The sequence below is a fragment of the Marmota monax genome, unplaced genomic scaffold, assembly GCF_021218885.2.
Source record: "Marmota monax isolate L192 unplaced genomic scaffold, Marmota_monax_Labrador192_F-V1.1 WCK01_AAM20220418_F8-fsc00491, whole genome shotgun sequence".
Taxonomy (NCBI): Eukaryota; Metazoa; Chordata; class Mammalia; order Rodentia; family Sciuridae; genus Marmota; species Marmota monax.
Window position 1 is genome coordinate 58996 of NW_026692211.1, and position 60948 is coordinate 119943.

The 60948-nt window shown below is 44.7% G+C and overlaps 1 pseudogene; it reads left to right on the forward strand.

The window, feature by feature from the left end:
- Window positions 1-35378: 35378 nt before the first annotated feature.
- On the forward strand, window positions 35379-52311 carry LOC124085345 (phytanoyl-CoA dioxygenase, peroxisomal-like; annotated as a pseudogene).
- The last annotated feature ends 8637 nt before the right edge of the window (window positions 52312-60948 follow it).

The window sequence follows — 60948 nt, forward strand, 5'->3', positions numbered from 1 at the left end:
CTTCCACAGACACCCATGTGGGAGGCATCTCCTAACTGGAGAGGCGAGTCCTCTCTACCCTGGCTAAGGCAGTATGGGAGTTACTCCCATTCCCAGGTGGGAGGTGTCTCTTGCCTGGAGGTGAGAGTTTCCTCTATCCTGGCTGCTGGGGTATATGAGCTCCACCTGACACCCAGGTGGGAGGGGTCTTCCGCCTTGAGGTGCTAGTCCCCTGTACCAGGGCTAAGGGGGTATAGAAGTTACTCCCATTTTCAGGTGGAGGTATTCTTGCCTTGAGGGGCGAGGTGCCTCTAACCTGGCTGCTGAGGTATTTGAGTTCCACCTGACACATAGGAGGGATGGGGTTTCTGCCTGGAGGGGTGAGTCCACTGTACCCTGGATTCAGAAGTTAAGGAGCTTCCCCTGACTCCCAGGGTGGAGGGGTCTCCCGCCTAGAGGGGTGACTTCCCTCTACCCTGGCTGAGAGGGTGTACCAGGTTTCCCAGACACCCACATGGGAGGGGTCTCCTGCTTGGAGGGGCGAGCCCCCTCTATTCTAGCTGTTGTGGTATATGAGTCCTCCCCATACCCAGATGTGAGGGGTCTCTTGCATGAAGTGGAGAGTCTCATTTACCCTGGCTGCAGTGTTTTACTAGCGTTCCTTGAAACACAGTTTAGATAGGTCTCTCCCCTGGAGGGTCGAGTTCCCTCCACCCTGGCTGCGGAAGTAAAGGATCACCCCCTGACACCTAGGTGGGAGGGTCTCCATCCTGGAGAGGTGAGTCCCCTCTACCCTGGCTGCAGTGGTATAAGAGGTACCCCCTACACCCAGGTGGGAGGGGTCTCCTGCCTCCAGTGGTGAGTCCCCTCTACCCTGCTATGGCAGTATATTAACTCCACTGACAACCAGGTGGAAGGGATCTGCTGCCTGGAGGTTTGAATCCCCACTCCCTTGGCTCTGACTGTATAAGAGCTCACCTGACACACCAGATATGGGGTCTCCTGAATGAAGGTTCGAGTCTCCTCTACACTGGCTATGGGGGTATAGGAGATCCCCAGACACCCAGATGGGAGGGGTCTTCTGCCTGGAGGGGTGAGTCCCCTCTACTCAGGCTAAGGGGGTATAGGAAATACTCCCATTCCCAGGTGGGTGGTGTTTCTCTCCTGGAGGTTCGAGTTGTCTCTACCTTGGCTGTTGGGGTATATGAGCTCCACCTGACACCCAGGTGGAAAGGGTCTTCCATCTGGAGGGGCAAGTCCACTCTACCATGGCTGCAGCATTTAAGGAGCTTCCTCTTACACCTAGGTGGGAGGGGTTGATGGCCAAGAGGGGTGACTTCACTCTACCCTGGCTGAGGGGGTGTACCAGCTCTCCCAGACACCCAGGTGGGAGGGGTCTCCTGCTTGGAGGGGAAGTCCCCTCTTTTCTAGCTGCTGTGGTATGCGCTCCCCCCCATACCCAGATGGGAGGGGCCTCCCACCTAAAGGGGCGAGTCCCCTTTACCCAGGCTGCAGTGGTTTACTAGCTTTCTCTGACACCCAGGTTGGATGGGTCTCTCACCTGGAGGGGCCAGTCCCTTCCACCCTGGCTGCCTCAGTCAAGGATCTCTGCCTGACACCCAGGTGGGAGGGTCTCCAGCCTGGAGATGCGAGTCCCCTCTATGCTGGCTGCAGTGGTATTGAGGTCCCCCCTACACCCAGGCGGTAGGGTCTCCCACCTCCAGTGGCGAGTCCCCTCTACCCTACTTGTGGCATTATATGAACTCCCCTGACAACCAGGTGGAAGTGATCTTCCGCCTGGAGGGTCAAGTCCACTCTCCCCTGGCTCTGGCAGCATAGGAGCCCCCCCCTGCCCCAAGATTATGGGTTCTCCAGACTGCACTGGCAGGTCTCCTCTACACTGACTCAGGGATATACGATCTTCCCCAGGCACCCAGTTTTTAGGGGTCTCCCGCCAGGAGCAATGATTCCCCTCTGCCCTGGCTGTGGCTGTAAACAAACTCTCCAAGACACCCAGGTTCGAGGGGTATCCCACATGGAAGGGAAAGTCAACTCTACTTTAGCTCTTGCCATACAAGAGCTCCCAGTACACCCAGGTGGGAGGGGTCTTCCGCCTGCAGAGGCATGTTCCCTCTACTCTGGCTGTGGAAGTATAGGAGCTTCCCCCAGACCCAGGTGGGAGGGGTATCTCGCCTGTTGGGGCAAGTCCCCTCTACCCTGGCTGTTGCAGTAATCAAGCTCTCCCAACACCCAGGAGGGAGTGGTCTCCCGATTGGAGGCGCGAGTCCCCACTACCCTGGTTGCGGATGTATAGGAGCTTACCTAGACACCCAGGTGGGAGGGGTCTCCCGCCTCCAGTGGGAGTCCCCTCTACCCTGCCTGTGACAGTGTATGAACTCCTCTGACAACCAGGTGGAAGGTATCTTCTCCTGGAGGGACGAGTCCCCACTCCGCTGGCCCTGACAGTATAGCAGCTCCCCCCGACACCCGGGTTATGGGGTCTTCTGACGGGAGGGATGTGACCCCTCTACAATGGCTGCAGAGGTATATGAGCTCCTGCTGGCACACAGGAGAGAGGGGTCACCCCTAGCCTGGCTATGGTGGTATACATGCTCTCCCAGACACCCAGATAGGCGTGGTCTCCCCCCTGGAGGGGCTAGTTTTCTCTACCCTGGCTAAGGCGGTATACAAGTGCCCCGCTACACACAGGTGGAAGTGGTCTTCTGCATGGAGGGCTAGTCCCCTCTTCCCTGGCTGTGGAAGTATAGGAGCTCCCACACACACACCCAGGTGGGAGGGGCCTCCCACCTGGAGGGCAGAGTCCCCTCTACCCTGACTGCTGCAGTAATCAAGTCACCCTGGACACCCAGAGGGGAGAGGGTTCCCTTTACCCTTGCTGCTGAGGGATAGAAGCTCACTCAGACAAGCAGGAGGAAGGGGTCTCCCGACTGGAAGGGCAAGTCCACTCTACCCTGGCTGCAGTGGTGTAGGAGCTCCCCAGGACACACAGGTGGAAGGGGTCTCCCTCCTGGAAGGGCGAGTCCCCTCTAGCCTGGCTAAGGCGATATAGGAGTTACCCCCATACCCAGGTGAGAGGTGTCTCTCCTCTGGAGGTGTAAGTCTCCTCTAACCTGGCTGCTAATGAAGCCAGATTTAAAGTTAGGTAGTCAGTGTAGTTAGGTAAATCGGGTCTAATATCGAGTGAAATCTAAAATGGAGACCATGCGGAGAATGACTCAGGGAAAACACAGGACAACTCATGGAATGTTAATGAAGTCCCGAAAAGGCCCTAGGCCAAAGTCCACCTCAAAGAAATGTTAATGAACAGCCCCCAGCAAAAAGGTGCTGACTCAGAAGTCCTTACTGACCAGATTACTTCTTTGGCCCACCTGTGTCCCACCCCTCGGGCCTTCCCACCTACATTCCATCACTGAAAGAACTATAAAAAGGGGAGACAACATCCCTTCCACGGATTCCACCTCTTGGGTCCCCTTCTTCCTCCAGGAGAAGTCTTTTCTGCTGTCGTTTAATAAACTTCTAATTTCTACTCTGACCTTGCCTCTGCGTGCTTCTTTGGTGTTATTCTTCAACATTGGGGAAGCAAGAACTCATCACCGGTCAACAGCAATAACACTAGGGTACACCAACTCCCCCTGACACCCAGGTTGGAGGGGTCTCCCAGCCAGAGGGGTGACTCCCCTCTACCCTGGTAAGGTGGTGTACCAACTCTCCCAGATACCCAGGTGAGAGGGGTCTCCTGCTTGGAGGGGCGAGTCCCCTCTATTCTGGCTGCTGTGGTATATTAGCTTCCCCCATACCAAGATGGGAGGGAGTGTGGCCTGGAGATGCGGGGCCCCTCTACCCTGGCAGCAGTGGTATATGAGGTCTCCCCCTTCACCCATGTGGAAGGGAGGGTTCTCCCTCCTCCAGTGGTGAGTTCCCTCTACCCTGCTTGTGGGAGTATATGAACACCCCTGACAACCAGGTGGAACAGATATTCTGCCTGAAGGGTCGAGTCCCCTCTCCCCTGAATCTGGTGATATAGGAGCTACCCCAACACCCAGGTTATGGGGTCAAAAGACTGGAGGGGTGAGTCCCCTCTACCTGGGCTAAGGCGGTATAGGAATTACCCCCATCCCCAAGTGGTAGGTGTCTCTCACCTGTAGGTGCAAATCGCCTCTACCCTGGCTGCTGGGGTATGTGAGCTCCCCTGACACCCAGGTGGGAGGGGTCTTCTGCCTAGAGGGGTGAGTCCCCTCTACCCTGGCTAAGGCGGTATAGGAGTTACTCCCATACCCAGGGTAGAGTTGCCTCTACCCTTGCTGCTGGGCTATATGAGCTCCACCTGACACCCAGGTGGGAGAGGTATCCCGCCTGGAAGGGCGAGCCCCTCTACTTTAGCTCTTACTATATAAGAGCTCTCAGAACACCCAGGAGGGAGGGGTTTTCTGCCTGCAGGGGTGGGTTCCCTATACCTTGGCTATGCCAGTATAGGAGCTCCCCTGACACCCAGGTGAAAGGTGTCTCCCGCTTTTAGGGATGAGTCCCCTCTACCCTGGCTGGTGCAGTAATGAAGCTCTCCCATACACCCAGGTGGGAGGAGTCTCCTGACTGTAAGGGCAAGTCATCTCTACCCTGGCTGCAGCGGTATAGGTACTCCCCCTTACACCCAGGTGGGAGGGTTCTTCCGCCTAGAGGACGGAGTCCTCTCTACCGTGACTTCAGCAGTATAGGAGATCCTCAGAACACCCAGGTGGAAGGGGTCTCCCTCCTGGAGGGATGAGTCTCCTGTACCTGGCTGTGGCTGTATAGGTTCTCCCCTACATATACCCAGGTGGGATCTCCTACCTGTATGAGCACGTCCCCTCTACACTTGCTGTTGCTGCATACAATATTCCCAAGACATACAGGTGGGAATGGTCTCCCTACTGGAGTAGGGATTCCCCATTACCCTGGTTGTGGAGGTATAAAAGCTGCCCCAGATACCCTGGTAGGAGGTGTCTCCTGCCAGGAGGTGCAAGTACTTTCTACCATGGCTGGGGTGGTATATGAGCTCCAGATGACAGCCAGGTTGGAGGGGTCTCCCACCTGGATGGACAAGCCTCCTCTACCCGGTCTCAGGTGGTCTGCAAGTTCCCCATGACACCCTAGTGGGAGGGGTCTCCTGCCTGGAGGGGCGAGTCCCCACTACTCTGCCTGCAGCCATATAGGCACTCCCCCACCATCCAGGTGAAATGGTCTCATGCCTGAAGGAACCAGTCCCCTCAACTCTGTTTTTGGAGGTATAAAAGCCCCCTCCTACCCCCAGGAGGAGGGGTCTCCCGCCTGGAGGGGTGTCACTGCTACCCAGGGTGCAGGTATATAGGATCTTCCTTCGCCAGACACCCATGTGGGAGGGGTCTTTCCCCTGGAGGGCCGAGTCCCCTCTACCGTTGCTAACGTGGTGGTATAGGAGTTAACACTATTCCCAGGTGGGAGGTGTCTCTTGCCTGGAGGTGGGAGTCACCTCTACCCTAGATGCTGGTGTATATGAGCTCCACTGTGATACACAGGTGGGAAGGGAATTCTGCCTGGAGGGGCGAGTCCCCTTTAGCATGGCTAAGGCTGAATAGGATTTATTCCCATTCCCAGGTGGTAGGTGTTTCTCTCCTGGAGATGTGAGTTGCCTCTACCCTGGCTGCTGGACTATATGAGCTCCACCTGGCACCTAGGTGGGCCGGGTCTTCCGTCTGGATTGGTGATTTTCCCCTACCCTTCCTGTGGTTGTATAGGAGCTCCCCTGGTCACCCAGGTGGAAGGAGTCTCCCATCTGGAGGGGCATGCCCCTGTAATTTGGCTGTGGCTGTATAAGAGCTCCCCCTGACACCCAGGCGGGAGGGGTATCCTGCCTGGAAGGGTGAATCCCCTCTACCTGGGCTGTAGCAGGATAAGAGTTCCCCCTGACATCCTGGTAGGAAGGGACTCCCACCTAGAGCAGGGAATCCCCTCTACCCTAGCTGTGCAGGTATATAAGCTTCCCCAGACACCCAGTTGGGTGTGGTCTCCCAACTGGTGGGATGAATCCCCTCTACCCTGGTTTTGGTGGTATACAAGCTATACAAGACCTCAGCACCCAGGTGGGAGGGGTCTCCCACCTGGATGGGCGAGTCCCCTCTAGTTTGGCTGGTGCCATACAAGAGCTCCCAGGACACCCATGTGGGAGGTGTCTCGCAATTGGAGGAGTGAGTCCCCTCTACCCTGGCTGGGAGTTATAGGAGCTTCCCCAGTCACCCAGGTGGGAGGGGTTTCCCGACTGGAGGTTTGAGTCCCTTCTAACCTGGCTGTAGGGTAAGGGAGCTCCCCTGACACCCAGGTGGGAGGGATCTCTTGCCTGAAGGGGTGAGTCCCTGCTACCCTGACTCAGCGGTATAAGAGTCCCCCCAGACACCCAGGAGGGAGGGGTCTCAAGCCTGGCAGGGCAAGTCTCCTGTAACCTGGCTGCAGTGGTATACAAGATCCTCACAACACTCAGGTGAGAGGGGTCTCCCGCCTGGAGGTGCAAGTCCCCTCTACCCTGATTGGGGTGGTGTACTATATCCCCAGACACCCATTTGGGAGGCATCTCCTTCCTGGAGAGGCAAGCCCCCTCTACCCTTCCTGTGGAGGTATAGGAGTTCCCTCAGACACCCAGGTGAAAGGTGTATCCCTCCTGGAGGGGTGAGTCCCTGTTACCCTGGCTGCAGCTCTATGGGAGCCCCCCATACAAACCCAGGTGTGAGGGGTCTCTTGCCTAGAGGGATGAGTCCCTGCTCCTCTGGCTGTGCCTACATACGAGCTCCCCCTGACACCCAGGTGAAAGGGGTATGCCACCTGGAGGGGCAAGTGCCTGCTACCCTGGCTCTAGCTGTACACGAGCCCCCCTCCCCACTGGGCACCAAGCTTGAAGGGATCTCATCACTGTAGGGATGAGTCCCCTCTACATGGGCTGAAGCAGTATACAAAGTAGACTGGACACCAAGGTGGGAGTGGTCTTTTGCCCAGAGGAGCCAGTCCAATTACCCAGGCTGCAGAGGTATAAGAGCTTCCACAGATAACCATGTCCATTTTCATTCACCCAGGACCAGATGCTAGCACTTGGCTCTCCATTACTGGGCCCAGCCCTTTCTTGAGCCCCTGGCTGCCCTTCTCCAGGACCTGTCCATTGGTTTCAGGCCCCTTTTACTGGCCCCCTCCTGTACCTCCTCCCTGATTCCCTCATGATATGGTATCCTGGCAATGCCTGGACCCTCTGCCCCCCTACTTCTCCCCAGTCTATGCTGCTCAGATGGGTCCTGGCAGCCCGACCCCCCACCACACTTCCACATACCAGGTATCCCATCACTGTACCTCTTTGGCCCCAACTTTGGTTCTTTTCCCTCTCTTAGGATCTACTCACCTGGGACAGAGGAGCAGAATTGGCTTGCCTTTGCACCCTGAATGCTCCACCCACTGTACTTTCTCCCCTCCCACTGCTCCCCCTCCATGTTTCTTGTCATTTACCCAGGCCCAGATGCTAGAACTTGGCTTTCCATTACTGGCCTGGCTCTTTGCTTGAGACCCTGAACCGTTCTCCTCCTTGTTGAGGACCTTTCCCTTTCCCTTGATTTCAGGCCCCATGCCTTCCCCCTCCTTTGCCTCCCTTCTGATCCCTTCATGCTGTGATATGCTGGCACTGCATGGACCATCTGCTCCCCCGCTTCTCCCTACCCTGTCCTGCTGGAATGTGTCCTGCACTCTCCCCCACATCTGCACACCAGGTATACCCTCACAGTACCCTCTTCGGCACCCCCTCCTTTGGTCCATGTCCCTCTCTGAGGATCTACTCACCTGGGGCAGAGGAGAGGAATTGGCTGGCCTCTGCGCCCTGAATGCTCCCTATGGGAAACACAGCCCTTCCACTTGCATGAGTCCCCCTCACTGCCTGAACCTTGAGGCCTGGCAGTTAACATGGACTTGCTCCAACCCAGCCCTGAGAGATCACGTCCCTTCCCTAGAGGCTTCCATGCTGCCTCTACCGCAACCCAACCCTCCCTAACCCTGACCCTTTTTGCTCAAGTCCCTGGGCCTGGTCATTCATCTGGGTCCCTGACCATGTTCCTCATGGCCCTTGGCATAGCAAGCTCTCTCTTCATGTTGGGTCTGACCAGGGGACCCCCTGCTTGGGCCCACCAGCGGGCTCCCCTAGGATACCCTTGGCTTCTCCTTGTACTCACACAGCCCCTTCCTCCCAGTCTTCTTTTTCTGGCACTCGCAGGTTTCCTGCTCCTTGGAGCCTCCAACACCATTGATCGGATGGGTCCCTTGCCTGGGTGCCTGGCTTGGGTCCTGGGTCTCACCTTTATGCGCACCCAACCCACCACATAGCGTGCCCTCCCATCGCCCTCCTTCTGGCCCCCTTCCTTTTCCTGGCCTCCTTTGCCAGGACCCTGCCATAGTTTCTCATCTGATCCAGGGCACCTTATGGGATACAATGCCCTGGCCCTCGTGTGGGCCCATGGCTCTCCCTGGGTGCTTGGTCCAGCACTAGGAACCCTGAAACCTGGAGGTGGCCTTGGACCTGGAACCTGACTGCCCCCTGCTGGATCCCCTGCCGTCCTTCCTAAATGTAATCCACTCTACTGAGCCCCTTGCTCAAGCCCTGGCCCTTGGCTTTCTGTTCCCTGGCCTGGCTTCTCATTTGAGCCTCTGGTGACCCTTCTTGCACACTGCTTTTCTGGATATTTTCTGAGGGCCCCTTGCTGGGGCCGCTTCCCTGCTCCCCTTGGCATTCCAGTAGTGCAGCACCCCAATGCAGCCCTGCCTTCCTGGCTCGGCGTTCCCTGCTCTCCCCTGGCCTGGGCCCTCATCTATGTCCCTTGCCTGGGGTCCTTGCTGGAGTCCTGTCCCCCACCCCACCCATACCTGTCCTGCAGCCCTTCAGGCTGTGCCCTGCTTCTGCCCTCCTGTCCTTTCTGCCTTTGCCACGCCTGCTTTCCTGATCCCCTTTCCAGGATGCTCACCCAGGCCAGGCAACTTGATTTGGCCTCTTTGGCCTGGGGGCTCCCTTTGGAAAACATAGCCCTGCCCCTTGCCTGGGCCTTTTGGCCTCCCTCAGCCGGGGCCCTGCTCCCAACCCCTGAAACCCTGTAGTGGATCTGGGCCTTGAGCTGTTCTCCCCCTGTGCCACGAACTCCACTATCTCCCTTCCCACTGCTCCCCCTCCATGTTTCTTTTCATTCACTCAGGCCCAGGTGCTAGCACTTGGCTCTCCATTAATGGGCCCAGCTCATAGCTTCAGATCCTGAACCGTTCTGCCCCTTCTTGAGGACCCATTCACTGTCCTTGGTTTCAGGCCCCTGATGCCTGCCCCTGCTGTGCCTCCCTCTGATCCCCTCATGCATTGGTATGCTGGCACTGCCCGGACCCTCTGATTTCCCAGGTTCTTCCAACCCTGTGCTGCTGGAATGGGTCCTGCAGTCCACCCTCCCCACTTCTACACATCAGGTATCCCCTCACAGTACCCTCTTTGGCTCCCCCTCCTTTGGTCCAGGTCCCTCTCTGAGGATCTACTCACCTGGGGCAGAGAAGTGTAATTGGCTGGCCCCTGAACACTGAATTCTCCCTATGAGAATCACGGCCCTGCCACTGGCCTGAGTTCCCCTCACTGCCTGAACCTTGGGCCTGGCAGTTAACATGGTCTTGCTCCAACCCAGCCCTGAGTGATCTCCTCCCTTCTGTTCAGCCTTCTATGCTGCCCCTACCACAACCCTGCCCTCCCTAACCCTGACAGTTTGTGCTCTGGTCCCTGGGCCTGGGAATTCACGTGAGCCCTTGACCACGTTCCTCATGGCCCTTGGCATAGCAAGGAGTCTCTTCGTGTTGGGTCTGACCTGGGGGCCCTTTGATTGGGCCCACCAGTGGGCTCCCCTAGTTGCCCCTTGGCCTCTCCTGGACGTCATGCAGCCCCTTCCTCCCCTTCCCCTTGCACCTTTTTCTGGCGATGGCAGGTCTCCTGCTCCTTGGGAACCCCATCACCATAGATCGGGTGGATGCCTTGCCTGGGTGCCTGGCTTGGGTCCTGGGTCTCGCTCATGTCTGCACCCACCCCGAACCCCTTGCATGCCCTCCTGTCACCCTCCTTCTGGCCCCCTTCCTTTTTCTGGCCTCCTTTTTCAGGACCCTGGCCATAGGTTCTTATCTGATCCAGGGTGCCTTATGGGAAACAATGCCCTGGCCGTCTCCTGGGGCCCTTGCTCTCCCTGTGTGATTGGTCCTCTACCAGGAACCCTGAAACTTGGAGGTGGCCCTGGGCCTGGAGCCTGATTGTCCCCTGCTGGATCCCCTTCCTTCCTTTTCACATGCAGCCCACTGCTCTGAGCCCCCTGCTAAAGCCTGGCCCTTGGCTTTCCGTTCCCTGGCCTGGATCTTGCTTTAGCCTCTGGTGGCCCTTCTTGCCCACTGCTTTTCTGGGCATTATCTGAGGGCCCCTCACTGGGGCTGCTTCCTGCTCTCCCTGGCATTCCTGGACTGCAGTACCCTAGTTCAGCCCTGCCTTCCCTGCCTGGCATTCCCTGCTTTTCCCTGGCCTGGGCCCTCTTCTAGGTCCCTTGACTGGGCTCTTTGCTGGGGTCCTGGCCCCCACCCCACCCACACCTCTCCTGTGGCCCTTCAGGCTGTGCCCTGCTTTGGCCCTCCTATCCTTTCTGTCTCTGCCATGCCCGCTTTTCTGATCCCCTTCCCAGGATACTCACCCAGGCCAGGCGACTTGATTTGGCCTCTTTGCCCTTGGGGCTCCCTTTGGAAAATGTAGCCCTGCCCATTTCCTAGGCCCTCTGGCCTCCCTCAGCCAGGGCCCTGCTCCTGACCCCTGACACCCTGTAGTGGATCTGGGCCTTGAGCCATTCTCCCCGTGTGCCACTGACTCCACTTTCTCCCCTCCTGCTGCTTCCCCTCCATCTTTCTTTTCATTCATCCAGGCCCTGTTGCTAGCACTTGGCACTCCATTACTGGGCCTACCTCCTTGCTTGAGACCCTGAGCCATTCTCCCACTTCTTGAGGACCCTTTCCCGATCCCTTGGTTTCAGGCCCCTTTTGCCTGCCACCTCCTGTGCCTCCCCTCTGATACCCTCATGCTGTGGTACACTGGCACTACTGGGACCTTCTGATTCCCCTGCTTCCCGCTACCCTCTGCTGCTGAAATGGCTCCTGCAACCCTGCCCCACTTCTGCACACCAGCTACCCCCTAACAGTACCCTCTTTGGCCTCCAGTCCTTTGTTCCAGGTCCCTCTCTGAGGATCTACTCACCTGGGGCAGAGGAGTGGAATTGGATCCCCTTGCGCCTTGAATGCTCCCTGTGGGAAACACAGCCCTGCTATGCTCCTGAGTCCCCCTCACTGCCTGAAACTTGAGGTCTTGCAGTTAACATGGACTAGCTCCAACCCATCCCTGAGCAATCACCTCACTTCCTTCCTGCCTTCCATGCTGCTCCTACCACATCCCAGCCCTCACTAACCTTGACCCTTTGTGCTCCAGTCCCTGGGCCTCAGCTTTTGCCTGAGCCCCTGACCGCATTCCTCATGTCCCTTGGCAAAGCAAGGAGGCTCTGTGTGTGGGGTCTGACCTGGGGGCCCCTTGCTTGGGCCCGCCAGTGGGCTCCCCTTGATGCACCTTGGCTTCTCTTAGTCCTCACGCAGCCCCTTCCTCCCCTTGCCCATGCCCCTTCTTTTTGGCACTTGCAGGTCTCCTGCTCCTTGGGTCCCCCATCCCCATTGATTTACTGGGTCCCTTACCTGGGCACCTGCCTTGCATCCTGGGTCTCGCCCTGATGCACACCAACCCGACCCCCTTGCGTGCCCTCCTGTTACCCTCCTAGTGGCCCACTTCCTTTTCCTGACCTCCTTTGCCAGGAACTTGGCTGTAGATTGTCTTCTGTTCCAGGGAGTCTTATGGGAAAAAAATGCCTTGGCCCTCACCTTTTTCCCTTGCTCTCCCTGGGTGCTTGGTTCTGCACCAGGAACACTGAAACCTGGAGGTGGCCCTGGGCCTGGAACCTAACTGCCCCTGATAGATCCCCTGCCTTCTTTCCCAAATGTAATCCACTCTCCTGAGCCCCCTGCCCAAACCCTGGCCCTTGGCTCTCTGTTCTCAGACCTGGATCCTTGCTTCAGCCTCTGGTGGCCCTTCTTGCTCCCGGCTTTTCTTGACATTGTTTTGCATAAGGTGCCCAGGTTCATATTTGAATCCAGGGCCAGGGAACTGCAAGGGAGGCCAGACAAGGGAAGGGGGCCAGGAGCAGTGGGATGAAAGGGCTCGGTGGGGGGTTATGGTAGGTACACTGTAGGGTGAGAGCCATTATCCATAAAAGGTCCCCAGGCAAGTGACCACCCAAACAACTGTGATGAGAGACCCAAAGAGCAGGAGACCTGCAAGCACCAGGAAAAAGCACAATGGGAAGGGAGGTAGGGTCTGCGTGAGGACCAGGAGACAGAGGGAAGTGCAAGGGGCACATAGGTGAGACTGCTGGGGGGCCCAAGTAAGGGCCCCCCAGGTCAGACGCAACATGAGGAGACTCCATGCTATGTCAAGGGACATGTGGAACATGGTCAGGTATCTAGGCAAGCGCCCAGCCCAGAGACTGGAGCACAAAGGTTCAGGGTTAGGGAGGGCTGAGTTGGGGTATGGGCAGCATGCAAGGCCAGAGGGCAGGGGAAGGAATGGTGGAGATCACTCAGGGCTGGGTTGAAGCAAGTCTCATGTTAACTGACATGCTTCAAGGTACAGGTGTTGAAGGGGACTCAGGTGACTGGCAGGGCTGTGTTTCCCATAGGGAGCATTCAGGGTGCAGAGGATAGCCAAATCCACTCCTCTGCCCCAGGTGAGTAGATCCTCAGAGAGGGACCTGGACTAATGAGGGGCAAAAGAGGGTAAACCTGGCATGCGGAAGTTGGGGGTTCAGTGGGCTGTAGGACCCATTTGAGTATCCTAGGCTAGAGCAAAACAGGGATAGCAGAGGCTCCCGGCAATGTCAGGATACCACAGCATGAGGGGAACAGGGGAGGCACAGGAGGGGGCTGGCAAAAGGGGCCTGAAACCAAGGGAGAGGGACAGGGTCCTCTAGAAGGGCAGCCAATGACTCAAGCAAGGAGCCGTGCCTAGTAATGGAGAGCCAAGTGCTAGCACATGGGACTGGGTGAATGAAAAGAAACATGGATAGGGAGGGGCGAGAGGGGAGAAAGGGGAGGAGCTGGCACAGGGGGAGAAGGGTTCAAAGCCCGGGTCCACTGCAGGGTGTCAGGGTTCTCGAGAAGGGCCCGGCTGAGGGAGACCAAAGGGCCCAGGCAAGGGGCAGCACTACGTTTTCCTAAAGGGAGCCCCCAGGGCCAAGAGGCCAGGTCAAGTCACCTGGCACAGGTGAGCATCCAGGGAAGGGGATCAGGAAACAGGCATGGGAGACATGGAAAGGACTGGAGGGCTGAAGGAGGGCACAGCCTGAAGGACCACAGGACAAGTATAGATGTGCTGGGGGTCAGGACCCCAGCAAGGAGCCCAGGAAGGAACCTAGAGTAGGGCCCAGGCCAGAGGAGAGCAGGGAATGCAGGCTGGGAAGGCAGGGCTGCACCAGGGTACTGAGGTAGAGGAAAGCCAAGGGGAACAGGGACGTGGCCCCAGCAAGGGGGCCCTCAGACAATGCCCAGAAAAGTAATGAGCAAGAAGGGCCACCAGAGGCTCAAGCAAAGAGCCAGGCCTGGGAACAGAGAGCCAAGAGCCAGGGCTTGGGCAGGGGCTCAGGACAATGGACAAGATTTGGGAGGGAAGGAAAGGGATCCAGCAGGGGTCAGTCAGGCTCCAAGCCCTGGGCTACCTCCAGGTGTCAAGATTCCTGGAGGACCAAGTTCCTGGTGGAGGACCAATGGGCCCAGACAAGGGGCCTCCAGGACAGACCCAACATGAGGAGATTCCATGCTATGTCAAAGGACTTGAGGAACATGGTCAGGGGCCTAGATGAGTGCACAGGCCCAGAGAATGGAGCACAAAGGGTCAGGGTTAGGGAAGGCTGGATTGGGATAAGCGAAGCATGCAAGTCCAGAGAGCAGGGGAGGGAAGGGAGGAGATCGCTCAGGGCTGGGTTGGAGCAAGTCCCATGTTAACTGACAGGCCTCAAAGTACAGGCACTGAAGGGAACTCAGGTGATTGGCAGAGTTGTGTTTCCCATAGGGAGCATTCAGGGTGCAGAGACCAGCCAAATCCACTCTTCTGCCTCAGGTGAGTAGATCATAGAGAGGGACCTGGACCAATGATGGGCAAAAGAGGGTACTATGAGGGATACCTAGTGTGCAGAAGTTGGGGGTCCTTTGGCTGCAGAATCCATTTGAGGAGCCTAGGCTAGAGTGAAGCAGTGGTATCAGAGGCTCCAGGCAGTGCCAGGATACCACAGCATGAGGGGATCAGAGGGGAGGTGCAGGAGGGGGCTGGCAAAAGGGGCCTGAAACCAAGGGACAGGGTCCTCAAGAAGTGCAGCCAGGAGCTCAAGCAAGGAGCCGGGCCCGGTAATGGAGAGCCAAGTGCTATCACCTTGTCCTGGGTGAATGAAAAAAACATGGTTGTCTGTGAGAGCTACCTCTGTAGCCTGGGTAGAGAGGACTGGCTCCTCCATGAAAGAGACCCCTCCCACCTTGGTGTCCATGCTAGCTTGTATTCTGCCTCAGCCTGCATTCAGGGGACTCACCACTACAGGCATGAGATCCCTTCCACCTGGATACCCCGTGGGAAGGGGGCTCCTGTACAGCTGCAGTTAGGGTAGCAGGGATTTGCGCCCCAGGCAGGATACCCATTTCACCTGGGTGTCAGGGGAAGCTGGTATCTAAGTGCAGCCAGAGTAACAGGGATTTGACCCTCCAGGCAAGAGACCCCTCCCACCTGGGTTTGTATGGATGGCTCCTATAAAGCTGCAGCTAGTGTAATAGGTAATCGCTCTTCCAGGTGGGAGACTCTTTCACCTGAGTGTCTAGGTAAACTCTTATAACTCTGCCAGCATGGTAGAGGGGACTCACCCCTCCAGGCAGGAGACACCACCCAACTGGGTGTTGGGGGAGCTAGTACACTTCCCAAAACAGGGTAGAGGGGATTCGTGCCTGCAGATGGGAGACCCCTCCCACCTGAGTGGGGGGATCTTATATACAACTGCAACCCTCGCCTCTCCAGGTGAAGACCCCTCCAACCTGGCTGTCGAGGGGAGATCATATACCACCGCAGCCAAGGTAGAGGGCACTCGCCCTGCCAGGCTGGAGACCCCTCCCACCTGGGTGTCTTGGGGGTCTCTTATATCGCATAGTCAGGGTAGCAGGGACTCACCCCACTGCCGGGTTTCTGTTCTCGTGACTAAAAGGCTCAGGGGTCACTCTAGTTAAACTGGGCTAACTGGGCTGCACAAAATAACCACACAAGAGACACAAATTCCTTTTTCTTTGGGGTTTCTGTGACTGCTCCTCTGAACTTAAGGGTCCACAGAAAGAGAGAGAGAGAGCACGTGCTGACCCCTTTTATTGAAGAGAAGCTATTCAAATGAGGCAAGGGGTCAGGTTTCAGGGGGCTGAGTCTATCTTAATGATGTCCACTGTCAGCAGGTTGACTGACACCTGGGTAGGCCACACCCAAGGGTACAATAAGAGGAGGGGACACACACAAGGCACTTCCATGGAAGATTCTATCCTAAACAGGGCAAGGGGTTATATTACAAAGGAACAGGTGAGCATAGCTTCACCCATGGGGCTGTAGCAAGACACACCCATTTCTGTGACTGAGCGCCTCAGCACCCAGCTGGGGAGTGTAACTCAGTCACCCATAAGGTTGGCCTCCCACAAAGGAGGCTTCCAATGTCTCCACGTCTTTGCAGCCACTGGTGACTTTTTATTTATTTCTTTATAGTAGCCATCTTACCCAACCCTAATGTCTACCCCTGACCTATATTTCCAGACCCTCTCCTTTAAAAAAGAAATTTTTTTTTTTTTTTGAGTCAGGGTCTAAGTTGCCCAGATCATCCTTGAACTTGTTATGCTGCTTCCTCAACGTCCCAGGGAGCCTGGATCAGAGGCCTTCAAGGGCATGCCCAGCAGTAGCCAACTTCCTGGGTAATAAATGATACTTTTGATACATTCTGATACATTTGACCAAAATAAAATCTTTAGCCCTCACTTCTATGGAAAATGGAGAGCTAAACATGACTCAGTTATGGAACCTGTTTGGGGCACATTTAGATTGAAGCCTGGAGGGCTGGACAGGTGTACAGCTGACCTGGTGATATGAACTGAGAGATAATATAATATAAAACTGCTTCCATGTTTGAGGGCAACAGGTGGGACAAAGCAGGCAGGGTTTTTTGTGTTTTTTTTTTTTTTTTTTTCTCTAAAGGGCAATGCCTTGTGAACAAATCCTGGAACAAAGATTCTACTGTGAATATATCACACTATGACTATTAAAGAAAAAATTTTTCTTCGTTGTAGTTGGACACAACACCTTTATTTTGTTTATTTAATTTTATGTGGTGCTGAGGATCAAACCCAGTGCCATTCATGTGCCAGGTGAGTGCTCTACTGCTGAGCCACCACACCAGCCCTGTATTTTTATTTTTTATTTGCCAGTGTGGAGGAGCCAACTCAGGGCCTGGAGCTAGGCAGCTGTTCTGCCACTGAGTTACATTCCCAGCTCCCTCCCCCATTTTTTGTGAGAAAGTCTCACTAAGTTGCTCAGGATGGCCTCAAATTTTCAATCCTCCTACCTCAGCTTCTTGAGTAGCAGGGATTTCAGGTGTATGTCATACCTAACACAATCTACAACTCTATTTTGTTCAACTTGTTCCAGCTTTGACCATTAGAAGCTGTTGCTCTTGCCTCCTGTGTCCCTTTGACATAGAGACCCTCACCTGTGTAGGTTTTTGCTTTGTTCTTAATTATTAGCACTGCCTGCTTTCAGCCACCAGGTGATGCTCCAGGCTCAGCTGCATCTTTCCTGTCCTGTGTAATGATCAACCCCTTCTACCAGGGGAAGCTTTCCTTCAACTGTACAGGTAAAAATGTAGGCATCTGGGAAGAAACAGAAGACTTACCTCAGGGATTCTCACCAAGATCAAGTCACAAATATGTTGATTTTTTAATCTGAGTTAAATAATAGAAATTCAACATAAATAACTCATATTTATAGAATTTACTAATCAATGTAGGCTCCTTGGTTCCAAGAGGGATTTGAGGTGGTTTCTGATGTTACCATTGTGCATAGGAGTACTTGTCATTTCCTGAATGTGAGGTGGCCATGGCCTCCCTTGGTTCCTCTGAGTCCCTCACCTGCCCACCTGCTCTTGCACATCAGAGTTGTGGGGACAACAAGAGTGCCTCAGTCCCCCAGGAGAATGTGAGGTTTCTGAGGGGCCTGTTCTTCCTCCAGCAGACATGACCCGCAAGTCTTTGTTGATTTTTCTAGTTGAAGAATGTGCCAGAAGTCCTTGAAGGTAGAGTTCTAGATACTGTCCTCCCAATAATTCATGTTCTCCAGAGGACCACGGCTCTCATAGAGTTTAATTCCACAGCCCAAAGCTCAGTGAAACTTGTTGGGATTTTTTTTTTTTTTTTTTTTTTTTTTTTTTTTTGGTGCTAGGGATTAAAGTCAGGGCTTTAGGCATGCTGGAAAGCACTCTACCACTGAGCAACACTCCCAGCCCCTGAAACCTGCTTTGAGGGCTCTCTCCTCACCTTGATGACAGACATCTTAATTGGAGGGACAGCATCTTTCTTACTTCCCTTTGTAATTCCTGTTTTTGTTGTTGTTCTTTTTGTTTGTTTGTTTGTTTGTACTGAGGATTAAACTGAGGGGTCCTCTACCACTGAGCTGCATCACCAGTCCTTTTAAATTTTTATTTGGAGACAGGTTCTCACTAAGTTGCCCAGGCTCAGATCAAACTTGCAATCCTCCTGCCTGGGCCTCTGGATCTCTTGGATGACAGATGTGTGCCACCACACCCTGCTCATGGAGTACTTCTCTGATCATGAGATTTCAAGTGTCTAAGTGGCCAGGTGCCGTTGGATCAAACCACTAACTTGATGACTGGAACTAACTCACATTACCTTTTGGTGCCTCAGTCAACTCTGTAAGCTGAAGTGATTGGGCCATGAGAAGTGGCAATGCCTGTAATCCCAGTGACTTGGGAGTCTGAGGCAGGAAATTTGCCAAGCTGAGGCCAGCACGGCAAATTAGTCTGATATTTCAAAAGGGATGGGGTTATAGCTCAGGGGGAGAGCAATTTCCTAGTATGCTTGAGAACCTCTGTTTCATCCCAGTCAGTCAAGAAAAAGCAACAAGAAAACCCAAACATTTATATAGAGCTTAGTGATGGGGACTGGGCCCAGGGTCTTAAGCATGCACCCCAACATGGAGCTACATCTGGAGCTGGTGGCATAATCCTATTTCCACTGATCAGGAAAGCTGGTCACCTTCATAGTAAAGGTTTTGATTTCTTATTCAGAGAGAGGGAAAATGAATTCATATTTGTATTTTTAATTTTTCTTCTCTTAGCAGTCTGCCATTTATACCAGGTGAGGGCAGTAAGGGAACACTTATTTGTCTGTACCCAGTGGGATAAGGGCTGAAGCAAAACCATGCAGGATCCTGAGTCCCCTAGAGGACAGTGTCTTTAGGTTAAATGATGACAGACATAAGCATGTCTCCTGAGAACTTTCAGCAACACCAATGGACTAGTTCAGGGTCAGATACCCTCGGGATGATTAACTAAGCCATATGAAGTTGAACCTAGTAGAGAAACCAGGAGGTCCAAGTGTCAGGCAGTAGTTAGTAATGAGCAGTAAAATTTGAGCCAATAACACAGCAGGGTCCTGGGATTTTTTTGATTATTATTATTTTTTTTCACAACAATCAGGTAATCTGCAGAACAACAGGTGAACTAACCCTGAGAATAAGCAGATGGAAAAGAGTTCAGTCTATTAAGAAATACTGTCAAGAAAGAGATCAACCAGGCTAATTCCTGGCAACATCTACTGAGATCATTGTAACATTAGTATTTGTGGCCATAGGATTCTCAATGTATTTCAGAAGGGAAATTTCATTAATAGCACAGATGCACTAAGATGGAGTCTGCTCTCACTGACCCCAGCACCTGCATGAAGATAGGATTGACTTATGGATGCAGCCCCCCTGAATAGGATGGACACCATGAGAGTTCCAGAGAGTACCCACTAGGATCAAAAACTCCTCTAGCAGGTGGGAAGGGGCAGTCAAGCATCTGATTGATAAAGACTGCAGGAGGGGGAACCCACTTCTCCTGGTAAACAGCAAAGAGCATTCAAGTTGGGAGCAGCACTGGTTCCTTTGTCCTTCTCTGCTGGAGTCCACCCACAATCTCTCTCTCTCTCTCTCTCAGCTCTCTGCAGAGCCCTACTGTGCTCTCACTCCTACAAGAAAAATTCTCTTGCTTGGCTTTTCCTGTCTGACTTTAGAATGTCCTACATGGAAACACCAGACCTGAGGTTTGGAGCTTGAGCTCCCCAGTCTCCTGTGACACTAGGTCCTTCTGTGAACAGGACTCCTGATTCTGGGACAACAGGTGAAGAATGTCATGGGAAAGGCAAAAAAGAACCCAAAGGTGAAGGCTAAAGGGCAGACCATGATCTAGTGACTGATGTTCCCTCTGGGAAAATAGGAAGTAGCTGTTGGTCTGATGGCCTGTCTCCTGCACTATGGCACTCTCTCCAAATTATACAAAGACTCTATTTGAGTCGGTACTGGACACTACAATGTTAAATGACTCAGAAAGTCAAAAGTGGAATGTTTTTGAAATACCTAAAAGGTAATCTCAAGTGAAAGAGAGTGGGGAGAGATAAAAGGGATAGGGAAGAAGGGGAAAATTCCATCAAAATAAAAGAAATACCAGGGGAGAAGAAGAAGGGGATTGAGTGGATGGGGTAAGGGGAAAACAGTGAAATGAATCTAACTTAACTTTCCAAAGCACATACATGAATATATTTCAGTGAATCCCACCTTTCTGTATAACCACAAGACTTAAATTTTACCAAAAAAAAAAAAAGTAAATAAATAGAAAAATTAGTAGACGAGTGGAAAGGAAATGGGGGAGGGAGGAGAGGAAGGGTAAAGGTAAGTACTGGGGACTTAATTAATGCAGATTATTTTATGCATTTATAATTATGTCAAGATGAATCTGAATGTATGTATAACTATTATGAGCCAAAAAAAAAAAAAAAAAAGATACCATTTAAGAACTGATAACATGATTTTAAGAAGCAACATTCTGGAAGTAACTCCTTGCTAAAGAAATAATGAAAAAATGAGGGGAAAAAAGAAAGCAGATTAAATGTTGAACATCTATAGACCTTACAAGAGGTGTTACAAAGAGATCTTACAAAAATAACTTTTAGTTCTATAAGAATTTTTTTTTTGGGGGGGTGTAGGTGCTGGGGATTGAACTCAGGGGCACTCAACCACTGAGCCACATCCTCAGCCCTATTTTGTATTTTATTTAGAGACAGGGTTTTACTGAGTTGTTTATGGCCTCATTTTTGTTGAGGCTGGATTTGAACTCCTGTCTCAGCCCCCCTGTTGCTGGGATACAGGTGTGAGCCACTGAGCCCAGCTTAGTTCTGTAAGAAATTTTAAATTATCCTAGACTTCATTAGGTTTTTCATAGTCAATTTTTTCATACACTTAAAAAAACATAGAGCAGTCAAAATGTAATATTTTGTGCTGGACTCACTAAAACTCTTTGAACAGCACAAACAACATTTATGGATAAGCATTTGAATTATACTGGCTTAGTAGGAAAGAATAGTCACTGGGTGGGTATTAATAGATTAAGGCTATGAAGTTAAGCATGTGGCTCAGGTCCAGGCTCAACCTTTGATCACACAGTGTCCCAGCCAAGTTCCTGAGCCCAGGATCCTGGGTGTGGCAGGCAATGTCCTTGGGGTTAGTAACAGGCAGCATGAGAAAAAGGCATGCCTTTTCTAGTTCTATGAAGAATGTAATTGGAATTTTAATAGGAATTGCATTAAATCTGTATAAGAGTTTTGGTAGTATGACAATTTTGACAATATTCATTCTGCCTATCCAAGAGCATAGGAGATCTTTTTATTTTCTATAGTCTCCTTCAATTACCTTCTTTAGTGTTCTGTAGTTTTCATTGTAGAGGTCTTTCACCTCTTTTGTTAAGTTGATTCCCAAGTATTTTATATTTTTAAGGCTATTTTGAATGGGGTAGTTTTCTTAATTTCTCTTTCAGTGGATTAATCACTTCAGTATAGAAATGCATTTGATTTATTGGTATTGATTTTATATCCTGCTACTTTGCTAAATTCATTTATTAGTTCTAGAAGTTTTCTGGTGGAATTTTCTGAATCTTCTAAATGTAGAATCATGTCGTCAACAAACAGTGATAGTTTGAGTTCTTCTTTTCCTAAGCATATCCCTTTAATTTCTTTTTTTTAATGTTCATTTCTTTAGTTTTAGGTGGACACAATATCTTTATTTCACATTTATGTGGTGCTGAGAATCAAACCTAGTGCCTGATGCACGTTAAGTGAGTGCGCTACCACTTGAGCCACATCCCCAGCCTTCCCTTTAATTTCTTTTGTTTGATTGCTCTGGCTTGAACTTCAAGAACTATGTTGAATAGAAGTGGTTAAAGGGGGCATCCCTATCTTGTTCCGGTTTTTAGAGGGAATGTTTCCAATTTTTCTCCATTTAGAATGATGTTGGCCTTAAGCTTAGCATAGGTAGCTTTTACAGTGTTGAGGTATGATCCTGCTATTCCCAGTTTTTCTAATGTTTTGAACATGAAGAATTGCTGTATTTTATCTAATGCTTTTTCATCACCTATTGAGATAATCATATGATTTTTGGCTTTAAATCTAGTGATGTGATACATTACATTTATTACTTTCCATATGTTGAACAAAACTTGCATCCCTGGGATGAACCCCACTTGATCGTGGTGCACTATCTTTTTGATAGATTTTTGTATGTGATTGGCCAAGATTTTATTGAGAATTTTGTGTCTATGTTCATCAGGGATATTGGTCTGAAGTTTTCTTTCCTTGATGTGTCTTTTTCTGGTTTTGGTATCAGGGTGATGCTAGCCTCATAGAACTGAGTTTGGAAGAGTTCCCTCCTTTTCTGTTTCATGGATTAAATTGAGGAGTATAGCTATTAGTTCTTCTTTGAAGGTGTTGTAGAACTCAGCTGAGAATCCATCTGATCCTGGGCTTTTCTTGGTTGGTAAGCTTTTGATGGTGTCTTCTATTTCTTTGCTTGAAATTGATCTGTTTAAATTGTGTATGTCCTCCTGATTCAGTTTGGGTAGATCATATGTTTCTAGAAATTTGTTGGTATCATCGACATTTTCAGTTTTATTGGAGTATAAATTTTCAAAATAGTTTCTAATTATCTTCTTTATTTCAATAGTGTCCATCCTGATATTTCCTTTTTCAACATGAATTTTAGTAATTGGAGTTTTTTCTTTCTCTTCATTAGGGAGGCTAAGGGTTTATCAATTTTATTTGTTTTTTTAAAGAGCCAAATTTTTATTTTGTCAATTTTTTGAATTGTTTATTTTGTTTTAATTTCATTGATTTCAGCTCTGATTTTAATTATTTCCTGTTTTTACTACTTTTAGTGTTGGTTTCTTCTTCTTTTTTTGAGGGCTTTGGGATGTAATGTTAGGTCATTTATTTGTTAATTTGTTATTCTTTTAATGAATGAGCTCAATGCAACGAACTTTCCTCTTAGCACTGCCTTCATAGTGTCCCAGATATTTTGATATGTTGCATCAGTGTTCTCATTTACCTCTAAGAATTTTTCTTATCTTCTCTCTGATGTCTTCTGCTATCCATTGTTCACTCAATATCATATTATTTAGTCTCCAGGTGTTGGAGTAGCTTCTACTTTGTATTTTATCATTGATTTCTAGTTTATTCCATTATGATATGATAGAATACAGGGTAGTATCTCTATTTTTTTATGTTGCTGAGAGTTGCTTTGGGGCATAATATATTATCTATTTTAGAGAAGGATCCCTGTGCTGCTGAGAAGAAAGTGTGTCTGCTCAATGATGGATGACATATTCTATATATGTCTGTTAAGTCTAAATCATTGATTGTATTATTGAGTTCTATAGTTTCTGTATTTATTTTTTGTTTGGAAGATATATCCAGAGGTGAGAGTGTGAATTAAAGTCACCCAGTATTATTGTTCTGTGATATTTGCTTCTTGAAATTGAGAAGGGTTTGTTTGATATACACAGATGCTCCATTGTTTGGGACATAGATATTTATGATTGCTATGTCTTGTTGATGTATGTTTCCCTAAAGCAGTATGAAATGTCCTTCTTTATCTCTTCTGACTAACTTTGGTTTGAAGTTCCCTTTATCTGATGTAAAGAGGGAAACCCCTTCTTGTTTACATGGCCCAGGTGAGTGAGTGACATGTTTTTTTCCCATCCTTTCACCTTCAGTCTGTGGATGTCTTTTTCTATGGGATGAATCTCTTGAAGGCAGCATATTGTTGGATCTCTTTTTAAAATCCAATCTGACAGTCTATGTCTTTTTTTTTAGAGAGAGAGAGAGAGAGTGAGCAAGACAGAGAGAGAGAGAGAGAGAGAGAGAGAGAGAGAGAGAGAGCATTTTTTAATATTTATTTTTTAGTTTTTGGTGGACACAACATCTTTATTTTGTTTTTAAAATAAAGCATGGTAGTGCACTCACCTAGCATGTGTGGGGTGCTGGGTTCGATCCTAGCACCACATAAAAATATCAGTTGTTCACTCTGCACAGACAATCCCCTGCCATTTCTCCAATGTCAATTGCCACTACATTGACATGAATGGCACCAGTCAAGAAAATATTGAAGAAGAAATTGTAGAAAGAGCTGATTAAATTCTCCAGTGCTGAAAGTAGCATAGACTTGAAGGTACACTTGCATGAGATAACCAAGCAAAGATTTCTGAAGTTTCTTGTCTTCACATGCTTAATTAATTCCTGATTTAATTTGAAATGAAGGACATGGATCCTTTTGAAGGCACAGGAGCAAATATGAATGTCTGAGACTTCAATAGGCCTCTTTTCTTGATAAAGAATATTTCCATTAGGCAATTCAGTCAGACTCCAGAGAGCAATTCTGGAGTCAGGGTTGCTTTTGGTAAATTTGCATCTGGAGTCTTATGGGAGGCATAGTGTGCAAGGGGCACAGATGAAAGGCCAGTAAGGCTTATTGTTTTTATTTTTTATTTTTAGTTGTAGATGGACACAATACCTTTATTTTATTTATTTATTTTTATGTGGTGCTGAGGATCAAACCCAGGGCCTCACATGTGCTAGACCAATGCTCTACTGTTGAGCCACAACTCCAGCCCAGTAATGCTTATTGATTGAGGGGCTTTAGCCAATGTTTCATGTGCTTTCCCAATTGATACACATCTGTTATAAAGTATGTATATATTTATTTATTTTGGGTACTAAGGACTGAACTCAGGGGCACTTGGCCACTGAGCCACACTCTCAACCCTATTTTGTATTTTATTTGGAGACAGGGTCTCACTGAGTTGCTCAGCACCTCACTTTTGCTGAGGCTGGCTTTGAACCCCCGATCCTCCTGCCTCAGCCTCTGGAGAAGCTGAGAAGCCACTAGGGTTACAGGCTTGCACCACTGTGCCCAGCTAAGTATTTGTTTTTAAGTAGTGGACTCCGGGGCCCGGGAGGCTGATGAGCAATAGACAAATTATCAATCAAGGCAATTTTTCATCTTGTAGAATACACACATTTTATCCTCTGATCCAAGAAGCTATTCTTATTTTATTTGCTTGAGACAATGATAGTACAGGAATGCCCCTTCCCCCAAGAGACTGAGTTTGATAACTTTGGATCATCCAGGATGCTGTAGGTCACCACACAGAATTTGCATGCCACAGTCCCTTTGGGAACCATCTGAACACCCTCTGGATAAAGAGGAAGTATCTGATGGGCTGATGGTCATAGTGCACAAAGGCACTGTACCAAATTATATAAAGATTCCATTAAAGAAATGATAACAAGTTTACAAAGAACAACATTCTGGGGCTGGGGATAGAGCTCAGTTGGTAGAGTGCTTGCCTCCATGCACAAGGCCCTGGGTTCAATCCCCAGCACCACAAAAACAAACAAACAAACAAAAACAACAATAACAAACAAACAAAAAAAAAAAAACCAGGAACAACAGTCTTTAAGTAACTCCAAGGTAAAGAAACAATGAAAAAATGTGGAGAAAAAAGAGGTCAGATGCAATGTCAATCATCTGTAGATTTTACAACAAGACATGACCAAGAGATCTTACAGAAAGATCCTACTTTAAAAGATCTTATTTTTAATCCTGTAAGAAAATTTAAATTCTGCTAGACAGTATCAGATTTTTCTGGGTGTCGTTTATTTCATACACGTAAAAGTAAAAAGGACCAGCCAAACTAGTATTTTTGGCTGGACTTGCACTAAATTAAGTCTCTTTTGAACAGCACTAACGATTTTTTAGGGATAAACATTTGAATTTTACTGGTTTAGCAGTGGCAAGAACAATCACGAGGATGGCTGTAGATAGACTGAAGCCCTGAAGTTAAGAGTGTTGATTCAGGGAGGGTCCCCGCGGATCAGAAATAAGCCCCATGAGAAGAAGGTGCGCTGGTGGCAGGGTTCCCCCACCCCCAACCCGCCCCGCGCTGAACAGGTGGCCTAGGGCGTCTGGGTCATCCCCAGCTGTCTGGGCCCGGGAGGCGGAGCTCTGGGGGGCGCGGGGTTGGGGGGGGGGGCACCTTGTTCCTTTATCTCCGGGAGGAGGGGCGGCCCAGGAATGAAGTGTGACAGTGGCCCTACTCGCGGCCGCCATGGAGCAGACGCGCACTGCTGCTCGCTTGAGGAGGATTTTAGGGCACCTTGGCGGTTCCTCTGGTTCGGGCCGTGGTATCCTTTGGGGTGAGGTCGTCGACTCGCGCCACCCAGTTGAGGCACAGCAGCCTCGGCCTTGGAGGTTGACGAGGGCTGCTGTGGTGGCCTCCCGGTCTCAGGACTGCCCCTTCTCTTGCCCTTCGCGCCCCTCCACGCTACTATCCTCCCAAAAATTACATCTCAAAAGGAGGCCTGGGAGGGCGCGGGGTTGGATCTCTAGGCGCTGGTGGCCCCCCACGACCCCAAAGGCATCTTTCTCGGGTATTGGGTACGTGACTGTCCTGGTCTCAGTGGCCGATATCGAGCGTGGCTCCACCTTTCTGGTACTTCTTAGGGCCTACTGTTTGTTGCTTCGTGAAGAGGGGAGGTTGGGGAGGCCTTGCCATAATCATCTGCCTTGTTTTTTTTTTTTTTTTTTCTTTCTTTTTTTTTTGTTCGCGGTGTGCAAGACCTCTAGGAATGCTTGGAGACCAAGAATTGCCCGAGGGCAGTCACATTAAACAGGAGCACAGAGCTGCTTGGGAGGGGCCTAGGGGCCAGGCATCTGTCCTCCTCTCAAGAGGGGATGCCAGTCCTCTGAAGGGGTGGGAGATGGACACACTGGCCTGCTCCAGGACAACCCCTGGAGCTGGAACCTTGTCCCAGCCTCTGCTTGGGAGCTTCCCAGGGGAGCTCTGGGCTCTGTGGCAGACTCTGGAGGCTTGGGGACCCTGGCAGAGTCCTATGCTGATATCTAGGAAAAGGATTTAGAATCCTGTGCCTGCGTACTATTGGCTTCAGAAGTGAATCCTAGAAGAAATGTGTGTGCCAGGCTTGTAGGGGAGGAGCAGAGCCAGAAATAGGGTACTATGAATAGACCTGCCAATCAAATCGGCTTCTTGAACTGCTTTTGCCTGCCCATTCAGGGCGCACTTTTGGAAGCTCTGTAGGTACTGCATGGAGTTTTTCTTTAGGCCAGTAGCCTCTCTTCTGCTTTATGTTACCATCCTGACATCTCTCCTAAGGTTGATTATCACAGCTGCTTCTTGGACTTTCAGTGTTGCTCTTCCCACTGGGTTTCCAAACAGCCATGTGGGAGAAGATTGAAAGTTTAAACTTTGTCCATAGAATGATAAAGAGACCCCAGGTGAGGATGTCAGCTCATTTTACAAGTGAGTAACAGAGTCTAGAAGAGATTAAAAATCTAGACCAAGATCATTGAACTAAACCAGTGTGGTCCATGGAGCAGTGTCATTTGCATCCCCTGGGAACTTGTCAGAACAAGTGGTTAGAAAAGGACTTCTGCTGGGCAGGTGTAGGTCAGTTTGTTTAGCTCAGTGGCAGCGGGCTTGCCAAGTACTGCAGGGCCCTGGGTTTCATCCCAGGAGGGTGGGGAATGCAAATTCTATGGCTCAACTCAACTCCAAAGTTGCTGAATCAGAATCTAGGATGACACTCTTAGGTGCCGTTTATCTTGACATTTGTGATGCAGCCTAGATTTTGAGAGTCACCAATACACTGTGATATTTAGAAGTTTAATTAGGGTTTCTTTGTTCAGTTTCTCAATGCTTTGTTTTTCCTCCCTGAATTTAGAGATTCTTTTTTCATGGCTGTTTTCTATAGGAGCACTGTTTAACATGGCTTTCTGCAATGATGGAATATTCTATGACTGGACATGTAGCTATTGAGCCATTGAAATGGGACCAGCACAATTCAGGGACAGCATTTGTAAGTTTTTTTTTTTTTTTTTTTCTGTCGAAGGAACCGCTGAGCTAGAGCCAGTCCGCCAGGGACAGCATTTGACATTGAATTAATTTCAACTTAAATAGGCAGAGGAGGCTGATAGCTATAATCTTGGATAGCACTGGCTAAGATTTGCAGTGAATTTCTTTAGTCTTATTAGACTTCTGGAAGTTTTGTGACAGTTTTTCTCCAGCCTTCATTGTTTCTTAGGAAGGTGAATTTTGGAATAAGGACTCATCATTTTTGATGTATAAAATGTCATATTTATTTTTTAAAGAGGATATATAGAAAGGGGGAAATTAGAGACATATAACTCATTATTCTACCAGTCACAATTCATTGGTAAACTTTTTAGTGTTTTCCATCATTTGCATATGTATACAAAACCAGGAATATACTGTATGAGGTTTTTGCATCCATTGTTTTCACCTAACTTTAGATTATAAACATTTCCACTTTATTAAAATTTCCCCAATAATAATAACAACAATAATAACAACAAAAAAAAAAAAAAAAAAAAAAAACATGCTGGAGGAATAGTGGAGAGGCACCAAGAACATTGGCTAGAGTCTGAAACCTGAATATCTTGGCAATGACAACTTGCTGAGAGTGGTTGTCCCCGGGTGTTAATCCTTCTGCCTCTAATACAGCAGACAGGAACTCATAATTCTGACTCTTGGCTTTCATCCCTCCTGGACTATGACACTGTCTCCACATTCCTTAGAGACTTCATTTAAGAAATGATAACCTGTTTATGAAAAGTGACACTTCAAAAGGAACTGTTTTAGCTAAAGAAACAATGAGAAAATAATCAAAACCATGTGATGCTGTATAGAATGTAAAAATGTATAGAATGGAAAAGTGATCTTATAAAAAATAATTTCTAATCCTTACAGATATTTTTTAAAAAGTGATCTTATAAAAATATTTCCAATCCTTACAGATAGACAAGACTGTGGGGATCATACTCAAATTGGAGTCATGGTTTATTTGTAGACTCCCATCCCCCCATTGAATGACCACCCAAACTTTCTAATATTTTGAACTGAAGCCCAACTCAATTAAATACTTTTTGTGAATAACCATGTTCTGTCTTTATTTCCAGGTTTAAACCTTTGTGTTTGTATTTGTTTAGTGGTTAGGTGAAGTAAATCACATGGATTAAGACAGACTGAAGCCTTTAAGCAGAGTGTGAGTTCTGTCCTGGCTCAGCCATTCCCCTCTGGGTGACCTTGGCCAGTTACTGAGCTCTCCAAGCCCAGGTTTCCTAGTGCAACAGCAGGAATGACTATAAAGCCCCTGATATATCTGCCACCTCTTCAGATTATTGTAACAATGAGACAAAGTGATGTAAATGAAAGGACTTAAAGAAGCAGTGTGTACCTGTCAGGGTGATATGGGAAACCTGAACACCTGGTGCCTCTTTAGGGAACTCCTTTCCTGTGAGAACCTCCCCAGAGAAAATGGTTGTTTCTAGACAAGTTTGACTCCCAAATTTTACTTTTTTTTTTTTTGCCTTAATTCACACCCTAGGTAGCTCACCACACTTCAGGGAAGATTACCTCTGCAAATTTCTATCCTCAGCAATTCCAGTAAGTAGAAATATTTTTAATTGGTAACTCTTCTATATGTATCCAGTGGTAACTTGGATACAATATACAATGTAATAGGTTGCCTGATTAAAATTTATTACACACATTTGTTCTAATTAGTAGAATTGTGGATATTTTTGAAGACATTGACTTTAATTTTCAATATTTATTCTTAAATTTAGAAAGAAGGAAAAATACTAGAAAATGTATAATCTGAGTTTTGAAAATGCAACCACAAGTTATCACAACTAAATTAGTTTGTAGTTTGATTAAACTGAAATATTAGCTAATTTTTGGTTTACATATACACATTATATTTCTCTTTTTTTTCTTCTGCTTTTTCCTCTTCTTCTTCTTCTTATTTATTTATTTATTTATTTTGAGTTGTGGATTTTGCTATGTTGCCTAGGTTGTTTTGCACTCCCGAGTTCAGGCAATCTTCCTGCCTCAGCTTCTTGACTAGCTGGAATTATAAGTATGTACTGCCACACCTGGCAGGTTTATTATTATTATTATTATTATTATTATTATTATTATTATTATTATTATTATTATTATTATAACACTGTAGATTAAACTCATGGTGGTTTAGTACTGAGCTATATCCCCAGTCCTTTTTATTTTTTATTTTGGGACAGGGTCTGTGTAAGATGCTTAGAGCCTCGCCAGCGCTAAGTTGCTGCAGCTGGTTTAGAAATTGTCATCCTCCTCCCTCAGTCTCCTGAATCACTGAGATAACAGGCCTGAACCACTGTGTCTATCCAGGTTCATTATCTTAAATCACCTTTAAGGGGAAGACCTTGACTTTTATGAATATTGTTATAGCCAAATTTCATCTTAAGAGATGAGTGATTTGCATTTGCTTGTTTGTTGTACCCTCATTTGGTTTTTGTTACTTTAGTGACTTCTGAGAATATATTGAATAAATTGAAAACATAAAATTTATTGAATTAGTTCCCCAACTGAAAAATCATATACATTCTAAGAAAAATTCAAAATTAGAGAAACAGAGGGAATTTTTAAACAATCATTTATAATTCCATTATTGAAATGCAATCACTGTTTGGCAAAATATTTTTTTTGATGTATTTCTCAATAGTCTCCTTTTCACAAATAGTGTTGTGTTGATATCATTGTAATCATATTTTATTATAATGTGCATGCATTGTCCATACTCTTTTGTCCTTTACTTTTAATGCATCAAGTGGATATAATATCATTAGTTAATTTTTCTTCAATTAATGTACATTTTGTGAGCATTTTTAATGTTTTGGACCTGAAGTTTTTCAAATATTTTAAGATTATTTTGTTAAAGTTCTACAATTAGAAGTATTGGATCAAAGAATATGAACATTTTGGGGTGGTTCTTGGTACATAATGTTGGGTTGTAATTTAAAATTTGGACTGATTTGGTGCCTTTTTCTCCTGTAGGTATACTTTGGATAATAATGTGCTGAGCCTGGAACAGAGGAAATTTTATGAAGAAAATGGACTTCTTGTTATTAAAAATCTAGTATCTGATGCTGACATTCAATGCTTTAGGTGCAGCAATACTCTTGCTTATTTTCCAAAAAATGCATTATGGTGATTTTGTCATTTTCAGGAAAATGCATAGAATTGGAGAACATCATGTTAAGCACAGTAAGGCCAACTCAGAGTCAAGGGTCATTTTTTTCTCTCCTGTGTGGAAACTAGAGCGACACAAGTAAAAAGACGTCTCAAGAAAACAGAAGGGAGATCAGTAGAGTACAAGAAAGATGTCCATGGGATGGAGGAAGGGAGGGAAAGGAGAGGTGCTATGGAATGAAACTGACCAACTGATGCTCTGTGCAGGTGTGAATATATCACATGAAATCCCAACATTATGTATCATTGTAATTCATACATAAAAAATTATAAATTATGTATTACATGTATGCAATGGGATTACAAATTAGATTAGCCTCTGCGTGTTCAGATACTTTTGAGTGATATGGTTTGTTGGGATATGTTTAGGAGCATGGGATCTGGAGGTAGACTTTCTGGCCTTAATCTCAGCTTAACATGGCATTTCCCATATCGTCACCATAGTTTTCTATACATGTGTGTACTCCTCTGTAAAATGGTCATAGTAATAACACTGATCTCCTAGCATTGTTGATAGGAGAGAAAAGGTAAAATATGTGGCATCAGGTAGGTGCTACAGGAGTATTTGCTATTACAGGCCAAGCATCACTTATCAGAAAACCAGTATCCAAACCATTGAACACCAAGATGATGTCACAAGGGGAAAATTCCACACCTGGCTCATATGATGGTCATGGTCACAACACAGACACACTAAAAATATTGTATAAAATTATCTTCAAGCTGTGTGTATGAGGTATAGAGGAGACACAGAGTCATTTTGTGATGACACTTAGGTGTCATTTTCCAGATATCTCATTATTATATTTTGTTATTAAGATTATTATTATTTTTAGTGCTTGGACTTGAATCCAGGAAGTTCCATCCCCATCCCTTTGTTTATTTTATTTTGAGACAGAGACTTGCTAAATTGAATAGGCTGGCTTTAAATTTACTATCCTGCAGCCTCACCTCCTGAGTCTCTGGGATTACAGCATGCTCCACCACAACCAGCTCATTTTGTATATGTCAATATTCTAAGATCCAAAAATACCTGATGTTAGTTCTAAATACTTTAGATAAGGGATATTCAGCCTGTATTATTACAATGGTACCAGAAAACTATGTCACCACTGGTATGTTAAGCAAAGCAATATTCTCAGTTTTTTTTTTGTTTTTTTTTTTTTTTGGTGGTGCTGAGGATTGAACCTAGGGCCTTGTGCATGTGAGGAAGCACTAGACCAACTGAGCTATATCCCCACCCCTCTTGCTTTTTTCATTCTTGCAGGAGGCCAAGAGGCAGGACTTCTGAGTTAGTCATTTTCTCCTCCCTCTCCTAGTAGCAGAGAGAAACTGTTCCTGAATCTGTAAATCTTTGCACAGGTCAGGGCCAACCAGAGGTATGGAGCAGATGTCATGATGCTATTTGTAAATTTAATTTTCTAGGGTTGCATTTGAAAAGATCTGCAGCGAGGAGTCCAAACCTGCAGGACTCATTATAATAAGAGATGTGTCCTCTGTGGAATCAGAGTATATACCAAATGAGAAAACAATTGCAAGGATTCAAGATTACCAGGAAGATAAGGAACTCTTTAGATACTGCACTCTCCCAGAGGTTAGAGACTTGCTTTTGATTTGGTTTCTCCTTCATAGTCAGCTTGCAGTTCTGCCCCAAGATCCCCTGGTTGTGCTGAATCTAACCCCTTCCTACACATGGAACACTAGAGTGGTGGGTCTCAGCTGGAGGTGATTTTGCCTCCCAGTGGATATTGACAATGTCTCAAGACTTTCCTGGTGATGGTAACGGCATAGTGGGTGCACTAGTGGCTTCTAGTGGGTAGGGACCAAGGATGCTGATAATGGGGCCTGAGATCCCATGATGCACAGAGGAGCTCTCTCCCCAAGACTTGACCCAACCAAGATACCAATAGTACCAAGACTAAGAAACACTTCTGTGAAGTGTGCTAATTATCTTTTTTTTTTTTTTTTCCTGGGAAAGACAGAAATTCTGCGTTAAATAGAAAGAACGCTTCTAAGACTAAATATCAACAGGGGTGAAATTCTGAGGCTGTAATTTGTAAATGTATTGACTTTTTAATATATTTCATAAATTGGGTCAGTTGAATGGATTTGCTTTTAAACTTAAATTAGTTTTTATTTAATTTGATTTATTTGTGGTACTAAGAATTGAACTCTGGGCCACTATTTCTTTCAACTACACTCCCAACTCTTTTTACTCTTTGTTTTGAGAAAGGGTCATGCTGTGGTTGAGGCTGGCCTTGAACCTATGATTTTTCTGCTTCAGCCTCCCAATCTACTGGGATAACAGCCATGAGTCACTATGCCTTAAGTTAGTTATTTTTTCTAAAAATTTATTTTTCTTTCATAGTAATTGATATATCTAAAAGTACCCAATCAAATCAGAAGGGTACAACATAAGAAACAGTGTCTCTCTACTCATCCCCTCTTGCTCTTGGTGCATTCTTCTGGAATTAGGTCCTGCATCCTCAAGTGTGTTTGTGCACTCCCACCTTTTAGCACTGTGGTTTCCTAACCACTTGTTTAAAATGGTTTTGAAAGAGACTTTCCATATAGCAGATGCTGTCAGAGTGTTTGACTCCTGAAGACAGACTGCACAGGTAAATCACCTGTGGTATCCTGCCAGCACTCAAGAGAGAAGGCCCAGGGGAAATGACCTACGATCATCTGTGCTTCCTACCTCCGGTGCTGTGATGCAAATGGAAGTCTGCAGGTGGTCACAGATGAAGCCAGAGGCAACTTGTGTTGGATGAAGCACTACCATCCATGATGTTGACATTTTCTATTTTCCTTTCTTCTCATGAGACTAGGGCTCTATGAGTATAGGGGGCTGCTTTTTTTGCCAATCTTGGTCCCTGTACTGGCCATTATTCTGCCTTGTTCATTAACCTCAGGGAAGAGATTCAGGGAATGGCCAGACTTATTGGCTAATACTCCATGCTTTCTCAGAAAAGTTCCATTTTATTTGTAGTGTTGGAAATTCAACACTATATTTCATGATTGTGAAATACCAATTGGTATTTAAATTGTTGTCATTTTGATTCTTCTGTGGACACTTTATGCCTCTTGCCTATACTTCTGATTTCCAATGAGATTGTTCTTCTTTCTTCTCCCTTTTCTCAGGTTCTGAAGTATGTGGAGTGCTTCACTGGACCCAATGACATGGCCATGCACACAATGCTGATAAACAAACCTCCAGATATGGTAAAGGGCTCTTATTGTTAAAGAGAAGCAAGAAAAAAAAATATTCTTTAATTAAAACATGTAGAGTTGTTGTTCTAGATCTGGTCATGGTGTAACTGTTAAACTCTGGGTGAGTGAATGTGGGTGCTTTTGTTTAAGACTTAAAATAGCTCATGTTATATCAACTTTGAAGTGTAATAGTGATTTCAGATGTTGATTATAGGGTTATTGCTAAATTTTCAGATGACTGGCTCCCTGGAAAAGTAGGTTGAGAAACATGACTATTATTATGTCATAGACTCCCTCTATTCAACATCTGTGATCTTCACCAATCATTCTTAGCCAGGATCACATGGATTCCGCATTCCTGATCTAAAGACATCAATTTTACTAACAGGATGAAAGCTGTTACTACAAGTCACACTCAAGTGCTCGTGGTGCCTTGTGCTTGCCAAAAACCTAGATTCTAAGTCCTCATGGAGACACTGATTCTGAAGTAGATCCCAGATGTCTGCATTTTAATACCCATGCCCAGAGATTCCACTTCAGGTGACTCTTGGACCACACTCAGAGATTTTTCTGTACCAAGCAGCAGAAATCAGTCAAGAGGGCTGTATCCTTTTCTACTTTTTCTTCCTTTTGACAGCTGGGAGAGGTTTATTTGATAGGACTGAAGTACAGTGTTTTCCTCCATGGATGTCCTGCTTGGTGCAATGAGATTTTGGGGGAACCAAATTCTAAAATCAAAGATGGGGAAAATGTTTGTATGGTCAGTGGTTCTGTCTAGTTAATAACTATACAGAGGATGCCTAATGTCTGTGAATTAAGACCTCTAAGAAAACTGTTTGTGGCATTAGCCACTTAGAAGGGAACCTCAAATTTGAATCAGTAACATTCTCTTATATTAATTCATTTGGTTTTTAAATTTTTTAAAAATCGTTTTGTATGCTAGCTCTGTGCCAAATCCAGAGTGATGAAAAAATAAAGCACAGCAGAGATGATGGAGTATATGCAACTTCCTAGAAAAGAATGTAAGCACCCAGCCACCAGTAACTCAGAAGAAAATGCTCCATGTTGACTCAATATTTCACTTTAGTGCTTGTCTATTGGGAATGATTTTCCACAGTATTTTTTTTTTTTTGCAGGGGAAGGTAATGTGTTGTTTATTCCGGCATAGGATAAGAATTGTGAGGTTTAAGCCCCTTTTGACAGCAGTCTCATTTCAGGCAGGAAGACTTCCCAGCACCCCTTGCACCAGGATCTACACTTTTTCCCCTTCAGGCCCAGCAATCGCATTGATTGTGCTTGGACCACCAAGGAGCACATTGACCGGAACAACGGCTGTCTGGCTGTCCTCCCAGGCACCCACAAACTTCCCCTGAAGCCACATGACTACCCCCAGTGGGAGGTAGGTCTGTCTGACCACTGAGTCTAGATCAGAATCTCTTTCACTGTCGTTATTTCACATAAGGTGCAAAAAGCTTAGAAATGAGACTGCTTTCCTTTCTCAGCAAAGCATTGTCCTGAAATTTGCAATTAGGATCAGGGGAAGTTCAAGGACATAACATAAAGTATTCATTTGATTTGTTTTTTCAACATGGGCTTGAAAGCCAGCCAGTGTGGAGACTTAGGTAGGAGCTGTCTAGGATCTGAGATGGTGAGGCCTAATGGCAGAGGCCAGGCATAAACCCTTCAACTCTGGTGTGTGTGAAGTGCCCACTGACTGAAGGCTCTCAGAGTAGAAGAAGGGAGGGAGGGATTATCTCTGTGCACCTGTGAAGACTAGAAAAATGCTCAGGGGTGGGAGGTGGTGATTGAGCTGAGCCTTAAAGGACAAGGTAGAATTTCCTATCACAAAAAATCTCCTTGGAGGCATCAGGGTCAAGGGCAAGTGGAACCTGGCTAATGAACATGAAATATGGAAGGCATTCTCAGATCAGATGGATTGGGGACTGAGGCACATTTTGGAGAGTAGAAGGGGAAGATAACCTGAGAAGGTCTTTCAGGACCTGATTCAAAATGACTTTAACACCTGTAGGTTACATGAGGGGATGGGGTCCTTTCCTTTTTAGGAAACTGGAAGAGCTTTTGTTTCTAACGAAAGTGTTTTTGAGATATAACTATCATATAATAGTACATATTTTCAATGTATAATTTGATCATTTTGACACACACACACACACACACACACACACACACCTGGCACCACAATGAAGAGAATATTTTCCACCTCCTCCCCAGGCAACCACTCAGCTGATTTCTGTTCCTATAGTTTAGTTTGCATTTTATAAAATGTCATATAGATATAATTATGTGGCATACACTTTTTTTTTTTGGAGTGGTTGCTGTTGCTCAGCATATTTACTTTGAGGTTCAACAAAGCTGACAGTCTCGATAGCTTGTTCCTTTCTGTTCAGTGGCATGGCTGAACAATGGTTGGTTTATCCATTCAAATGTTGGTCTGGGGAGCTACTATGTGCTTCTGCACACATGAATGGCAAGGTCCTATCCATTCTTAAAGAATATGATCTCAGGTCTGGGTCACAATTGATTCCCAGGAGGTGTAGGAGCTCAGAGGCAGCAAAACCAGAGAGCAGATCTCAGCCTTTTTGATGCCAGACCAGAAGACCCTGAAATCCCTAATGATGGTCAGAATGGAAAGGGCACCTGTGGTGAGCAAGAAGACTGAGTTGTGCTTCTGTAGGAAATGAAGGCTGTGGCTTCAAGGGCTTTTCTCTCCGAATTCTTGCACTACTGATTGTGTTCTGTAGAAATATTTGAGTCTGAATCCATATATATAAGTGGAAATGGTGAAATTCATCAGTTAAGTTCAGGGACAGGCAAGGGTTGGTGCAATCCTAAGGAGGCTTATTGAGCAGAAGGGAATGGTGTCCAGGGCTATGGGAGTAGACTGGTCTCTGAGATTCTGCTGAGATTCACAGCAGTGGCAGTGGAAGTTTTCTGCTTAGCTTAGCAGGGGCCTTTATGCACCTTGGCCAGGAAAGAAGGACACAGAGTCAAAGTCACAGTATTGTGCAGTAGGACAATGATTATTCCCCATTGGAATGGGACACTTCTGCCCAGATGCATAAAGGCTCATCAACTGTAGTCACTTCTCACTTTAATTTGTATAATAAGGACATACATACATATTTCCTGGAGTTAAGACTACTTTTGGAAATAGTTATCAAAAAATACAGTGTTTAAACTTACTATTCTCTTTTTATTCTGAATATGACATAAGTCCTTTGAACTTAGAAAAGTTGAGAATGTTCTGTACTTGGTTTGGGGAGAATAATTAGCCTATTCAAGATACCCTGAGTAAAAAAATACAAGAATGATATGAACATAGTTCTAGGTGAGGAGAATGTCAGGCTGTGGCAAGGATGTGAAGATTGAGGCTGTAAATGCCTAAGAGAAAGGTGTTCACATGCATTCACCACAAGAGGCAGAACTGATCTAGATTGTTTATAATTCAATTAGGAAGGGTAGGTAAATTTCCAATTTGGTTCATTTGTTAAAAAAATGATTTTAATATAAAAAATGAATTTAATATATGGAGTTTAATTTGTTGCATTGCTGGGGTTCAAACCCAGGGCCTTGCCCATGCAAGGCAAGCCCTCCACCACTGAGCTACATCTATAGTCCTTTGTAAAAATCTTAATTTAAGACAAAGTCTGGCTAAGACTGTACCTGCAGCAGATGATGTTTAAAAACCCAGAAATATGACAGACTTTTGCATTTTTTATATTTAATAATTTAATTTAGATAAGTCTTTCTCTTAAGAGAAGTCAGAGAACCTTTGCTGTCCATGCCAAGTCATACAGAAAGTGTTCTTTTTGTTGCTTCCTCCAGACTTTGCCTATCTTATGTGTTTCAGGGTGGAGTTAACATTTTCTACTATGGGATCCAGGACTATGACCAGGACCATGCCTGAGTGCACCTTGTGATGGAGAAGGGAGACACTGTTTTCTTCCACCCATTGCTCATCCATGGATCTGGTTGGAATCAAACTCAAGGATTCCAGAAAGTATGCATCCATGTTGCTTCAGTTTTGAAAGATGAATGGGTTCAAAACAGAAAATCATAGGTATATTAACACATAAAAGATTTATGACTTTTCACTAAACTGGACTGTTTTTTTCCAGTTTGTTAACCAGGAAGAATATTTGCCTTCCTTGTACTTTTTTTTCTCTACTCAGTCAGAAGCCAGGTGCCCTCAGGATCCTAAACCTGTTACTTGTGAATCTTGGTCATTTATGGAATTGCTTCAGAGCAGTAGCTCACCTTGCAGTGCCCAGTTTCTGATTTCTTAACCTAAAACAATGATTAAAATACTCAAATAATCACATTTGGGATTTATATTGCTCAGGGTAACTAGAACAAGAAGCAAATTTAGAATATGCTTATTATTATAGAATATCCTTACTAACTGGGAAAAACAATATTGATCCTAAGCAAAGGTTCTGAATTGTCTGCACATATTTATCCCCCTCCAATCTCAGTGTTTTAAATTAAATAATTTTGTCACTGACATTTAAAAATTGACAGAATTCCTTACAATTTCCCTGATTTCTCACTTGTCTCAAATTCAGCAAATCTTAGAGTATTGTGGGCTCACTTTCCTCATGGTAACAAGGTTGTCCATAATATTAGGGCTCCTTTAAGATTCAGTGGGGTTTCCAGTTTGTCCCCTGGTTCCCAATTTGTTCTAACCCCAAGTATAGGGTTGCAGACTTTATTCATTTATATTTGCACCAGGCTCACTAGGGCCTGGTACAAGTTGATACAAGTTGGGGCAGTGCCTGAGGATAAAATTGAAGGGGCTACCAAAATCTCAGCCATCAAGTTAAATGCTGTTTTACTAAATCAAAATTAATGCAAAAAAATCCATGCTGTGTACAATGTCAAAAATTTAAATAAAAGACAGGAAGTACCCGCACTAGCATAACCCTCAGGCCGTGTTAAGTATGGAAGTGCAAGCACAAAGATGCAAACAGTGATGTGATTTGTAATATATTCACTTTGCAATATTTTCATATTTTCACTGATTTTAATGTTCTGGAAGAACATTTACAATTATTTCCTAACAACATGGGTGTAGAAGTACACAATTTTCCTTATGCCTTGGGCCTTGATGTGGCTTTGTCTGGAACAGGGTCTGCACAGAAAATAGAGTTTAAAGAAAACTTTAAATGCTTAGAAATGTGAAGATCTGTTACTTATGCTGCCTGTCCTATATATATCTTTAAAAAATAAATAATTAGGTAAAATACTCTTTGGTCATTTCTTTTTTTTTAATTTTTTATTGTTGGCTGTTCAAAACATTACATAATTCTTGATATATCATATTTCACACTTTGATTCAAGTGGGTTATGAGCTCCCATTTTTACCCCATATACAGATTGCAGAATCACATCAGTTACACATCCATTGATTTACATATTGCCATACTAGTGTCTGTTGTGTTCTGCTGCCTTTCCTATCCTCTACTATCCCCCCTCCCCTACCCTCCCCTCCCCTCTTCTCTCTCTGCCCCCTCTACTGACATTCATTTGTCCCCCTTGTATTATTTTTCCCTTTCCCCTCACTTCCTCTTGTATGTACTTTTGTATAACCCTGAGGGTCTCCTTCCATTTCGATGCAATATCCCTTCTCTCTCCCTTTCCCTCCCACCTCTCATCCCTATTTAATGTTAATCTTCTTCTCATGCTCTTCGACCCTACTCTGTTCTTAGTTACTCTCCTTATATCAAAGAAGACATTTGGCATTTGTTTTTTAGGGATTGGCTAGCTTCACTTAGCATAATCTGCTCTAATGCCATCCATTTCCCTGTAAATTCTATGATTTTGTCATTTTTTAATGCAGAGTAATACTCCATTGTGTATAAATGCCACATTTTTTTTTATCCATTCATCTATTGAAGGGCATCTAGGTTGGTTCCACAGTTTTGCTATTGTGAATTGTGCTGCTATGAACATCGATGTAGCAGTGTCCCTGTAGCATGCTCTTTTTAGATCTTTAGGGAATAGACCGAGAAGGGGAATAGCTGGGTCAAATGGTGGCTCCATTCCCAGCTTTCCACGAAATCTCCATACTGCTTTCCAAATTGGCTGCACCAATTTGCAGTCCCACCAGCAATGTACAAGTGTACCCTTTTCCCCACATCCTCGCCAGCACTTGTTGTTGTTTGGCTTCATAATGGCTGCCAATCTAACTGGAGTGAGATGGTATCTTAGGGTGGTTTTGATTTGCATTTCTCTGACTGCTAGAGATGGTGAGCATTTTTTCATGTACTTGTTGATTGATTGTATGTCCTCCTCTGAGAAGTGTCTGTTCAGGTCCTTGGCCCATTTGTTGATTGGGTTGTTTGTTCTCTTATTGTCTAATTTTTTGAGTTCTTTGTATACTCTGGATATTAGGGCTCTATCTGAAGTGTGAGGAGTAAAGATTTGTTCCCAGGATGTAGGCTCTCTATTTACCTCTCTTATTGTCTCTTTTGCTGAGAAAAAACTTTTTAGTTTGAGTAAGTCCCATTTGTTGATTCTAGTTATTAACTTTTGTGCTATGGGTGTCCTATTGAGGAATTTGGAGCCCGACCCCACAGTATGTAGATCGTAGCCAACTTTTTCTTCTATCAGACGGCGTGTCTCTGATTTGATATCAAGCTCCTTGATCCATTTTGAATTAACTTTTGTGCATGGCGAGAGAAAGGGATTCAGTTTCATTTTGTTGCATATGGATTTCCAGTTTTCCCAGCACCATTTGTTGAAGATGCTATCCTTCCTCCATTGCATGCTTTTAGCCCCTTTATCAAATATAAGGTAGTTGTAGTTTTGAGGATTGGTTTCTGTGTCCTCTATTCTGTACCATTGGTCCACCCGCCTGTTTTGGTACCAGTACCATGCTGTTTTTGTTACTATTGCTCTGTAGTATAGTTTGAAGTCTGGTATCGCTATACCGCCTGATTCACACTTCCTGCTTAGCATTGTTTTTGCTATTCTGGGTCTTTTGTTTTTCCATATGAATTTCATGATTGCTTTCTCTATTTCTACAAGAAATGCCGTTGGGATTTTGATTGGCATTGCATTAAACCTATAGAGAACTTTTGGTAATATCGCCATTTTGATGATGTTAGTTCTGCCTATCCATGAACAGGGTATATTTTTCCATCTTCTAAGATCTTCTTCTATTTCTCTCTTTAGGGTTCTGTAGTTTTCATTGTATAAGTCTTTCACCTCTTTTGTTAGGTTGATTCCCAAGTATTTTATTTTTTTTGAAGATATTGTGAATGGAGTGGTTGTCCTCATTTCCATTTCAGAGGATTTGTCGCTGATATACAGGAATGCCTTTCATTTATGCATGTTGATTTTATATCCTGCCACTTTGCTGAATTCATTTATTAGCTCTAATAATTTCTTTGTAGACCCTTTTGGGTCTGCTAGGTATAGAATCATGTCATCTGCAAATAGTGATAATTTAAGTTCTTCTTTTCCTATTTTTATGACTTTATTTTCTTTCGTCTGTCTAATTGCTCTGGCCAGTGTTTCGAGAACTATGTTGAACAGAAGTGGTGAGAGAGGGCATCCCTGTCTTGTTCCAGATTTTTGAGGGAATGCCTTCAATTTTTCTCCATTCAGAATGATGCTAGCCTGAGGCTTAGCATAGATTGCTTTTACAATATTGAGGTATGTTCCTGTTATCCCTAGTTTTTCTAGAGTTTTGAACATGAAGGGATGCTGTACTTTGTCGAATGCTTTTTCTGCATCTATCCAGATGATCATATGGTTCTTGTTTTTAAGTCTATTGATGTGGTGAATAACATTTATTGATTTCCGTATATTGAACCAGCCTTGCATCCCAGGGATGAATCCTACTTGATCATGGTGCACATTTTTTTTGATATGTTTTTGTATCCGATTTGCCAGAATTTTATTGAGGATTTTTGCATCTAGGTTCATTAGAGATATTGGTCTGTAGTTTTCTTTCTTTGAAGTGTCTTTGTCTGGTTTAGGAATCAGGGTGATGTTGGCCTCGTAGAATGAATTTGCAAGTTCTCCCTCTTTTTCTATTTCATGAAGTACCTTGAAAAGCATTGGTATTAGTTCCTCCTTAAAGGTTTTGTAAAACTCTGCTGTATACCAATCCGGTCCTGGGCTTTTCTTAGTTGGTAGTCTTTTGATGGTTTCTTCTATTTCCTCAATTGATATTGGTCTGTTTAGGTTGTCTATATCCTCCTGACTCAATCTGGGCAGATCATATGACTTAAGAAATTTATCGATGCCTTCACTATCTTCGAATTTATTGGAGTATAAGGATTCAAAATAATTTTTGATTATCTTCTGTATATCTGAAGTGTCTGTTGTGATATTGCCTTTTTCATCCCGTATGCTAGTAATTTGAGTTCTCTCTCTTCTTCTCTTCGTTAGCATCGCTAAGGGTCTGTCGATTTTGTTTATTTTTTCAAAGAACCAACTTTTAGTTTTGTCAATTTTTTCAATTGTTTCTTTTGTTTCGATTTCATTAATTTCAGCTCTGATTTTAATTATTTCTTGCCTTCTACTTCTTTTGCTGTTGTTTTGCTTTTCTTTTTCTAGGATTTTGAGATGAAGTATGAGATCATTTATTTGTTGGTTTTTCTTTTTTAAGAAATGAACTCCAACTAATGAATTTTCCTCTTAGAACTGCTTTCAATGTGTCCCATAGATTCCGATATATTGTGTCTGTGTTTTCATTAATCTCTAAGATTTTTTAAATTTCCTCCTTGATGTCTTCTATAACCCATTGATCATTCAGTAACCTATTGTTCATTCTCCAAGTGATGTATTCTTTTTCCTTCCTTCTTTTATCGTTGATTTTCAGTTCCATTCCATTATGATCAGATAGGATGCATAGTATTATCTCTACTCCTTTATATTGTCTAAGAGTTTCCCTGTGACATAATATATGATCTATTTTTGAGAAGGATCCATGTGCTGCTGAGAAAAAAGTGTAACTGCTTGATGTTGGGTGGTATATTCTATATATGTCAATTAAGTCTAGGTTATTAATTGTGTTATTGAGTTCTATAGTTTCCTTATTCAACTTTTGTTTGGAAGATCTGTCCAGTGGCGAGAGATGTGTGTTGAAGTCTCCCATGATTATTGTATGGTGGTCTATTAGACTCTTGAACTTGAGAAGAGTTTGTTTGATGAACATAGCTGCACCATTGTTTGGGGCATATATATTTATGATTGTTATGTCTTGTTGGTGTATGGTTCCCTTGAGCAGTATGTAGTGTCCCTCTTTATCCCTTTTGATTAACTTTGTCTTGAAATCTATTTTATTTGATATGAGTATGGACACTCCTGCTTGTTTCCGAAGTCCATATGAGTGATATGATTTTTCCCAACCTTTCACCTTCAGCCTATATGTCTTTTCCTATCAAATGCGTCTCCTGTAGGCAGCATATTGTTGGGTCTTGTTTTGTGATCCATTCTACTAGCCTGTGTCTCTTAATTGGTGAGTTTAAGCCATTAACATTTAGGGTTATTATTGAGATATGGGTTGTTCTTCCAGCCATATTTGTTTATTTATGTTACTAAACATGGTTTGTTTTCCTCTTTGATTATTTCCCCCCCCTTTACTGTCCTACCTCCCACTGTTGGTTTTCATTGTTATTTTCCATTTCCTCTTCCTGTAATGTTTTGCCAAGGATGTTTTGAAGAGATGGTTTTCTAGCTGCAAATTCTTTTAACTTTTGTTTATCATGGAAGGTTTTAATTTCATCTTCCATCCTGAAGCTTAATTTCGCTGGAAACACAATTCTTGGTTGGAACCCCTTTTCTTTCAGTGTTTGAAATATGTTATTCCAGGATCTTCTAGCTTTCAGAGTCTGTGTTGAAAGATCAGCTGTTATCCTGATTGGCTTACCCCTGAATGTGATCTGCTTCCTTTCTCTTGTAGCTTTTAAAATTCTCTCCTTATTCTGTATGTTGGGCATCTTCATTATAATGTGTCTAGGTGTGGGTCTCTTATGATTTTGCACATTCGGCGTCCTGTAGGCTTCTAGGATTTCAGATTCTGTCTCATTCTTCAAGTCTGGGAAGTTTTCTCGTATTATTTCATTGAGTAGATTGCTCATTCCTTTAGTTTGAAACTCTGTCCCTTCCTGTATCCCAATGACTCTTAAATTTGGTCTCTTGATGTTATCCCATATTTCTTGGATGTTCTGCTCATGGTTTCTTAACAGTCTTGCTGTTGAATTCTTCCTTGAATTCAGGGAGTTTCAGTGTTTTATACCCAGCAGGTAAGGGGAGGGGCTCAGAAGTTTATAGTGTGCAGAAGTTCACACAAAAGCAGCTTTTTCTTTCACTGTTTTAGGCAAGTTAATACTTCAAGTACAACACCTGAGAAGGGGAGAGCTTCTTCTCCGCTTTCTTTCTTCCCCTTCCAGCTGTTACCATGGAGCCCAATTGGTATCTTCTTGTTATCTTATCTTAAAAAATGTATACATCTCTGTGAAGCCCAGCTCAAGGCCAGAAGCCTCGTTAGCACATTTCTACAAACTACTATCCTGGATACTTTTGTGAAAAATTATTAAGGGGGTGCCCAGCACCTGGAGTGCTGGTATCTTCCTGGCCAGTGGCCAAGCTAAACAGGGCCACAGGAAAATAGGAAATTTATCCATATTGAACTTTTTCTCAGAGACCCTTTGGCTGATAGTCCCAAAATCAGCCATGGTGAGATTTCCTGGAGAAGCCCAGTTAAGACTTTTTCTGTGGAGAGAGGGGGTGCCACTTCAGCTACACTTCAGTCATGCTCAAAAACATCCCATTGAGTTCGGAGTGTTGAAGATTTAGAATGATTTCCAAACACAAGTTTTCCATGCTTTGTTGGCACTGTTGTGAAATACCAATCAGTGTTCACACCATTACGATTTTGATTCCTATGTGGATGGTGGCACTTTCACCACTTGCCTTTACTTCTGATTTATAATGAAATCCCCAACTTTCTTCTCAATTTTCTTAGATTCTTAAGTACCTGAAGTGCTTCACTGGACCCAATATTATGGCCATGCACACAATGCTGATAAACAAACCTCAGATACTGGTAAAAGGCTTTTATTTGTTAAAGAGAAGCAAGAAAAAAAAAGATTGTTTAATTAACATAGATAAAGTTGATATTCTACCCTGGTCATGTGTATAACTTTCAAATTGTGGGGACTGAATGTGCATGCTTTTGTATAAGTCTTAATAGCTGATGTTATATCAAATCTAAATGAAATAATGACTTTAGATGTTGATTTTACGGTTATTGCTAAATTTTCAGATCACCTGCTCCCCAAAAAAAGCAGTTTAAGAAATGTGACTGTTCTTATATCTTAGACTCCTTCTATTCAACATCTCTGATCTTCATCAGCCATTCTTAGGATATCAAAAATTCTATGTTCCTGATCTGAAGACATCATTATTACTAACAGAATGAAAGAAGTTACTACAAGTCACACTCAAGTCCTCATATTGCTTTGTGCTTGCCAAAAACTAGATTCTAAATCCTCACAGACACACTGAGTCTGAAGCAGATCCCAGGTGCATGCATTTTGGTACTCATCCCCAGAGATTTTACTACAGGTGGCTCTCTGACCTCACTAAAAGATTTTTTTTTATACCAGCAGCAGAAATCAGCCATGAAAGGACTTTATTCTTTTCTACTCTTTATTCCTTCTGACAGCTGGGAAATATTTATGGGATAGGAGTGAAGCCCAGTGTCACTAAATGTCTTCCTCCATGGGTGACATGAGGTTGTCTGGGGATCAAGTTCCAAGAGCAAACCTGGGGAAAATGACTCTATGGTTAGTGGTTCTGACTGGTCACTGATGATACACAGAACACCTACTGCTCTGTAAAGTAAGACCTATAAGGAAGCTGTTTTTGGCATCAGCCACTTTGAAGGGGACCTCAATTTTGACTCTATAACATTCTCTTCAACTTAATTCATCCTGCATTTTTTGTTTGTTTTTAATCCTTACTGCATACTAGCTAGCTCTGTTCCAAATCCAGGGTGACAAAGGAAAAAGGCACAACAGGGATGATGGGGTATATGCAATTTACTAGGAAAGAGTGTAAGCTCACAGCACTAGTAACTCGGAAGAAAGTATAAGCCCCTGTTGACTGCTATTTTTGTTTGGTGCTGTTCTCTTGGGAATGATTTTCCATGGTGTTTTATGTGGTTGTATTTTACAGGTGCATGTCAGTGCTTTTTTATTCAGGAATAGGATGAAAATTGTGAGATTTAAGCCCCTTTTGACAGCAGTCTCATTTCAGGCAGGAAGACTTCCCAGCACCCCTTGCACCAGGATCTGCACTTTTTCCCCTTCAGGCCCAGCAATCTCATTGTTTGTGCTTGGAACACATTGACCAGAACAATGGCTGTCTGGCTCTCCTCCCAGGCACCCTCAAACTTCCCATGAAGCCACATGACTACACCAAGTGAGAGGTAGGTCTGTCCTACCACTGAGTCTGGGTCAGAATCTCTTTCACTGTTGTTATTTCATGTCAGGTTCAATAAGCTTAGATGAGACTGGTTTCCTTTATCAGTGAAGTATTATCCTGAAATTTGCAATTAGGATCAGGGGAGTTCAAGGACATCACATAAAGTATTCATTTGATTTGTTCTTTCAACATGGGCTTGAAAGCCAGCCAGTGTGGAGACTTGGGTAGGAGCTGCCTAGGATCTGAGATGGCGAGGCCTGATGGCAGAGGTCAGGCATAAATCCTTCAACCCCAGCAGATGTGCCACTGACTGAAGGCTCTGAGTAGAGAGGGAGGGAGGGATTATCTCCTTGTATCTGTGAAAACCTACAGAGGCTCAGGGGTGGGAGGTGGATGGATAAGTTAGAATTTCCTGTCACAAAAGGATCTCCCTTGCTCTGTGTGATGTTGCAAAGCCTGTAATCCCAGAGGCATAGGAGGCTGAGGCAGGATTATTGTGAGTTCAATGCTAGCTAGCCTCAGCAAATTAGCAAGGCCCTAAGCAATTTAGACCCTATCTGTATAAAAAGAGCTAGGGATGTGGCTCAGTGGTAAGCACCCCTGGGTTTAATCCCTGGTATGAAAAAAACATACAAAGACCATCTCCATGTAGGCATGGGGATCTAGGCTAAGGAGTAGGAAAGGCAGAAGGAGCTCACAATCCAGATGGGCTGGGGGCTGGAAGCACATTTTGAGGAGTAGAGGAAGAGGAGAGCCTGAAAAATGTATGTTAGGACAGATTAAAGAGACTGTAATAGGATTCTAAGTTTCCAGGTTATATGGGGATATTGGGGTCCTTCTGTTTTTTAGGAAGCTAAAGAAATTTACTTTTCTAAAAAAAAAAGTTTTTTGAGCTGTGTCATATAATAGATGATAAAAATTTGAAATGTATATAATTTGATTATTTTTCACACACACACACACACACACACACACACTGAAAGACCTAAGCAATTTCATTCTGCTTGGGATCTTATTTTGCTCTGAAACTTAACCTCTGACTTATTGTAATCCTAAAGTCAAGAAAAAATCTACAGAAGAGCTCTGTGGAAACAGACCAGTTCTCGGAAAAGCCGCAGATAGGCCAGGATAACCACATATCTGAAATTCCAGGTGGCTTCCACCTAGGTGTGGTGGCCAGTATCTAAACTAGAAGCCCTGCAGTTTGGCACGTACTCCCCTTGCGACATCCTCACGGTTTAAACCAATCAGTTTAAATGAATCCCCCTCTTGTAGTGACCAATCAATCCTATCCAACTTGTTCCCACCAGTGAATGTGCTAATCATGTTTTGGAATTGTTATTTGATTTTCCAGCGGTGTGTGATGATTTGCTAGGAGATGCTATGATGTATGTGGGGGTCCCTGCCTTCTCCAAAGAATGTATAAAACTGCTGCAAACCCTGGGCTCGGGGCCTCTTAGCGTCACCTGTTGCTGTGTGTGTGCGAAGGACCGAGCTAGCTCGCAATAAACACCTCTTTGCTGCTTACATCGATCTTGGGTCTCTGGTGGTCTTTTGGGGGTCCCGAATTCGAGCATAACAACACACACACACACATATACACACACACATATCTGGTAACAATCAAGAGAATCCATTCCACCTCCTGCCCCAGGCAACCACTCATCTGCTTTCGGTTCCTGTAGATTAGTTTATATTTTATAAAATATCATATAAGTATTATCATGTGGCATACAATTTGTGTGTGTGTGTGTGTGTGTGTGTGTGTGTGTGTGTGTGTGGCTTTGTTGGTTAGCATATTATTTTGAGTTTCACCAAAGCTGACACGTCTCAATAGCTTTTTCCTTTCCATTCCTAAGTAATATTCCATGGCATGGCTGAACAATGGTTTGTTTATCCATTCAAATGTTGATGCTGGGAAGCTACTATGTGCTTCTGCACCCATGAATGGTGAGGTCCTATCCATTCTTGAAGAATATGATCTCAGGTCTGGGGCACAATTGATTTCCAGGAGGTGTAGGAGCTCATGTTATGCTCGAATTCAGGACCCCCAAAAGACCACCAGAGACCAAGATCTATGTAAGCAGCAAAGAGGTGTTTATTGCAAGCTAGCTTGGTCCTCCGTGCGCACACACAGCAACTGGTGATGCTGAGAGGCCCCGAGGCCAGGGTTTGCAGCAGTTTTATACATTCTTTGGAGAAGGCAGGGACCCCCACATACATCATAGCATCTTTAGCAAATCATCACACACCTCGGGAAAATCAAATAACAAGTCTAAAACATAATTAGCACATTCACTGGTGGGAACAAGTTGGGTAGGGGTGATTGGTTACTATAAGAGGGGGATTCATTTGAATTGATTGGTTTAAGCCAAGAGGGGTGTTCGTGCTGAACTACATGGTTTCCCAATACCATAAACTACTGAGAGGGTCATCTGGCATCCCAGGTATTTCCCTGTCTCATGCTGATTGTGGCTGCTAGGGGGTTGCTATGGGTCCCTGCCTAGCCTGACTGAGTCAGGGACACCCGGTGCAGCAGATATCTCCTGTTATTTGTAGATAAACAACTTAGCAGGGTGGGAATGTGCCTATAGAGCTCTGTGGGTCTTTCCAAGGACAAAGGTCATGTCCCTTCCTTGGACAGGTTTTGCTCGGAGGTAGAGGCTGGTTTTTCACTCAGAGGCAGCAAAACCAGAGAGCAGATCTCAGCCTTTTTGATGCCAGACCAGAAAATCCTGAAATCCCCAAAGATGGTCAGAATGGAAAGGGCAGCTGTGGTGAGCAAGGAGACTGAGTCTTGCTTCTGTCGGATGTGAAGCCTGTGGCTTCAAGGGCTTTTCTCTCTGAATTCTTGCACTACTGATTGTGTTCTGTGGAAATATTTGAGTCTGAATCCTGATATAAAAGTGGAAATTGTGAAATTCATCAGTTAAGTTCACGGACAGGCTGTCGGGTTTTTAGCCCTCCACCCTTCCCTCCTGACCTGCAGGAAAGATTGGGGGAGCACGCCCCAACCAGGACAAGCAAAGAAAGGCAAAGTTCGACTAAAGGTCAACTGGCCACCCACACCCAGCCCTCCCTCACCAAAAGACAATCAGTCGCACCAGGGAAAACAGTCAAAGCAGGATCTCATTTATCGAGAAAACACACACAGCTAATATAATGTACAGGAGCCAATCAAGGTAAAGGTCAGCAGGGTAGGGAGAGTTCTCGTGTACACCCATCCTACAGGCAGTAATGGGAGACATGAGCTGTCTGAGCTGTCCGTGAGGGCAGAAGGGTTCTGAGCCTATCCTAGAGGTAGTCAGATTCTTCATCACAGCCCACGACAATGCCTTCTGGCTAATCGCTAGGTGCTCTCTTAGCCACAAGTGGCCCCAGAATTGGGATGCGGGTAGCAGCCAGCAAATTAGGTTTCCTCTTTTCTGATGCAACGTGTCCCATGTTACATCATTCCCTACAACAGGTAAGGGTTGGTGCAATCCTAAGGAGGCTTATTGAGCAGAAGGGAATGGTGTCCAGGGCTTTGGGAGCAGAAAGGTCTCTGAGATGCTGCTGAGATTCGCAGCTAAGGTCTGCTTAGCTTAGCTGGAGACTATAGCCACGTTGGCCAGGAAAGAAGGGCACTGGGTCAAAGTCACAATGTTGTGCAGTAGGACAATGATTATTCCCCAAAAGGATACTCTTAGTGAAAGAATTCCCCACGCAAAGACACTTCACCAGGAGAATTCCAATTTTATTGCAAAAAGCTGTGTGCTTATATAGAACTAAGGGGGAGATGGTAGGGCTTAGATAAATGGCAGGCAACCCGTTTATTGGCAAGTTCTTCCAGATATCAGCTCCAGAGCCCAGGAATTAGTTCTCATTGGGGCTAAGGTTCCCCGCCAGCGAGATTTGAAATTGGCGCCGGCGGGAGAGTTCACAGGGGTGGGAACTTTTCGCGCCACTGCAGAAAAGGAGAAGGTAGGAAGAAGAGGTCCTTTAGGCTCCATGTTGGGGTTTTTCTCTGAGGTATGGCTGCCGTTTATACTTTTCCCAACACTTAGCATGGGGAATGGGACACTTCTGCCCAGATGCATAAAGGTTCATCAACTGTAGTCACTTCTCACTTCAGTTTCTATAATAAGGACATACACATTTCCTGGAGTTAAGACTACTTTTGGAAATAGTTATCAACAAACACAGTATTTAAGCTTGCTGTTCACTTTTTATTCTGAATATGACATAAGTCCTTTGAACTTAGAAAAATTGATCATGTTCTGCACTTAGTTTGGGGAGAATTAGCCTATTCAAGACACCCTGAGTAATACAAGAATTATGTGAACAAAATTCTAGCTGAGGAGAATGGGGCAAGGATGTTAAGATTGAGGCTGGAAATAAGAGAAAGGTGTTCACTTGCATTCACCACAAGAGTTAGAACTGATCTGATTATTTATAATTCAAGGTAAATTTCAACATTTTTCAATTGGTTAAAAAAAATCGATGATTTTAATATGAATAGGTATTTCCTTTTCTGTGTGCTGGGATTCAAACCCAAGGCCCTGCACATCTGAATGTGTTCCTAGTCTCTTTGTGGGTTGGCTACCTTGTTGCGGGGGGTAGAGATGCGGAATCAACACACAGACTCTGGGAGCTGGTGAGAGAACTGGCTGGAGACCCCACCTCAGGTCGTTGTCCAGTAGCTCAGTTTATTTTTGGAATGCACGCAACTGTTATAGGGTTCTTCTGGGGAGTGCCTGTCAATCATATATAAGCAAGACAATATCCATAAGCCAATCATCTTCTGCCTAATGTAACCGCATTATTAGGAAACTCTAAATATTGCTGGAAAAGTCTTTGGCCCTTACTGAGTCTGGGGTTTCATGCCCTGAAGCCCCTGACTCTTGGTTTCCTGGCCTGGTAGTTTGGCAACGCTAACCACAAGTGCTGAGGATGTGGTTACACCCCATCCTGCAGGCGCTCCTGTCAGGCCTGAAGGAAGGTGGATATTTTAGGCACTTCTGAGTTGCTTGTAGCTGCTAGCTGAGACTGAAAGTTATTCCAACACACATCCTAGGCAAATCCTCCACCACTGAGCTACATCTCCATTCTTTTGTGAAAGTCTTAATTTCAGATGGGGTGTTGGTAAGTTTGCTTAGGCTGCGCTGAACTTGTGATGCCGGGTCTCAGCCTCCCAAGTAGCTGGGATCACAGGTGTGTACCACTGTACCCGCAGCATGTGATGTTCAAAACCCAGACATATGACAGATTTTTTCATTAGTTTTAATTTAAGAAACTAATTTGATATGTCTTTATCTTGGTAGAAGTCGGAGAATCCTTGCTGTCCCTGCCAAGTCATACACAAAGGGTTGGTTTCTTCCTCCAGTGTAGACTGTGCCTGTCTTATGTGTTCCAGGGTGGAGTTAACCCCGTGTCCCATGGGATCCAGGACTATGACCAAGACCATGCCCGAGTGCACCTTGTGATGCAGAAGGGAGACACCGTTTTCTTTCACCCATTGCTCATCCATGGATCTGATCGGAACCAAACTCAAGGATTCCAGAAAGTATGCATCCACGTTGTTCCAGTTTTGAAAGATGAATGGGTTTGAAAGAGAAAATCATAGGTACATGTAAAAGGTAACATGTAAATGATTTATGACTTTTCACTAAACTAGACTGTTTTTTCCAATTTACTTACCAGGAAGTATATTTGCCTTCCTTGTGCTTTTTTTGCTCTACTCAGTCAGAAGTCAGGTGCCCCTAGGATTCTAAACCTGTTACTTTTAAATCTTGGTCATTTGTGAAATTGCTTCAGAGTGTCTCACCTTGTAGCTCACAGCCTTGTGGCTGAAATACTAAAATAGCATGTTAACTTAGCAATTTTTCTATATTTTCAATGACTATATGTTCTGGAAAAATACTTACCATTTTTACACAGATGTAAAAGTGCACACTTTTCCTTTTGCTTTGCCTGCTATGGTTGTACATGACACTGGAGCCTGCACAAGAAATGGAATCTGTACTCCAGAAATTTGAAATTTGGTATGAAGTAGAAGGTCCTTTTGACAGGTGTGATCACCTTAAGAAAACTAACTCATGACAAAGAAGGTGAGTTCTAGCTATTGTTTTTCCACTTAGAACTGTTTATACCTTTTTTTTTTTCTGGAAAAAGGAGAACTAAGTAACCTCATCCTTATCTTTAGCAGGAAACAAGCTGGGTAATAATATCAATGTGTTGACCCCTAAATGTCACTTCTGATTGAGAAGTGTGCTATGTTCTTTCTCAAGATAATTTCAGCTTCCATATAACTTGCCACTGCAGTGACAACTTATTCCAAATTTGACTGGGTAACTAACTTTTATGTCTAAGATGATGAACCACAGGGTGGTACATTTCTTTTTAGGATTTGGAGATATACACTCATTGAGAAAACTTAAGCTTAAAAATGTCAAGATCTGTTACTTAGGTACTTATGCCCCCTGTCCTATATATACCTTAAAAAAGTATATACCACAGCTAGTTAAATTTCCTTTTTTTGTAATTTATTAATTAGGATTTATCTAGGGGGCTGGAAGGAGAGGATGACTTACAAAGAGACAGATTTAGGATGCCATGGAGGGGTCTGGCAGTTTGTAAGTCAAATCCTGGTTGAGTGCAGTATTGCATGTCTATGATTAATATTTCCATTATGCAAGCCAGTCAGACTTCAAAGAGCAATTCTGGGGTCAGTGTTGCTTTTAGTAAATGTGCATCTGGAGTTTTATGAGAGGCATAATGTGCGTGGAGCAGAGATGAAGGATCAGGAATGCTTAGGGATGAGGGGCAGGAGACAGTGTTTCGTGTGTTTTCTTAATTGGTACACATCACTTTGAAAGTATCTGTTTTTAAGTAGCAGATATTCAATGATGCTGTTGAGCAATAGATAAATTATCAATCAGTACAATTAAATGAACAACTTTATATAAAACACACATTTTAGGCTCTGAACCAAGAAGCTATTCCTATTTATTTTAATTGTATTGTAAGAGTAAAAGAAATTGAAGTTAAAGCATAAAAGTTAAAGGGTAAAAGACCGGGTATTGTAAAGTTTCTAAGCTGCAAGGTCTGAGTTAAAATGTAAAGGATTATGTATTGTTAGGTTTCTATGCTACCTGCAAAACCTGAAATTTCTGTAGCTGTTAAGACAATGCTTGGAACCACCCAGTAAATATTTCCCCTGACTGCTTGGTTGTTTAATAACTGAAGGGATCTGTGTGGTCGCACGTAGGCATCGCAGGGCCTAAACCAATCAGTTTGAATGTGTACCCTGCTTTAGAACTGACCCATCACCCCCACCTGACCTGTTCCCGCCAATGAATGATCTAATCATGTTTAGGAATTGTAGTATGATTTTCCCGCGGTGTATGATGATTTGTTAAAGGAGACTGTGATGTATGTAAAATCCCCGCCCTCCCCAAAAAAGTGTACTTAAGCAGTGCTCAGCCCCTGCTCGGGGCTCTGGGCTGCCCTCCCTTCTTGAGCGAGCCTGCCTGGAGCCTCAGCGCACTGAATTGGATCCTCAATAAACTCCCTCTTGCTTATTGCATGAAGCTAGTCACTTGTGGTCTCTTCCTCCAACACTTCACCGGACCCTTACAGTATGAGATAATGAGAGTATAGGTATGTCCCTTCCTCTAAGGGACTGAGAATGATGAAAACTCTGGGCCACTCAGGATGCTTTAGGTCACTGTCCACCAGTGGATGCGCCATTGGGAACCAACAGAACAGCTTTCCAGGGTGGAGAATCTTGCTTCTCCCTTTAGAACTTACAGACGTGCCCCTTGTCTGAAAATACTCCACAATTGGAGATTCAACCAACCGAATTTTTAGAAAATACTTAAACTATTTAAAAATAATTGCATCTGTACTGAACATGTACAGACATTTTAAAAATCCCTACTATTACAGTGTATTTGAATAGTGTTTCTATTGTACCAAGTGCTAAAAGAAATCTAGAGTGATTTGAAATATAAGGGAGGATGTACAGAGGTTATTTTATTGTAGGGACTTGAGCATCCATGTACTTTGGTATCTAAGTGGTCCTCGAACAGTTCATTATATTTGAAGTTTATGAAGGTTGTGCTAAAGGAACACCTCCCATATTTACATAATTTACTTTATAAGTTAGAATTAATCAGGTGCTCTTAGAATAATAATAGAATTACCATATCAACTTTTTGATATGGTTTATAATTCTAATGTATATAAACACTTCCATGTCCCTTTTCTCATTTTCTTCACCAGAACCCAATGAACAGTCTGTGTAGTACCTACTATAAAGGAAGAATTAGCATCTCAGACACTGGCCTAACAGAGCTAGATTTCACAGTCAGGCCTAATTTTGAAATAACTCTTTCCACCATACCCTGCTGTTGCTCAAAAATAATCAAGAGGGGCTAGGGTTGTAGCTCAGTTGCAGAGTGCTTACCTAATATGTATAAGGCACTGGGTTTGATCCTTAGCACCACATAAAAATAAACACATAAAATAAAGGCATTCTGTCCATCTACAACTGCAAAAATAAAAAAGAAAAAAGAAATAAGAATTTCCCAATTGCATTATTAATAAATGCAGTAGGGTGTGTTGTGGCACATGCCTGTAATCCCAGCTACTTCACAGCTTGGCTGAGGCAGGAGGATTGCAAGTGAGGCCAGCCTCAGCAACTTAGTGAGCCCCTGTTTCAAAATGGAAAATAAAAAGCCTAGGGATATAGATCAGTGGAGAGTGGCCCTGGGTTCCATCTCCAGTACCCTCTCCCCACACCAAGTAAACCAGTATCCATGGTACAATTTTCACTACTCTGATCTCATCAGAGTTGCAACCTCAAAGTGGTTCAGGCAAGTAACAAAAAGCTAAGCTGAGAGAAGGGTTGTGAACTGCGGTGACTGAGCATCACAGCCACATTCCCTGGTGCATTACCTGTGATCAGCAAGGCCCACAGCTTGGGGATCCACTGACACTGTGTGCCTAGCACTGACATTGGCAATGCATTAATGTTGGCAAGAGAATTAATTGGAGTTTCAAAACTTGTTTTATTTACTGACAATACTATTATAATAATTTTTAAGTAACTTTTTAAAAATAGTTTTGCTATTTTATCATTTTGTAGAGGCTAGAAATCTTGTCTTGTGGGGAACAGGTTAAAGAAAGTGTTCTATAAACTCATTGTTTGGTTTATTTCTAGGATATTTTTATGTTTCAAGCACGACTTGTGAAAGGAGAAAGAACCAACATTTGAAACAGCCCTTAATTTTAACTCTTTTAAAGGAAATCAGAAGAAACAAGGAGTCTAAGGAAAATGTTTTCATATTGGGATGATGTAATCTTTTCTATCACTTGTTAACAAAATCAAGAAGCATGTATTGGGCACTTTATTGTGTAGAGTTAATTTTGCAGTGCAATGAACTTAATGAAATATTGCTGTTTTCAGAAAAAAATGCTTTGGGATTACAACTAATAAAGATGGTATATGATTTAAGCATATTCAATAAGCTCCTTTCATTGAATCAGCTCTTTTTCCAGGCAGAAAAAAATGTATTTTTTTGAAACCCAGTATGCACTGAGATAAACACCCATCCCCCAGTAAATCCACCACCCTTTCCCAGTAAATCTAGCATCTCCTACTTTCATGTCATGAGAGATTTCCAATGTGTAGTACATTGTGTAGTACATTTACATTTGGTGAAAGGTGTAAAAAGGACATCATGGGACCAAAATTAGGATGGATCCTCATTCTCTGACACAGGATTCCTTCCAAGAATTCTTCAACCTAGCAACTCTCCTTCAAAAACACAATATCTTTTCCTTTGTTTCTAAGGAATGTAAACAAGAGTAACTTCCCCTGTATTTCCTATTAAGCAGGGTAATTGAAAGCCTTTAGCATTTATGAATGAAACCTAAGCTGTTTCGAGGAACAGGGACATTTTAAGATTCTTTAGCCTGAATTGGGAGTGAGCCTGGACTGGGGATTAATTCCAATATAGCATTGTATTTTTATACCACTTGAGGGCAGCAAGGAGATATAGTCCTTATTTTAAAAATTCTAGTGAAGACTTCATTAAGAAAGAAACAGCCTAGTGCCTTTCATGTCATTCTGCTCAGCACAGGTTTTCCTACATCTTGTGTTTCCACATTTGTTATTTTCTTAGCTACATATGGAAAGGAGTGAAGGCAAGAGAATCATTAAGAGGGCCTAAGAAAACTGGTTCTAGAATGGTAGGAACTAAAATGTAAATAAGGAATGCCAGTGCAAACAGCATGCAGAGGGCACTGCTTTGATCTAGAATAAACTAGTTTCAGCATAATTTGTTCCTCCTGCCTGGGCCTCCTCAGTTGTTATGATTACAACCTCATGTACAAACATCCTATTCAACAGCTATTGACAAACCAAACTTCACCAGGGAAAAGAGCACACTTTATCAGTCCCCATGTGCATCTGTGAGTGAAAGCCAACTCTTCTGTCAGGAGCATGCATTTCTCATCTCATCTGTGTCCTTTCTATCCATTAGTTCACATAGCAATTTGTAGGCACCCACTCTGTAGTGGGAAGGGGAATGACAGCAGGATGACTAGGGCTGTTTTTCACCCATGTGCACCCTCCTTGTGAAGTGTGGGAGCAAACCTCTGCTGGAACATGAAGAGATGGGACAGGATGCCTTGGAAGAATGAGGAGAAGCCTGGCTGCTCAGTGGGAGGAGATGTTTCCTGGCCTGTTCATTTCACCAGACAGTAATCCAAAAGCTTATGCTCAAAGCACAAAATAAAACCATAACTTTCTTCTAAGAAACTTGGGACTCAGACTTGAGGAAAGGCAGAGGCCTTTGCTCACATAAATGTGCTTGGAGCTTTTTCCCTTTACTCCTGTGTTCTTTTTTATACATAAAATTGAGATAAAATATCTATAACCTAAAATTAGCCATCTTATCATTTTGTTTGTGTGTTTCTCATCACTGGAGGTTGAACCAGTACTCTACAATTTAGCAACATCCTAGGCCATTTGTATTTTTTATTTTGAGACATGGTCTCACTAAATTGCCCAGGCTGACCTGGAACTTTCAATCCTCCTGCTTCTGCCTCTCCAGTCACTGAGTTTAAAAGCATGTGCTCCCACACCTGGCCATCTTAGCCATTTTTAAGTGAGTAGATCAGTCACATTAAGTACATTCACACTGCTATGCAGCCATCGTCACCATCCATTGACAGAACTCTTTTCAATTTACTGAACTGACACATCATCCCCAGTCAATGCTAATTCTCCTTTCCCATTTTCCCTAACCAGGGCCACCACCTTCTACCTCCTGGCTCTATGAATTTGGTTATTTTAGGGACACTCAGATACAAAGTATCTTTTCCTGACAGGTTATTTCACTTAGCACAATGTCCTAGGTTCTTCCATGCTGTGGCATGTGTCAGAACATCATCCTTTTAAAAACTGAATAATATTCCATGGTATGTCTATATGGCACTCTGCTCATTGACTTCTCCATTGTGGGTTATTTACTTATTTTCTCCTTTCAGTGATTGTGAACAGTGTGGCTATGAACGTGAATGAGAACCTGCTTTCCATTCTTGTAGTATCTTTTGGCTTTCAATTCCAGAAATGAAATTGCTGGATAATAAGGAAGTTCTTTTTTTTTCCCCAGGGGGGAGGGGGTGGTGGTGTGTTGAATTCAGGGGCACTTAATCACTGAGCCACATCCCCAGTCCGTTCTCTGTATTTCATTTGAATTTCAAAATTTATTTTATTTCCTTCGGTGAGCAGGACTCTAGACTCTGGGACACAGGTGAAGAATGTCATGGGAAAGGCATAAAGAACCCAAAGGTGAAGGCCAAAGGGTAGGCCATTTTCCAGTGGCTGTTGTTCCCTCTGAACAAACACATAATATCTTATGGGCTGATGGTCACGATGTACTATGGCACTGTCACCAAATTATATAAAGACTCCATTAAAGGCATGGTAGCAAGTTTACAAGGAACAACATTCTGGAAGTAACTCCATGCTAAAGAACCAATGAGAAAATGAGGGGAAGGAGAGAGCAGATGCAATGCCAATCATCTGCAGGTCTTACAACAAGATGATACAAAGAGATCTTACAAAAGAACTTTTAGTTCTGTAAAAAAAAATCAAATATTGCTAGACTTTATCACAATTTTCTGGAAGTCATTTATTTAATACATTTAAGGGGGAGGGGCAGCCAAACTAATATTTTGGGCTGGATTCGCACTAAATTAAATCTCTTTGGAACAGCAGGACAGATTTTCAGGGATAAACCTTTGGATTTTACTGGTTTAACAGTGGAGAGAAGAATCGCGAGGATGGTTGGTTGTTGATGGACTGAAGCTATGAAGTTAAGAGGGTTGCTCTGGTCATCCAGGGAGGGTCCCTGTGGATTAGAAACAGCGCACAGGAGAAAAAGGAGCCCAGGTGCCAGGGGACCCAGCTGACCCGGGGCCCTAGGAGTCTCTCCCCCGGGCCTGGGAGGCGGAGCCCCGGGAGTCGCGCAGGGCCGCTGCGCCTTCCCTCTCTCCAGGAGGCGGGGCGGCCCGGAAATGAAGTGGAGCCCGGGCCCCGCGGGTGGGTGTCCTTGCCGCCGCCGTGGCGCAGCAGCGCGCCGCCACTCGCCTGCGGATGGTTCTGGGGCACCTCGGCCGTCCTTCGGCCGGTGCCGTGGTATCCTTTGGGCTGGTCTGGGCTCCGTCCAGATGGAGCACAGCAGCCTAGTTCTTGGGGGTGGCCCGGGCCTAGGTGGTGGCCTCCAGGGCGCAGGAGGGACACTTCGCATGCCCTTTTTGACCCTCCGCGCTGCTATCCCCGCAAAGGTGACATCTCAAACAGACGCTCGGGAGGGGGGTGGAGGCTGGACCCCGCCCCCTCAAGGGCTTCTTTCCAGGCGATTGGGTACAGGACCCTCCTGGTTTCCGTGGCAGCTATCGCCTGCTCCATCTTTCTGGTCCTTCTCAGAGCCGGAGGTGGGTCCCAAAGGAGGCCTTGCCATAGTCAGCTGCCTTGTCATTTTCTACACTGAGTGTGCACGACCTCTGCGAATGAATATCTGGAGACCAAGAAATGCCCCAGGACAATCATACAGAAGCATAGAGCTGACTGGAAGGGACTTAGAGGACAGGGCTCTAGAATGGTGGAACCCTCTCTCAGCCTGAGCTTCTGGTTGCTCCCTTTGCTAGTGGAGCTCTGTGCTCTGTGGCAGCCTCTGGTGATCTGGGGACCCTGTCAGTGTCTGCTTTGGTGTTTGGAAAAGGACTTAGAATCCAGAGCCTGGGTTGTCCTTGAGTCTTCAGAAGTGAATGCCAGTAGGGTGTGTGTACCAGGCTTGTAGGGGAGGAGCAGATCCAGAAATGTGGTAGTGTGAATAGGACCCACTAATCAAATCGGTTTCTTGAACTGCTTTTGCCTGCTCAGTTTAAGCCTTCTCATTCAGAGAGTGCTTTGGGAAGCTCTGTAGGAACTGCCTGGAGTTTTTCCTTAGGCCAGTAGCCTCTCTTCTGCTTTTTGTTAACATCCTGACATCTCTCCTAAGGTTGAGTCTAATAGCTGTGTCTTGGACTTTCAGTGTTGCTCTTCCCAGTGGGTTTCCAAGCAGCAACATGGAAGAACATTGCCAGTTTAAACTTTGTCCATAGGATGGTAAAGTGGTAAAGAGACTCCAGGAGAGGATGTCAGTTCATTTTACAGTGGTAGAACACTGAGAAACAGAGAATAGAAGAGATTAAAAATTTGAACTATTTAACTATACCAGTGTTTGTCATAATGTGGTTCATAGACCAGTGGCATCTGCATCCCCTGGGAATTTGTCAGAAGAACTTGTTAGAAAAGGACTTTGCTGTGCAGGTGTAGTTCAGTAGGTTTAATTCAGTGGTCGAGGGCTTTCCTGGTACTGCAGGGCCCTGGGTTTCATCCCAGGAGTGGTGGGGAATGCAAATTCTAAGGCTCAATTCAACTCAGACTGCAGAATCAGAATCTAGAGGTGTTGCCCTGAAGTCTCCTATATATTCTGTTTCTGATGCAGGCTAAATACTGAGAGTTGTGATACACTGGGACTGGATATATTTAGGAGTATAATTAGGATTTCTTGGTTCAGCCTCTCATTGCTTTGTTTTTCATCTCTGTCATTCTGGGAATGGAACCCAAGGTGTGGTGCAAGTGTTCTACCACTAAGCTAAATCCCAACCCTCTTGATATATCTATCTATCTATCTATATATATATATATATATATATATATATATATATATATATATATATATATATTAATGGATTTTCTGACCCTGCTATTGCTGAGCTTAGAGAATAGTTTTTTGATGTGTGTGTGTGTGTGTGTGTGTGTTTTTCTCCCATATCA